This window comes from Dendrobium catenatum, unplaced genomic scaffold, assembly GCF_001605985.2.
Source record: "Dendrobium catenatum unplaced genomic scaffold, ASM160598v2 fragScaff_scaffold_1063, whole genome shotgun sequence".
Lineage (NCBI taxonomy): Eukaryota > Viridiplantae > Streptophyta > Magnoliopsida > Asparagales > Orchidaceae > Dendrobium > Dendrobium catenatum.
In genome coordinates, this window is record NW_021319525.1 from 365,635 (window position 1) to 433,452 (window position 67,818).

At 36.2% G+C, this 67,818-nt stretch overlaps 7 protein-coding genes and 1 long non-coding RNA gene across 10 annotated transcripts in view; all 8 read left to right on the plus strand.

The window, feature by feature from the left end:
- Positions 1–307, plus strand: part of LOC110095183 — a 720-nt gene extending 413 nt beyond the window's left edge. Inside the window, exon 1 of the mRNA XM_020820615.1 lies at positions 1–307. This exon is cut by the window's left edge and continues 413 nt beyond it. Coding sequence (XP_020676274.1) covers positions 1–307 — 307 coding nt within the window.
- Positions 308–5,196: 4,889 nt separating this feature from the next.
- On the plus strand, positions 5,197–7,310 carry LOC110095190 (3-ketoacyl-CoA synthase 11-like). Its single transcript, XM_020820624.2, has 2 exons — positions 5,197–5,367; positions 5,558–7,310. The coding sequence occupies exon 2, from the start codon at positions 5,584–5,586 to the stop codon at positions 7,123–7,125; it is 1,542 nt and encodes a 513-aa protein (XP_020676283.1). The 5' UTR covers positions 5,197–5,367; positions 5,558–5,583; the 3' UTR covers positions 7,126–7,310.
- Positions 7,311–10,832: 3,522 nt separating this feature from the next.
- On the plus strand, positions 10,833–21,822 carry LOC110095156 (cyclic pyranopterin monophosphate synthase). Its single transcript, XM_020820572.2, has 3 exons — positions 10,833–10,973; positions 11,348–11,496; positions 20,836–21,822. Exons 2-3 carry the CDS (start codon positions 11,392–11,394, stop codon positions 21,457–21,459), a joined length of 729 nt encoding a protein of 242 aa, XP_020676231.1. The 5' UTR covers positions 10,833–10,973; positions 11,348–11,391; the 3' UTR covers positions 21,460–21,822.
- An 8,268-nt stretch (positions 21,823–30,090) lies between these two features.
- LOC110095165 lies at positions 30,091–37,258 on the plus strand. The gene is made up of 5 exons (XM_020820585.2): positions 30,091–32,940; positions 33,083–33,702; positions 33,800–34,009; positions 35,097–35,311; positions 36,937–37,258. Exons 1-5 carry the CDS (start codon positions 30,219–30,221, stop codon positions 36,968–36,970), a joined length of 3,801 nt encoding a protein of 1,266 aa, XP_020676244.1. The 5' UTR covers positions 30,091–30,218; the 3' UTR covers positions 36,971–37,258.
- LOC110095166 (dipeptidyl aminopeptidase 4) lies at positions 37,011–46,583 on the plus strand. 3 transcript variants are annotated; one of them, XM_028698312.1, is made up of 7 exons: positions 37,011–37,143; positions 39,036–39,662; positions 39,739–39,933; positions 41,847–41,876; positions 41,987–43,096; positions 45,602–46,177; positions 46,372–46,583. In XM_028698312.1, exons 2-6 carry the CDS (start codon positions 39,150–39,152, stop codon positions 46,151–46,153), a joined length of 2,400 nt encoding a protein of 799 aa, XP_028554145.1. In that variant the 5' UTR covers positions 37,011–37,143; positions 39,036–39,149; the 3' UTR covers positions 46,154–46,177; positions 46,372–46,583. The 3 variants fall into 3 exon arrangements, with proteins under 3 accessions (XP_028554145.1, XP_028554143.1, XP_028554144.1); XM_028698310.1 differs by having other exon boundaries at positions 45,602–46,556; XM_028698311.1 differs by lacking the exon at positions 37,011–37,143 and having other exon boundaries at positions 39,026–39,662; positions 45,602–46,580.
- Positions 46,584–51,509: 4,926 nt separating this feature from the next.
- On the plus strand, positions 51,510–54,332 carry LOC110095185 (phosphatidylinositol 4-kinase gamma 4). The gene is made up of 2 exons (XM_020820617.2): positions 51,510–53,400; positions 53,702–54,332. Exons 1-2 carry the CDS (start codon positions 52,075–52,077, stop codon positions 54,077–54,079), a joined length of 1,704 nt encoding a protein of 567 aa, XP_020676276.1. The 5' UTR covers positions 51,510–52,074; the 3' UTR covers positions 54,080–54,332.
- Positions 54,333–56,692: 2,360 nt separating this feature from the next.
- LOC114580513 lies at positions 56,693–57,131 on the plus strand. Its single transcript, XR_003701955.1, has 2 exons — positions 56,693–56,767; positions 56,894–57,131. It is a non-coding gene; the product is annotated as an uncharacterized LOC114580513 (long non-coding RNA).
- A 4,868-nt stretch (positions 57,132–61,999) lies between these two features.
- LOC110095158 lies at positions 62,000–65,289 on the plus strand. Its single transcript, XM_020820576.2, has 2 exons — positions 62,000–62,427; positions 64,209–65,289. Exons 1-2 carry the CDS (start codon positions 62,374–62,376, stop codon positions 64,875–64,877), a joined length of 723 nt encoding a protein of 240 aa, XP_020676235.1. The 5' UTR covers positions 62,000–62,373; the 3' UTR covers positions 64,878–65,289.
- Positions 65,290–67,818: the final 2,529 nt, after the last annotated feature.

Here is a 67,818-nt window from a genome sequence, read left to right on the forward strand (position 1 = left end):
ACCAACGGCGCTACCACCTTTACGGTCTCTGCAACACCAGATTGATTTAATTCCGGGATCGACATTGCCGAATTTGCCTCATCACCGTTTGAGTCCAATGGAGCATCAAGCTCTTCAACAATTGGTGGATGAACTATTAAAGAACAACTTGATCCAGCCCAGCCTAAGCCCATGCGCCGTACCAGCGTTGTTGTTCCCAAAGAAGGATGGATCCTGGCGGTTGTGTATGGATAGCCGCGCAATCAACAAAATCACCGTCAAGTATCGTTTTCTAGTGCCACGAGTGGAAGAATTGCTAGAAAAGTAATCCGGAGCCACCATTTTCTCAAAGTTGGATCTCCGAAGTGGCTACCATCAGATCCGAATTCGTCCTAGCGATGAGTGGAAGACGGCATTCAAAACTCGCCATGGCTTATACGAGTGGCGGGTCATGCCCTTTGGGCTTTGTAACACGCCTTCGACCTTTATGCGGCTAATGATAGAGGTTCTTAAGCCATTTATCAACGATTGATGCGTTGCTTATTTCGACGATATTCTCATATATAGTACCAGCCTGAACTTCACTTGGAACATTTGTCCAAGATTCTGACTGTTCTCCGCCAACATCAACTATACTTGAATCCAAGTAAGTGTGAGTTTGCTTCGTCTGCTGTATATTTTCTGGGATTCGTAGTTTCCTATGCAGGCGTACAAGTTGATAAACGCAAGGTGGAGGCTATCACGTCTTAGCCAACTCCCCGATCATTCACGGATGTCCGCAGTTTCCACGGGCTTGCCAACTTCTACCGCCGCTTTATCAAAAATTTTAGCACAGTCATGGCGCCTATCACCGACTGCTTAAAGCTTAAACAATTCTTTTGGGGAGAAGATCAACAAATGAGCTTTGCTGCAATCAAATTGGCTTTATCAACTACTCCGGTACTGGCCTTACCAAAATTTGACAAACCATTTCATGTGGATGCCGATGCTTCAGGCACGGGCATTGGAGCAGTATTAAGCCAAGAGAACCGAGCCGTGGAGTTCTTCAGCGAAAAGCTATGTCCGGCGAGGCAAAAGTGGAATGTCTATGAGCAAGAACTCTATGCGGTGGTGCGAGCTCTTAAGCAGTGGGAGCCGTATCTTCTTCATCGGGAGTTTATTCTCAGCAGCGATCACCGAGCGTTGCAATTCATCAACAGCCAAAAACACATCAGCCGTATGCACGCTCGCTGGATTTTGTTCTTGCAACAATTCAATTTCGTATTGACCCACAAGGCGGGTGCACAGAACAAGGTTGCAGACGCCCTCAGTCGACGGAGTGTACTCCTCACACAATTGCAAACTGAGATAACGGGCTTGGATTGTTTAAAGGAGTTATATGCAACGGACCAGGACTTCTCCAAAATCTGGGCGGAGTGCCAGAATCAAGACCAAGTGCGGGAATTCTCAATAAGACATGGTTTCCTGTTTTGGTAAAATCAACTGTGCATACCAGATTCATCCTGGAGGCAGCAATTAATTAAAGAAATTCACTGTGGAGGACTAGCTGCACACGTGGGGCGAAACAACACGTATCTACAATTACAGGTCCGATTTTTTTGGCCACATTTACACCGGGATGTAATGAGATTTGTAGAACGATGCTCCGTCTGTCAAACTTATAAGACCGGTGGAACTCTACAAGGACCGTATTTACCTTTACCAACGCCGGAGACCATTTGAGAAGACTTAAGTCTTGATTTTGTAATGGGTTTACCACGAACTCGGAGGGGCCACAATTCAATCATGGTGGTAGTCGATCGTTTCTCAAAGATGGCTCATTTCGTGGCTTGTAAAAAGACGTTCGATGCCTTGAATGTAGCCCGTGTCTTCTTTGCCGAAATCGTGCGACTCCACGGACTGCCCTGAAGCTTAACGTCCGATCGTGATGTTAAATTCATTAGTAATTTCTGGAAGGAATTATGGAGGCGACTTCACACAGATATTAAGCTCAGTTCGGCATATCATTCTTAAACGGATGGACAGACCGAAGTCGTTAACAGGACATTAGGAAACTTGCTACGTTGTGTGGTACAAGAACATCCCAAACTTTGGGACGAAGTGTTGGGACAAGCCGAATTTGCCTATAACAGTATGACCAATTGGTCTACTGGTAAAAGCCCTTTCAGAATCGTGTACACAAAAGAGCCAAACCACACCGTGGATATCGCGATCCTGCCAAAATGTAACAGCAAAGCGGCCACTGAATTCGCCAAACAATTTAGCGCCATGCTTGAAGAAGTTCGCCAACAACTGATTAAGGCCAATCAGAAGTACAAGGCAGCGGCCGATCAACACCGCAAAGCTCGCTGCTTTGAGCCGGGTGATTTGGTGATGATCCGTCTCCGACGAGAGCGCTTCCCACAGGGAACTTATTCCAAGTTAAGTAAGAAGAAAATCGGACCATTTGCTATTCTTAAATGCATTAATCAAAATGCCTACATCGTGGATCTGCCAAGCGACTACAACATGTCTACAACCTTCAATATTGGCGACCTCATTGCATATCATCCACCAGATGCCGCCATTACAAACATCTCATCATCCGAGTCGGATTCTTCTGTCGGAGGGGAAGAATGATGCGGTGCATCTTTGCCACGTGGATCAATGGCTAGCCAATTATGAGGGCACACTACCTTTTTACTTTATTGTTATTTTTGCAGCTTTCCGTTAGCACCACTATCCTAATTACCTTATTTAGTATGTGAGCAGTATTTTACTTTTGGCTTTTTCCACTTATAGTTTTAGCTTACTGTTTATCTTCTCCATGAGAAGCAGAGAGAACCAGTTAATAAAATATACATTTTAGGCTGTTGCCTTTTACTGCTCCATTGCCTTCTGGATTGTTTTGTGTTTGTGAACCTGCTTCTACCACAGCATACCTCTTCAATTCACTTATCTTTTGGGCAATGAGATAAAATCATAAAACTATTTGAAGAAATGGTTGAATCCTGTGAAACTATTTGTTCAATTTTTAATATATATTTATAAATAATTATGTTATTATTGTAATATTTAAATTAATATAATAAATATTTATTACGTCATCCGGTTCGACCCCGGTTCGACCCTGGTCGAACCATCGAACCGCTAACCTCTTCTTCTTTCGGTTCATTGACCGGTCCGATTTTCAAAGCCTTGGTTAATATTATTAGTTATTTATCATTATAATTATTATCAATAATAATAATAATTATTGTTATTATTAAAAAATTAAAAATTAAAAAAAAAAGAGAAGAAAGAAGGGGTATTTTGTGCGATTTTATCTCTTGACACCATCGTCATCATCTCCTCGTCACTTAGGTACAAATGTCCCTAAAACTTGAAAGCCCTCAAATCTTATTTTTGGCACTCGCAGGTCCCGAGGGACCACCTATATATGCTTTCGTAGCATGGTGGGAGAGAGCTCGGTGCAGTGCTTGTAGTGAAGTGGGTATGATTTGTACACGCTCTCGTAATGTGGTGGGGACAACATTAAGAACCCGTGTACGTGCCTTAGTGCCTGCGGGAAAAAAAACTGCACATTTTTAGCATGTGCCTCGAAGACTCATACACGCTCTTGTTGCCTAGTGGGATTAAAGAACCACGGCCACGTTGTCGCCTGACACTTATCATACACGCTATTGTAGCATAGTGAGAAGGCCCAACTCAACAATTTTTTTCCTAAATAGGGGAGACATTATGAGGCTGTCGAAATTTCTAGTAAATATATGACTTGAACCTGAACAACACTACAAGGGACTTGATTACAATAGAAGGACATGAAACATAACTTGCAAAATAAACAATAGGGAACTGGGTGATTCTTTCTATTCCCACCATGTAATGCACTCCATATGAAGTATATTTGTTACATCAAGTCAAGGCCTTCCCCCAAGGAAGGAAAAATTATCTATACGGATTCCAACCCCCAATGAAAACGCGACACGTTTGATACCGGGATTATACCAAGCAGTACTCTAACTAGACGGTTCTCTCGCTCGGTGTCCGCACATAATAATCTCTCCCGAGGAAGGGCCACATTTTTAATCAACTACAAATACTAATGAATTTATTCAAAAAGGGCTTATCCCCGTAAACAGGACTTAGCCCCGTAGTTTTTCTCCTATTCAGGATTTTCACGTAAAAATCTTGGTGCCTCTTTAAATATTGCATCCTCCTTTTTATCTATATGTGTGTTGGATCTTTGTACAAAACTAAGGCGTCAAACTATATATTTTCCTATCGCCACAAATATTCCAGGACCAACAATATTATTTATTTTTTTATACCTCATGAGGATTTTGCTTGAAACACAAAAATCTGTGTTTTGGTTCTTATATTTGATAAAATCAATGAAGATGTGCTGTCAATTTGGTTTGTTGGTTGAAAATGTTAGCTTTTAATTAAAAAAAAATATTTCCAAAAAAGTACTTCAAAAAAAAAATTATCTTAATTGATGTAAATGAAAAAAAATCACTGAATATGAAAAAAAAAGTTCATATACTATTGAAAATTTAGAGGATGCCTTAGAAACTATAAAATTTCTTGAAAAACCAGTCGACAATTTTAAAACAAATTCTTTCGAAAACTCAAAACAGATATGGAGATTGACCGCATCAAAATAGTCACTCGCAAGTCGGCCGCACTATATATTTATAAATAATTATGTTATTATTGTAATATTTAAATTAATATAATAAATATTTATTACGTCATCCGGTTCGACCCCGGTTCGACCCTGGTCGAACCATCGAACCGCTAACCTCTTCTTCTTTCGGTTCATTGACCGGTCCGATTTTCAAAGCCTTGATATTTATCTTAATTGATGTAAATGAAAAAAAAAATCAATGAATATGAAAAAAAATAGTTCATATAATGTTCCATCTATTGAAAATTTAGAGGAAGCGTAGAAACTATAAAATTTCTTGAAAAACCAGTCGACAATTTAAAAACGAATTCTTTCGAAAACAGATATGGAGATTGACCGCATCAAAATAGTCACTCGCAAGTCGGCCGCACCGTTGATGACAGGTGATCCGCCCTATAAATCTACCTGTCATCTTCTAATAGAAGCTTCTTCGACGATAGGTTGGGATTTTAATGCAGCACACGTCGACGCCTATCTCGCCATCCATTTCTTTTAACTCGCTACGCGTTTCAAGTTGCCTCAGATGAAGAGGAGACGATAGTTGGAAGTTGGGAAGACGACCTGCAAATTTATATCTCCGCCTTTTTTTTCCTTTGTTTTTTAATATCACTCCCTTTTTATACCCCTTCCTTAGTTTGATTTCAGCCACGAAGAACCCATCTCTCTCTCTCTTGCTCGCGATTATATTCCTGCGCTCAGATTTTCTGTTCTGATAGCAGGTGAGTAGCCTCGCAAGGATTTCCAATCTTTTCTTCTTTTTCGTCTGCGTCCCATTCTTTATTTATGATGCAGCATTTCGACCTTATCTTGTGTTTAGATCGCAAGATGTCATCTTTCTGCTTGTATTTTATGCAATCTGTAAAAAGTTGCAATTTTTACCCTCACCATTATTGGTCTTAATCTCTGCAGGGATTTTTCCTCTCTGAGCTCCAATAATGGCAGAAGCAAAGCCAAATGCCGCCGCTTTACCCAAATCCCCTTCCAGAAGGCTTCCAGACTTCAAGCAATCCGTTAAGCTCAAGTATGTCAAGCTCGGCTACCATTACCTCATCACCCATGGCATGTACCTCTTTGTCACTCCCTTACTTTTTATCATCGCTGCCCAAGTCTACTCCACCATTTCCCCCCAAGATCTCTACGTTATCTGGGATCACCTCCGCTTCAATATCATCTCAGTCGTTCTCTGCTCCACCCTCCTTGTCTTCCTCTCCACCCTCTACTTCCTCAGTCGCCCAAGTCCTGTTTACCTTGTCAACTTCGCCTGCTACAAACCCGAAGACGATTGCCATTGTTCCCGTCAAACTTTCATGGATCGTTCCCGGTTGCGAGGTTCATTCACTGAAGAAAACCTCGAGTTTCAGCGAAAAATACTTGAAAGATCTGGCCTTGGTGAATCCACTTACCTTCCTAAAGCAGTCACTAATGTCCCCCCAAATCCTTCGATGGCCGAGGCCAGGAAGGAGGCTGAGGCTGTAATGTTTGGCGCTCTCGACGAGCTCTTTGAAAAGACAAATCTGAAACCGAAGGACGTCGGCATTCTGATTGTGAATTGCAGCTTATTCAATCCAACCCCTTCTCTATCTGCAATGATTGTGAATCACTACAAGCTGAGGGGAAACATTCAGAGCTATAACCTCGGCGGTATGGGCTGTAGTGCAGGACTGATCTCAATTGATCTCGCCAAGCAGCTCCTTCAGACCCATCCAAATTCCTACGCTTTGGTTGTCAGCATGGAGAACATCACCTTAAATTGGTATTTTGGCAATAACCGATCGATGCTCGTCTCAAATTGCCTTTTTCGAATGGGTGGAGCTGCAATCCTTCTCTCAAACAAGCGATCTGATCGAAGCCGCTCTAAGTATCAGTTGCTTCATACAGTTAGGACGCACAAAGGAGCTGATAATAAATGCTACACCTGTGTTACCCAGCAAGAAGATGATGATGGCGAGATTGGAGTTTCTCTGTCAAAGGATCTAATGGCTGTTGCTGGTGATGCTTTGAAGACGAACATAACTACATTGGGTCCTCTTGTTCTCCCCATGTCTGAGCAGCTACTGTTCTTTGCTACTTTAGTAGGGAGAAAACTGCTCAAGATGAAGATTAAGCCATATATTCCAGATTTCAAGTTGGCCTTTGAGCATTTCTGCATTCACGCTGGTGGAAGAGCTGTACTGGATGAACTGGAGAAGAACTTGCAGCTCTCTGAGTGGCACATGGAGCCATCGAGGATGACATTGTACCGGTTCGGGAACACTTCGAGCAGCTCCCTCTGGTATGAATTGGCTTACAGTGAAGCCAAGGGAAGGATCAGGAGGAGGGACAGGATCTGGCAGATTGCATTTGGCTCTGGTTTTAAGTGCAACAGTGCAGTGTGGAAGGCATTGAAGACTGTGAAACCTGCAAAGGAGAAGAGCCCTTGGATGGATGAAATTGAAAGCTTTCCAGTCACAGTTCCAAGGGTAGCAGCAATCAACTGAACTGAATGATAATTTCTTGTAACTTATTAGGCATAGCCTTATATCATTCTAAGTTGTAGTGGAATAGTTCTTTCGTAGCATTTGGTCTTGCTAGATGGCCTGTAATGGAGATTTCTGATTATTGTTTCAAAGGAAGAAATTTGCCATATTTAATAAGATTGCGTTGCTTGTGGTAGCTCATGGAGGATTACAGTGTTGAGGTTGACCTAATTATCTGTTGTCTTCGGTGGTGTTTTGGTGATCAACTACTTGTGTTTTTTCTTAATTAAGCCTGCTATAATCTGATAAGATCTTGTGTGATTAGGTAAACCTAGACTGATTTGTGGGTGGATAAGATGTGCATCCAGGTCTTGTGCTTGCGTCATCCTTGAGTGCGCATTAATTGTTAAGGAACATGTTGTTCATGATTTCATAAAGAAGAAATTATTCTTCGAGAAATTCGGACTTAGCTTTGCATCCAGACTTTAAAAAAATGAAGATACATGAGTTAATATAAAAAATTATACACATCCTGTATATAAATCATGCGTCTTCATTTTATTGGAGTCTGGGCATAAAGCCACTATGTTCGGACTCCGCACAGAATAATTTTTTGTGCTGAGCTTTTGTAGTGACCAACACAATGTGTGGTATTGTGTTGGTAATTATGTGCCAAAGGCTCATATGGGCATCAATGGGTTGTTGCCACCCAAGCAGTTTAGGTCTCCACAAGGATGCTGACCACCACCCTAATTATTAAGAAGATGAGGTAGGTCATGCCTAATTATTGTGATAATAAGTTTTAGGCAGCATAGAAAATAAATAAAAAATCAGAATATTTTGATGTTTTTATATGAAAATGTGATTAATTTAATCATATACGTTAATAAAATTAAATTATAATTTCTTTTTTTTTTATAAATAATTTAATGTATTATATTTTATCTTGTGTTAGATCGCAAGATCATGTCATCTTCCTGAATCAAAGATGAAGCTTGATATGTCTTTAGATTGTTACTGACTTTTTGAGGTTGAGGTTAAGACATTGTCCAATGATTAGAAGTACAGTTAGGGACTATATAGGGTTTGAAATTTATTAGAAGTATCATTGTATTTATTGGGAGCTTTATGAAAAATGATTTCCCAGAATATTGTCATGGATATTAACATTATTGGAGGAGTTTTCTTAGACACAGTTGCATTTGATGTTGTAGCCAAGTCTGTCAAGATTCCCCTAGTTCAAATTAACTTCCTTGAATGTGATGCAACTATAGAGGATAATTGAGAAAAGATAAAGTAATACATGTTTGTTGTTGCAGAGACATCGCACTCAATTAAATGGCTTCATTTGAACCTGATAGAAATTATGGTAAAGGAACAACCTCGTTTTAGTCGTGCTCAGGTTGTTGAAGGGACCGTAGTTGACAGGAGAAAAAGGTCACATGGACCATATTTGGCAGGCGGAGGAAGTCGGAGGGACCAAAATTGGCAGGCGACAAAGGTCGGAAGGAATATAGTCATGCGAGGATGGTCAGAAGGATCGTAGTTGGCGGGTAAAGGAAGTTGAAAGGACCGTTGTTAGGCGATATCATGTGGTTAGAAGGACCGTAGTTGAGTGAAGGTGTTTGGAAGGACCATAGTCTGGCAATGGTGGTTAGAGGAAAGTCCGATAGCGATCGGCGGTCAGTGGCCAGGTGGAAGTCTAGCGGCAGTAGGTAGATGGGCGGTGCAAGCTTGAGAAAGCAAGAGAGATTCTTTTTTTTTTTGTATCTCTTCCTCCTCTTCCCCCTCTTTTTGTGAAGAAATGAGGGGTCTATTTATAGTTGTTTTGGAGTGACATGTCTAGTAAACAGGGAGAAGATAAAGAGCATGTTTGCATTGTTTCGATAGATGTCTGATATCAACTCCCTCGATTATAGTTCATTTATCGAGTATTTGAGTGACTTAATAATGTCAAAATTCGGTGATCTTAGGTTCGTTGGATTTGTCTCGTCAAGCGACTCGATTCAACTGTAAGTATGCTATATTTAGATATCACTTGGTCATCCAATTTATGCTTTGACCCTTAGAGCCTTCAATTTGGACCCATTTGTGTTCAGATTGGATCGATTTTGGTGTCATTGAGTTTATCGTTTTGAGATGTTCAGTTTAACAATAAATTTACTAAAATTGAAGTTCAGATTGTCCCGAATTTAATTTTGAAAGCTTTTGATTTTTTTTAATGACACATAAATCATATATTTTTTGAAGATTGAATATATATATTTTGATTGCATGGACATTGATATCCAAAATAGAGTGGAAAATTATGTATCTAAAAAAAAAATCACTTAATCAATATGAATTAAAAAAAAATCACTTAACAAATTCAACAAAGGTTATCTAATATGAGTCCAAATGAGGCTAAGACTTCGTTTAGGGCAACTTTTGGCCATTACTTTGTTTGTTGCTTTTATTGAATTTTTGTGTTAAAAAGTTACTTTTAAAAGTAGTAAGAAAGCCGTCCCATTTTTTAGTACAAAGATTTACTGAACAAAATATTTACCATGCTAGAAAGTTATTTTAGAAAGTAGCAAAAAATTTGTTTCAAATGAAACTTATATTAAGCACTTAAAGTATGATTAAAAATTTTAGGATATTATTTGAAGGATAAATAAATATTTAAATATTGCATACATATAGTTAAATTGAGTATCTAATTTAGACAAATCCATTGAGCTCAACAACACATGATTCTAAGGTTTCTAAGGCACTTAAATGCTAAATGATTTGCCTATAATCAATATATTCATTATGAGTTGCCGATGGAGTTTATGAAAATTTTGTTAGATTTATTAAAATGAAACTCCAAAAATAATATTAAAAAACCACCATTCCTCATATGAGATGGACCTTGACTTGAGTTTGGTAAGAGCTTTGAGATCTCAAGAACTCTAGAGCTTTTACCTAACATTCGACGCTGAAGTCCAATGCCACCTACCAGTGTCATCCAATAGCCATTGCTTGACCATCATCTTTTGATGCATCATTGCCTTGCCATTGTCGTTCGTCTGCCGTCATTCAACACCGATTGTCTGACCTCCATCACTCGACTATCATCCAACAATTGTTGTCTGATTGTTATCATCCAGCCGTCATCACCTAACTAAATCATTTGATCATTATCTTCATTTCTAGTAAACTCTACTATAATTACATAAGATCAAATTTGAGTTTATTATTTTATAATCAAATTTTCTCTAATTGAGAGAAAGAGGGGGGATTTGTAACTTTATTTACATTATCATTTTCTCATAATTATCCCTTTTGGCTTTTTTTTCTTTTGAAAATTTTCACTTAAAATCTCTGATGTCTCTCTATGTCCCTCTCTCTTATCAATGTGTATAATATTTTAATTCAAAACTGAAATATAAAATTATCATTCTATCAATATAAATTTCTGACACGGCATAGTAATCTAACAGTTAGAGTCATACAAATATAGATTGTTTGGGATGACTTTTTCGGTGCTTATTAAAATAGTTATTTAGTATAAAAAAATTTTAAATTAAAAAATTTTGAAATAAAATTTATTTAAAAAAAACAGCAAGAAAATTGCCCCAAATAAACTCATAATTTTAATTTATTTATGGTAAGTGGAACATGAGTAAGAATTGTTAAGAGAATTATTATTATTATTATTATTTTCTTATTTTTGAACTATGGCATTCCTCTTTATAAATTTATAATAAGGCAAAGGGAAGGTGCTTCACGATCGCGCAGGCCTGCCACTTGATGGGCCGCAGAAGCACCACAATGTCGAGCAGAAGCACCAGACTTCGCTTTCCTTACCCGTCTCCTATCGGCCTCCTGTAATCTCAAAAGGCGAAGTAAAAAATACTTATCTTCCATCTCCTTTTCTTCTTTGCATGATTATAGCTTAGGTTTTGCTATGGCGGATGCTCTGTTTGCAGTCATCTTCCTTGTAATATGAATGAGGGGGCAATTTCTTTTGTAAGATCCAAATCTTGCCTAAAATGATGGGTGGGAACTCTGTTGGAGAAAAATATTTGCAACTTGGGGCATGGATTAAAATATTAATCAAGGCGTAATTCATTTGCCGCTGCTCGGGAGAGCGGACTTATTTCTTTTGCCTGTGTTTTATGTTTATCTGATCAACTTTGGTCTTGGTTGTGATGGGATTTCACTAATTTCTCTCTCTTTTTATTAACAAGCGCTGTTAAATCCATAATTTCTTTTGCAGAACTTCTCATTGCTACCTATAAATCTGTCATCTTGAAGTTTAGCATGGCAATGATTTTTCTTAGACAAATTAGGGCAGGTTGTTCTTCTAGAAGGTTCCTGAGTAGCAGTAGCAGTAAATTGGACCTCGCAATTGCGGATCTGAATAGGGTAAATAGTTTCTGCTTTTGGTTATTCCCACTAGAATTTTGTTAAAAATTTATAATTTATTACTCTTCCCTTTTGTTACTGGGATTTCCTGCTTTATGTTTCTACTTTGAGTATTTCCACTGACTAATTATAAATATGTTTCTACTTTTGTGCTTTAATTCACTCATCAGAACTGGTTTGTTTCCTCTAAGTGTGCAGTGTGCATGCCAAGATCAGTGGTGGAGTTAGCCATTTTTTTTAGTGTGGAAAAAATAGAATTATGAAATGCATAATCTTATATATGAAATATAAAAGATTTTTTTTTCTTAGAATTTAGGCAACTGCATTTATATAAGATGATCAAAATAGTAAAAATGTTTATTTTTTCAGGAAAAAAAATTCATGATGGGCAATTATTAACCCTTAGCTTTTCTTAGTTCCACCTCTGGCCAAGATTATAAGCACCCAAAAGAGGTTGATCAATGAACATCCAACATATAATAACCATAAGCAAAGGACATCAAGCATTAATGATTTCCAAGCATGAATATAGCACCAACAAAATAGATCCACAGTGAATGAATAGCTCAACTAGGATAAGAATCATTTCATCAAAGTTAAAGTGCTAAAATATGATTCTAGAGATTACACAATAAAATAATAAACCCTTATAACATCCAAAATGCTAACTCGATGGAGACAATAGTTGTAATGATGAGAGAAAAATAATCCAATGCGCTATCAAATAGTAATGAATTCTAATTCAAAACAAGCAATCCTCCAAAAAGAACAAAAGCCATAAATGCCATATAGTTGCAAAACATAAAAATGCAACCAACATAATCACCATATAGAGATTAGAGATCATTATCTAGATAAAGGTGATATTTACAAACCTCAAATAGTATAAGTCAAAATTAACCGTAGCACCAAAACAAAGCAATTCTAGAGTCCATACAAAGTAATCAAAAAGCTAAAACGAAATCCATAATCAATGGTCACTTCATCGAATTCTGGAGGATGGCCTTTTCATTTTTAGGCATCTTAAGATAGCATTTATACTTGCTTATAGTAAATGAAGTCTTCTTGGCCGTCATTCTAGTTACAATTAATCCAAGCATCGGAGGCCCCATCAATAGCTAATAAACTAGCTCCCTTATCATGTTCATTATTTTTAGCCAATCAAATCGACCCCAATAGTAACAAAAGGAACCTCTCTAAAAAGTGCTTAAGATGATAGATGATGAGAGAAGTGATCAAAATATTAATGATACGATTAGTAGAGATGGGTTACCTTGTCCTTATGCTAGAATCATCACCTATAATAAGACAACTAAAATTACTTAAAGAAGTAGGGAAAACATGCAAGAACTTTGGATGGTCATGAAGTTCCACAACAAAGTACGTAGGATTGGAATCAGCCCCCATGCATAGGAGCAGGGAGCTTTAGAAGGTCTAGGAAGCTTAGTCATAGCCGCATCCACAAATAAAGACTTTCAAAAGATATCCCAATAGAGTAGATAAATTCAAGCCTAATAAAGAGTATGAGAATGTGAGGAAATATAATTCAAATGGGGGCAATTGGGGGGCTCTTTTATTTTATGGGGGGCCATTTTAATAAATGCATGGTAAAATCAAACACCTGATATGATCTATGTGATAAAAGTCCATGCAATCCTCTTCCATATCAACCTAACTAAGGTTTTGTTTATAAAATAAAAGACCAATATTTGCATGGTCAAAAAAGCCAACCTCAACGAAGAACTGCTTGATACCTTCAAGCTTAAGACATCCTAAAGCAAATTTAGTAAATGGTGGAAGCTCTATTGGCTTAACAAGAATATTAATCTTTCTATTGGAAGATTTGCCTTTGTGGGTAGAAGATTTTTTATCCTAATAGAGAAGGAAGGATAGTTATCCTAAAAGCCTTTTAAATGATTCTGGCACCAACTGATAAAGCTAAGGGTTTTTGCTAAAAGACATATCAGATCGATCAACAAGATTGGTTGCTTGTGTATCTCTTCACAAACATAGTCGTTGAGGAGAAAAAAGTTTGTTGAAATGCTTACAATTCACTTTAAGATGGGTAGATTTGAGGAATCATCTAAGGAGACGCCATAGGCACTAACTTAGAGAATGAAGGTCCAAAAATGGATTCAAGTCATCAAAAGACATCAAACATGATGGTAGATGCAGTAGTGACTTGGGGAGAAGGGAAAAAATGCCACTAAGAGATGAAAAATCCTAGCAAAGCCCTAACCTAGTGCTTGATTTTAACTTATTTTGGATATGAGTGATATTACTTTTATTTATTAAGCACACATATAAGCATGTGCCATAACCATTTGTTCTTATTAAGTTTGTCTTCATATTACGGTCTCATCTCGTGCTTATTAAGTAGTTGCTCTTGACAGTGTAGATCGTTGCATAGGGTCTAAATTATTACATTCTATATGTTTTAACATGAATGTTGAGCGGCGGTAGTCGATTGATTGGCTTATGCTGAAAGTTGCATGCACTAAGTAATCTCACAACACATCCTTACCTAGTGATTTAAGGCAGCATGATTTTTTCTTTAGTTAAAAGTAAAAGTGTAAGGAGGTGGTGATCCTAGGAAGTTAGCTTATTTAAAGGAGAGAAATTATTATTTTTAGATGTGGAGCAACCATAACTTTGAAATGCATATAGCTCATGAACTTCTTGCTTATTTGTCACGAATTGTGTGTTAGACAATTAACTAGAACATCCAAATGGAAATCTTCTTGCAAGATTCATATCTTTGTGTGATTCTTGCACATCTACAATATATGATGAGCTTTTTTTTATTTATTTTGCTAGAAGATTTGAGTCCTCTATTTGTGGTTAGATTGGACACACTTGTGTTTGTGAACAAATGTTTTGTCATACCCCATTTGTTTTGAATACTAATAGGAAGTAGATGCAGAACTTATAAAATTATTTGGCTGAATTTATATTTTCCGCAAAACAAAAATCGATAACAAGTAAACGAAGAAGAATAACACTCAATAACACTTTTTATTGGATTATTTATGAAGGAAAAGACAAGATACAGTTGGATCTTCAATTGGAGAGGAAGATCCGGTGAAGATCCGACTCTCCCAAATCTATAGATGCCGCTAGAGCCCAAAGCACCCTAACAACTACAATTTCAGCAAACAAGACCAACCCCTAAACATAGGAAAATCTCCTACTTAAAATAAATAATAAACAACAAATACCCAAACAGCCTTCCCTAAATTCCCTCCCAAATCTGTCCTATTTCCTTAATTATTTCCCCTCCAAATCTGTCTTCCATATCTGCTCTCTTCAATTAGGCAACATCTTCTAATTAGTTAGCCCTCAAAATCAGCCCCCAAATCACCCCTCAAATTTTCCCTCTTTAATTAATAAATATTTCCCAATTAATCCCCTTGAAATCACCCTCAAATATGTTCTTAATTCCTTTTGATTAAGAACTTTTGTAAACATCTCTCTCTTGATTAGAAAACTTCTTAATTCCCTCCCAATCAAATCAGCTGGTCCATTAATACTCCCCTTCCAAAGTGTCACCTTGTCCTTAAGGTGGAACGAACAAAACTGCTACTGAAGCACTTGACTTATAGTATTGATGGACCAGCTTCTTAATTCCCTCGAGTGGAGGATGCCCATGGGTGGGTATATCAGGTGGAGAGGTATTTTGCATTGAATGAGGTAAGAGAGGAGGAGAAGCTTATAGCCACAGGGTTATGTTTGGAGGGGAAAGCTCTTGCTTGGTTCCAGTGGAGAAAGACTATACCCGATCCGTTCATATGAGGAGTTTAAGGATTGCTTGTTGGAACGTTTTTGAGTCATTCGGGAAGGAAACCTACATGAGCAATTCCTTGCCTTGACACATGAAGGGATTGTCATGGAGTACATGGAGAGGTTTGAGTTGTTGTCAGGGAGGTTGAGGGGAATTTTGGAGTTAGTATTGGAGGAAAATTTTATGAAGGGCCTCAAGCTTGACATACGAGTGGACCTTCGATTGCTTAGGTCGAGGGGGTTGAAAAAGATGATGGAGTTAGCACAGAAAACAGAGGATTGAAGACAGATGAAGAGAAGCGGTAAGATCGGGGTTGCGGGAAGCTCTTACTGAAGTACCTCAACTTCATTGGCGCCAAGGACCTAGACGGTATCATTTCAGCAAGAGGCAACAAAGCAGAAGAGTGGGGGAGTTCATCCCAGGGCCAATTTCAGGCGCCTCATAGAGGCAAAGGCGCAAGACAAGAGAGCGAAAGGTCTGTGTTTTTACTGTGATGAGAAGTATACACCAGACCATCGATGCAAGGATCGCACACTCCAGGTCCTTTAGTTTGCGAGGAGGAAGAGACTGACAGCGAGGACCAGGTAGAGGAAGCAGAAGAAGGAAGAGAACATCTGCAACCTGATGTGGTGAAAGTGTCCCTAAATTCTATGATGGGATTTACTCCAAATCACACAATGAAGGTGAGGGAATAGATCGGGGAGTAGCCAGTGGTGGTCTTGATGGATAGCGGGGCTACTCATAACTTCATCTACAACCGGATCGTGGACCAGCTAGGATTGAAGTTGGTTTATACACAGAGCTTTGGAGTCATGATGGGAATGGAAATGATAGAGAGGAGTAGGGGGATTTGCAGGAGGTTGGTGCTAAAACTCTAAGGTATACAGACAGTGGAGGATTTTCTTCCCTTGGATTTGGGGAGCACTTATGTGATCTTAAGGATGAGTGGTTACTAATGATCAGGGAAATGAAGATGGATTGGAAATCTCTAACTATGGAGATTTAGGTAGAGGTGAAAAAAGGCGATGTTGTGGGGAGATGAGAATTTGTGCAAAACCATGGTTTCACTCAAAACCATGGTCAAAGCGATACAGGGAGTAGGGCTGTGCTACTTGGTAGAGCTGCAGAGCCTAGAGGAGTTTCGAGATTGAGAGCCGATGGAAGTCCTTGATTGTGTACAACAACTTTTACAACAATTTTATGAGGTCTTTTAGCAGCTTGACGGGTTACCGCCACCCCGGGAGCACGAGTACTCCATTACCTTGAAGGAGGGAGCATTGCTTATCAGCGTCAGATCATATTGATACCTACAGATTCAGAAGGATGAGATTGATAAGCTCATTAGAGAGATGCTTGAAGTAGGAATTATCAGGCCTAGTGTAAGACCTTGCCCCATGCTACTAGTTAGAAAGAAAGATGGAAGTTGGAGGTTTTGCGTGGTTTAGTGGGCCTTGAACCAGGAAACTGTGTTGGAAAAGTTTTATATCCCTGCAATCGATGAGTTATTGGATGAGTTGTTTGGAGCGACCATTTTCTTAAAAATTGACTTGAAGTAAGGATACCATCAGATCAAAATGAAGTCAAGGGATGCACACAAGATAGCTTTCAGGACTCATGACGGTTACTACGAGTTTTTGGTGATGCCTTTCGGCCTCACCAATGCCCCAACCACTTTTCAGACTCTCATGAATTGGGTTTTTCAGTCCTACCTCAGAAAGTTTGTCTTGGTATTTTTTTATGACATTTTGATCTACAGTCGTACGAAGGCAGAGCATATGGGTCTCTATATGCCAACCTGAAGAAATGTTGAATTTGCACAATCACAGGTGGAGTACCTGTGACCTGTGGTGAGGAATGCAGGGTAGCAGCAGCCAATCCAAAATTGAGGCTATGTTGGATTGGCCTTTACCTAAGAACCTGAGGGGGTTGAAAGGGTTTGTAGGCCTCACCGGGTACTACCGAAAGTTTGTGCGAGGGTATTACACAATAGCATAGCAATTGACTGAGCAGCTGAAAAGGATAATTTTAGAGGGGGAGGCAGCTACATAGGCTTTCGAGCAACTGAAGAAGGCGATGACCAGTGTACCAGTATTAGCACTTCCTGATTTCAGCACGCCATTTGTGGTGGAGGTGGATGTGTCAGGATATGGATTGGGGGCAGTGCTCATGCAAGATCAATGACCTATCGCTTATTTCAGTCATGTGCTCATAGTCAAGGCAAGACTCAAGTCTATGTAGAAGAGGAAGTTGATAGTTATTATATTGACTATTAAAAAATGGCGGCCCTATTTATTGGAGAGACATTTCTTATTTTTGACAGATCAGAGGAGCTTAAAGTATTTGTTTGAACAATGTATGGTCACGGAGGAGCATTAACGGTTGTTATCCAAGTTGCTTGGATATGACTTGGAGATATAGTATCGACCGGGCTTAGAAAACAAGACACAACATACGCCTTATATCGGAAAGGCAAAGAGCCTTAGTTAGCATCTTTGTCAGTCCCATGATCCTAAATTAGGAAGCTTTGAAATAGGAGAGTGAACATTATGAAGGACTGAGGAAGATCAGATCCGATTTGTTACAGGACCTGTATAGTCATCATGGTTACACGTTGAGAGGAGTCCAGCTGGTACATCAGGAGAGATTCGTTCTACCGTACTAGGTGGGGATGCGTCATGATGTAGAGGATTGGATAGCCATATATGATGTGTGTTAAAGGTATAAGTACTTAGCCATGGCACCAACGTGATTACTATAGCCTCTAGCCCTATCGAAGAGGGTGTGGGATGGAAGTGACGATGGATTTTATTGAGGGGTTGTTGCTTTTGAAGGTATTTTCAATGATACTGGTAGAGTGGATCGTCTGAGTAAGTATGCACACTTTATCCCTCTAAAGCACCCTTATAATGCAGTCTTTGTGGCTACTATTTTTATACGAGAGGTGGTACGCTTGCATGGATTTTCTGAATCCATTGGGTCATATAGGGATAAGGTGTTCCTTAGTCACTTTTGGAAGGAGTTGTTTCATTTGTAGGGGACAGTCCTGAAGAGAAGCACAACATACCATCCACAGACATATGGTCAGACATTAGTGGTCAACAGAGGCATAGAGACCTATTTGAGATGCTTTGTATTATACACGTCGAATACTTGGGCAAGGTGGATTGTGTGGGTAAACAACACCTCATACCATTCAGTATTAAATACCCCTCCTTTAAGGATTCTATAGGAGAGAGATCCACCCCATATGATTCATTATGGACAGAGCGCTACACCCGTGTCCAGCGTCGAGCAATACTTTGAGGAGAGGGACATGGTATTATCTGAGCTAAAGGGACATTTGCTCAGAGCCCAACATATCATGAAAAGGAAGGCTGATGAGCACTGGAAAGAACTAAATTTCGAGCTAGAAGATATGATTTACTTAAAATTGAGGCCCTACAAACACAAACCCCTAGCCAGGAGTAATGAGAATTTATTCTCGCGTACTTTAGGCTTTATGACATCGTGGAGTGTATTGGAGCTATAGCCTATTGACTGAGGCTACCACCTTCATCAGTTTTGCACTCAATCTTTCATGTCTCATAGTTGAGGAAGGCGAGAGCATACATCATCATCTCTACCCGCGACTTTAACAGAGGATATGGAGGTCATTTTAGAACCCCTGGAAGTAGCGGGTGTGCATAGAGGGGATAAAGGGTCACAGGAGGTGCTAATCAAATGGAAAGATCTGCCAGAGCATGATGTCACATGGGAGCCATACGAGGCAATCAGAAGATAGTTCCTTAGCTTTCACCTTGAGGACAATGTGCATTTTGGGGAGGGGAGTATTGATACAGGAGAGGACATCATGCCAGGGTTGGGAAGGGAAGGGCAAGGGATTCCGGCCCCCTTATGGGGCCCATTAAACCTATCATTTCATGTGAGAACAGGAAATAAAAAGGGTTTAATTAGGAGATGTTTCCTAATTAAAAAGGACAGATTTGGTGGTTGAATTGGTAGAGATTAATTATGAGATATTTTTTAATTAAATAGGGTAGATTTGGGGGTTGAATTGAAGGAGATTGATTAGGAGATATTTCCTAATTGAAGAAGATTGATTTGGGGGTTGATTTAGGGTCTGATTTGAGAGAAAATTGGGGGAGGGTTGTTTTATTGTTTGTTATAAGTAGTATAATTTATGTTATGTTTGTATAGAGAATTTTGATTTGAGAGTGCTGTGTTATTTTTTTTTTTGTGAGGGATATGAGCGGTGTCTAGGGTTTGGGAGAGAAGGTCTTCCTCTTGAAAGAGGACCATTGTATCTTGCTCTGTTCGTATTTGATTTTTAATCAATAAAAATCAGTTTTTTGTATTGAATCTCTTGGAGTTTGTTATTGTTTTTTATACCAAGACGCATCACGTATCTCCTCAATAAAGCTTGCACCATGAGATAGCATGAAATCATCACCCAAGGGCTTAACCTCCTATATGTTGGGTATGTCATTGGTGGTGTTTGTCCTAGAGTCTCGATAGTGTGTACAATTGGGTTGCGCGCCAATAGCAATTATTCTACAAATCATTTTAAGAATGCAATATTAGTGAAAGGGTTCCTTTGGAAGCGAGCCAACTTATGCAGGGGTGGATTTAGCATGATCCCCCTCTGGCTTCTTAATTAAGGCCTAATTAAGTCTATTTATGATAAAGCAAATTAATAACTTTAGATTGTTTTTTCTTTCTTCTGTCTCCATCAAACCCTCGCGCTTCTTTCACATATGTTGCACGACACGCTGGCATCTCCTCTTCCTCGAGCATACTTCACCTTCACGGCAGCCGACAGGTCTCTCTCTCTCTCTCTCTCGGCGTGTCTCTCCACAACTCCATCTCAGATCTAAAAGGAAAAAAAAAAAAGCATGGGAGCTTCGGCTTTCGTCTTTTTTTTTTCACAGAATTAGTGTTAATAGGAATACAATTGATGTTCACCCCCTATCATTAGTTTAATTACAAGCATTAGTAAAACTCGAGGTTAATCTGTGGAATTTTCAATGTGAGGCTTATTGTTTATAAGTGTAGAATAATTGAATAATTATCTTCATATTTATATTTTCACACATAAATATTCTTATGTGTTTAGATACTTTTTTTATTTCTGATGTAAAGTTAAAGAACTGAAGAAGAAGAAGAATAGATTGCATTGTTAGAGGACAAAAACCCAAGCTATCCAACTCTTTTGAGTTGTCTGTAACAGCTAGCATGTATCTTTTTTTAATGGCAATCTATCTATTACATGTTAATTATCATATGATAAGCATAAAATTAGGTAAACATTTATGAACTTTATATTAAAAATAAGTAAACTCGAAGCAGTTTTTATGATTTTTTTTTGGTACAATGTTTTTAATAATTCATTGTTACATTATTGCAGTGTCATTAATTCAATAATTTGAATTCGTCTACATTTGTGAAAAGATTGAAAAGTCTCGAAACTAGTTATGAATTTATGTTATTTTTACATTTTATTATGTTTAAGAAATCAAATTAGACAGCCCTCGGCAAATCTGATTGTTCCCACATTTCAGGAAATGGAGTCCATTTTTGGAGAGCCTCCTACACAAAGTAGCATACATGGTGAGCTTCCTTCAACCAGCGCCATTAATACATCAACAGCTCCAGACTATCCAGTCCTTCCTGAATGCAAGAAAGGTCTGTCTCATGTTGACAATAGCGGAAACGCTTTGATGGTTGATATATCCTCAAAGGAAGATACTAAGCGAAGCGCCATAGCCAGTTGCAGAGTCCTCTTGGGGAAGCTCGCATTCAACCTAGTGGAAGCAAACCAGATTGTGAAAGGTGATGTATTGAATGTGGCAAAGATTGCAGGAATCCAAGGAGCTAAGCAGACCAGCAACCTCATCCCTTTGTGCCATAACATAAATCTCACCCGAGTGGATCTCAATTTCGTTTTGAACAAAGAGGATTTCAGTGTGGAGATTGTCGGAGAAGCGGCGACGACATCGAAAACTGGGGTCGAGATGGAAGCCATGACTGCAGTTGCTGTTGCTGGGCTCACTGTGTATGATATGTGCAAGGCTGTGACAAAAGAAATCCAGATTACTAATGTTTGTCTTGAGCAGAAGAGTGGAGGGAAAAGTGGCAGTTGGTCCAGAAAACTTTCTTCAGTAAGTGATGATGATTGCATTTGAAAGATCGAAAAGATTTAGTTTATTTTGGTCTATTGATTGGGAGCTTTGGCTATCAATTAAGTAGTTTTGGATTCGGCTTGTATATGAATTTGTCTTAATTGACTCAGAAGTTCCAATGAAAAGATCGAGAAGATCGCGGCTTTGGTTTCGAGTGAATATTTAGATGATTTGGGATTTGCAAATGGCAGAAAGTTAGAGCTTTTAACAGTCTGATTACTGCTTATTTGTTCTTGAAGACGATTTGGGCTTTGCAAATGGCAGAAAGTTAGAGTTTTTAACAGTCTGAGTACTGCTTATTTGTTCTTGACAGGTAAAATTTTCCTCAATAATAAAACTTAAAAAACAAAGAACTTTGGGAGGAAATCTTCTTGTTTTATGATGACATTCGAGCTGTATCATAATGTCTTCTCCAAGTATAATTATTTCTTATTTAAATATGAAAAATAATAATATGAATATCATATTAATGTCAGAGGTATTTTATTTTAATATGTAACAGATTTCATATTAATGTTCTTATTTTGACATATCTCTCCTTTTTATTTACTTTTTTTTAATTATCGATCTGCACATTTGACTTTATTTTTGAATTATTAATTGATACATCGATATTTATATTAGCTGAATTAATCATTTTTAACCAACTTGAAAGTAAGAAATCAACTAGAAATTAATTGAGGCTAATATAAATATTAATTAGATGGATGAGGGTATGGCCAAACTTATGACCTAAAAATAGCATTCTTCAATTCTTCCATCAAAATTTTATTTTTTAAAATTTAAGTTTTAAAATAAATTTGATATAAGTGAAAATTTATATTAAAAGTTTAATAATAATTTCAATTTTAGCAATTACATTGAAGTCATCTGACCCTTTGTTTGAAGTCGGCATTCGAACAATCGTCTTTCAAGCATTAAATTATAACCCTCGCAAGACATCGAAATGTATGGGATTGCGCTGGAGTTTGTGTTGAGAACTAATAGATGAAAGTGTCGACATATTGGAAGTGTTTGAAGGAGGCAGGTTTCGAGGTTTCGATGTATTGGGCACGTGTGAATAAGAAAGAGTTTACGATGGGATTATTTGAGACGAACATTGATGAACTGACAATTTGTGAAAGAGAAGATGAGTTCATTATGAGTATCAGTGGGGACATATATCAATAGGAATAACTTGTGTGAAGGAGAAGAGCAGTACACACGAGCTTGTTAAAAGAGGGCATTGATGGGATTGCCTTTTTTGAAGGAGAAACAAAAGTCGAAAAAATCAAACCAATGCTTAAAAAATATTCAAATCAATTTGAATCAATGTTGGACATGCTAGTAGGGGTGTAAATGAGCCAAGTTAAGCTGAGCAGGTTTCATATTGAGCTCAGTTATGATTACCTTGTCCAAGGTTAGTTCAAACTTGATTTGAGTTTTTTGTTTGTGTTCAAGAGCAATTTGCTTAAAATGATTGATGTTCAAATTTGATTTGTGTTCAGTTCATTTCGTGCTTATCGAGCTTTAAACAAATGAGCCTTATCGAGTTATTAAAGAGCTTTACTTTCTAGATGTTCTTCAACTTAACAGATGAGCATACTAAAAATAACTACCATAAAGTCTGCTTGTAAATATATCTAGCGAGTTTTTTCGAGCTTTCAAATGAGCTCATTCACAAACAAATCTATCAAGCATTTTCGAGCTACCAAACGAGCCCGTTCACAAACTAGCAAGCTTAGAGAATGATTTTCCTTATAAATAAGCTCGTTCATGAACACTTTAAACAAACAATTCATAAAACATGAGCAAATATCTCTTATTCATAGAAGAGTATAACATAAAAATTGAATTGTTAAAACCAGTGATATCATTTCATAAGTCTGTGTTCATTAATAATCAATAAATGACTGAGGTTTTCAATGATTCCCTCTAATCCACTTCAAATTAAACAAAGAAATGGTGTTGTGTGATTGCATATGTATGAGATGGGGAATTTTTATCATTGTGAAGAAACTTTAGCTTCAAAGATTCTCCGCCAATATAATTCATGAGCTAAGACATTATTTTATAAATAATAGTTTTCTATTTTATGACACACACATAGTAAAAGGGGTCTGATCCAACTAAAATGATTCCACTAGTTTTTATTATCAGTTACAAATGATACATTTTTTCATAATTGAAAAAAGATGTTAAAATAATATAATATATAGACATTGTATAGAACAAATTTTATGGTGGAAGTCGAAAAGTTATTGTCGCATAAGAGTTATATTCAAGAAATCATTTACAACATATTTGGTCGTACTTCTTTAAGGAGGATAGACCAATGACCAATAAATTCAACATAAATCACAACGTTAATGTTGAGAGTTAGAGTTGATGTCAATAGAATGCATCGATCTTATAAGTGATATCATGTGTTGACATTAGTAATGAAGTTGGCATGCGTATATGTAACCAGGTGATAATGCTCGAAGAACTATAGGTTGGGGGATCGTAATCAGATGACATTGGTAGAAGGGTCGTAGTTGAGCAATGGTAGTCAAAGGATATTAGTCGGGTAACAGAGGTCGAAGGACTATAATCAATATATGGAAATCAGAGATCGTAGTCAAGCGACATTGGTTGAAGAAATATAGTTGTCGTGAGTCATTGGTCAAAGGACTATAATCATGTGATATTAGTAGTCTGGTGATAATAATTAGAAGGATCATAATTTGGCGATATAGTTTAGAGGATTGTAATTGGGCAATAGTGATCAAGGGATTATAGTTAGGCAATGTGGTTACTGTAATCATGCAATATTGATTAGAGGATTATAGTTGGATGATTCTAGTGTGAGAATCATATTCCTGCAACATTCATCAAATGACCATAATCGGGCAACATTGGTCAGAGGACCGTAATTGATCGATGGAGGTCAAAGGACTGTAGTTGTGTGATGATATTCAAAGGACCATAATTAGTGACAGTGTTAGAGGATCCCAGTCAGGCAACAACGATCAAAGTATTGTAGCCGATTAACGGTGGTTGGAGGATCATAGTCAATAATAGTCATCGAGAGATGGTTGTCAGAATCTGATAATCAAGTAATCATGGTTAGAGGACTATATTAAGACGATGATGGTCAAAGGATAGTAGTTCGATGGTGACGAGGTTCAACCTGACAACGACAATCAAACTGTGTCCAATGGTGTCTATCTAATGGTGGTCTGATGGCTATGTTGAGCAGTGGTTTTATGATGATGGTTTGATAATAATAGTTGGATTATGGCTTGATAGTGGTGCTCAAGTTGAGCTTCAAAATTCTTTGTGCCTCCAAACTATCTTGAATCTCCGATTGTGGTCTACTTCATGTCCCCTCTCATATAGATAGTGGGGATCTAGTATAAATTTTTTAGAGTGTCATGCCTTATAAATTTTGAAAAAAAATTTGAAACACTCTATCGGATGGTTAGTATTGACTCTCTCAATATTTAGGTGCCTTTATAACTTTAAAATTAATCAATCTTATCTCATTTCATTAGATTCATCTTATTTAGACACTCGATATGACTATAATTGTGTAAGCTTTGGAAATTATTTGCTCATCCAATTGATGTATTCAAGTTTTCAATTATACTTTAATTGTCTAATCTTAATATAGGCTCATTTAGACTTGGATTCATTAACTTTGGCATTGTTGGGTTCAACTCATTGAGGCATTCAATTCGATTTAAAATTGCTAAATTTAAAGTTTAAATGGTCTCGAAATTTAGTTTTGGAAGTTTTTAATTCAAATATGCATATTGAGGTTCATGACCAATCAATATGATTTTCGATGACATATCAATTGCCCTTATTTTTGAATTTTGAAGCTTGTGCCATTCAAATATATGTTTAATCTTTTAAAAAAAAATTGAGATGAAAAATTATTATTTTGGAAAAGCTATAATGCCCAACTAGTCTCTCAACATTAATATGTACCATCTCTTAAAGTCATAAACTAAGTAAAATATTCTTTATTATAATTTTAGCTTTACATAAAGTTGATGCATTAATCAAAGCAAAATTACTAAAAAAATTTCACTCCAAATCATATAAAATTGCACTATAGGGCCCTAGAAATATCAAAATTGAGTCCAAATTTAAAAAAAAATGATTAATAGGACTAAAAAATATTTGAATTGAATTGTTTAAGCTAAAAATTGAGCTAGAAAACACGTAAGTAGTAAGACTTGTCGGCCATTCTCCACCTACCATAGGCATTACCAAAGCCGTGGGCACCCATAGAGCAGTGTTCTATGGGGGCACAGAGAGCTACTCAAGATCCTTTTTCTCCATTTTTTGTTGGTATTATTTTTTGATAATTTGATTTAGATTAATTTTTTATTTGAGGTTGCTAACCTAAGGGCGTATAGATTCCATGCCTAGTGAGGGGTGGCAAGCACTTTTTTTAAAAAAATTGAATGTAAGTCCTCTAAGGCTAGGGGAGAGGCATAGTCATCCGCTGTAGGCTCCAGCTTGTCAAGTGAAAGGAGGAAAAAAATTACCTAACAAGAGCTTAAAGAGCATTATAGGCAATCAATGCTTAGCTCGCTTTTGTAGGCTCCAATTGTCCCTAGTGAATGAAAAGAAAAATTATTTGATAAAAGTTTAAAGACCATCAGAGGAGAGTAATACACAGTTCTCTTACACATGCACCAGTTCTCCCTTAAGAAAGGCAAGAAAACTATTTAAAAGTAATTTAAAGATTGTCAAGGTGATCAAAGTCTGATTCTCTTATGCAGGTTCCATTTCTTCCCCATGAAAGGCATGAAAAACTTTCAAGGAAGACTTTAAAAATTATTGGAGGTGGTCTCCTATGCTAAGGCCTATATTCCTCCCTCCAAAGAGGCATTGAATACCCTCATTGGGCAGACCAAATTTGGATGTATTTAAGGCTTTGAATCTCTATGATGAGGCTTCCATCTTTCCTTAAAAATGGCATTGGCTAGAGAGTTCTAGAATTTTAGTCCCCATGACGAATCTCTAGCTTCCTTTGAAAGAAATGTTAATTGTCCTTATTTTTCATATCAAACTTGGAGACATTCAAGACTTTCATTCTACATAATAAGGTTTCGATCTTCATTTGAAATAAGTGTTGACTATCCTTACCAGATAGACTAGATTTAGAGGCCAATAAGGCCAATAAGGCATGCTTTACACTTTGCATTAAAATACAAATTCCAATATTAGTTATGCAAGCACTGACATTGACTTTAATATCATTGGAAACATGTTAATGTGTTACATAGAAAAAGGAAAAAACTTACTTTTTTGAAAACTATCTTCAAAACAGAAGAGATTGCCCATATATATTAAATTGGGTTTCAACATTGGTAATGTTAAGCATTGACTTTGGATTTAATATCATCGGTGCCATTTGAGACGTGTAGCAGCCAAGGCAAAAATCTTTTATGCTTTTAAAAGCTATAGCAAACTTCTTAGGAGAAGCGGTTGCCAATTGAAAGCTAAGATAAGAGTTTGAGAGCTATAGAAGACTTCATAAAATTTATAATGATATTGATAAATAATGTGTCAATATCATGTATATTCAATGATTTTACATGTGACCTTTAAATAAGACTTCTTATATGTATAACCATCAATTTATTCTTCTTCATATAAAATGTAAGCTTGGTTGATGTTTAAAATCAAATGGTTGGAAATAATGATAAATAATGAGATCTAAACCTTTTATGTATAGTGATCAAATAATCTAAAAACTTGCCTCCTGAAGGGTACTAAGTCTTCTTGGATGCTTGCATATTTTTTGTCTACACATAAGCTTGATTAATGTTCTGCCATGATAGTGGAAAGTCTTATTAATGATTTAACCAAGCTCCTTATCTGTGATAAGGAGGGTCATGAAAAATTCTTTTAAAATTTATGACTTCTTTATGTTATTAGTATAAGGGTTTCACCCTAAAATTTAACTCTAGTAGAAAATATCAAGAGAAATTCATCTAGGTTGTTTGTCCTGTACGAAATTATTTGACAGATTATTGCTCAATAATATTAACCTATGTGAAAAAGCTTGAATGAAATTCACCAAGAGTGTTTGACATATCTGAGATTATTTGTTAAAGCATTGCTCGATGATGTTAATCTAAGTGAAAGTGATCAAGAGAAATTATCAAAGATATTTGACCTATTCAATGATATTTGTCAGGTCATTATGCAATGACATTAACTAGTGTTGAAAATGTCTAGAATAATCTCCTTGGGATTAATTATACCTTGTTTAGGAGGGAGCCAATGCCTAGAGTATTTCAAATGGATGGTAAAGACTCTTCTATCTTTAAAAGTTACTACCCTTTTGAAGTTATGATTGTGATCTTGCCCAATAAATAAAAGTTTTTCTAGGGACTTTATATGGAGTTTAACTAAAAGAAATTCATATATTTACTAAAAGTTTCAAGAAAATGATTATCAACATGATTGCATTGAATATATATACAAATAATATTGGATGGAATGATCTACATGGCTATAATTGTACCGTACATATTAAAGTGAATGTCACTTTGAGGTTGTAGCAAAAGTTGATCCCTAATCCTGCTTTGATTAAAAATAGGGCAAATTTTTAGAAGGAACAAATTTAATGTAAGATTTAGGATAAAGATATATCATAATATAAATTAAATTTAAAAATGATGAAAAAAATGTAAAGTGGGGCGACGTTTTGCAGAAAACGTGAAGCAAAGCTGCATTTTGGAAGAAAACGCAAAGAGATTTTGCATTTTTTCAAAAACATGATGGAGGTTCACGTTTTCTTTTAAAAATATTTTTTTCCCAAAACATTGAATGTAGAGAGAGAGAGAGAGGCGTAGAGTCGGTTGCTTTGATTTTTTTTTTTTCCTAAATTTTTTTTTATACAGTCAACATGTACTAAAGACTACCCCCAACCTTTCATAGATAACACCAAAATATTGCAGGCTTGAATATTTGTGATTATAGAGAAATAAAGAGTTTAACACCTTAGCTTCATATAAAAATTTAGCATACATACATATAAGAGATGTGTCACAAAAGACTTCTAAGTTTTAATGTGGAAAGCATGGAAAGGAAAAAAACAAGGGTTTGACCCAACTAGCCACTGGTATTTATTATCAGTTACAAACAATGCAATTTTCCTTGATTGGAACAAGTGTTTATACAACATAATAAACACAACCATACAAAATAAATTCTATGATGGAAGTTGGAAAAATCTTGTGCTATAAAAGTTGTTTTCAAGATATTATTTTAACCAATGTGGAGCTTTGAGATTCGTAGAGCCCCTAAGCTCCCTAGAATCTCAAGCCATGGTCCCCTCCAAGTCCCCTTGTTATGTATACAATGGTGGCTTATTTATAAACTTTAGAGAGTGTTATGCCTAAAAAAAAAACATTTGAAGCACTCCATCAGATGGCTCGTGTCGATTTCTTTGATTATAGATAATTCTTTCAATATTTAAGAACCTTAACGATGATTAAATTAATCAATCTTAGGTTCATTGAATTTGTCTCATTGATACGTTCAATTTGAGTAGAAGCGTGCAAGATTTGAAGATTGTTTAATCATCTAACTATTGTCATGAAATTTTTAATTATACTTAAAGTGCTTCATTGAGCTCATTTGAACTCAAACTATATTACTTTTGATATTGTTAGACTTGTCTCATTGAGACATTTAGTTTTACTATAGGTTTACTAAAATATGAGTTCAAATGGTCCTAAATTTAATTTTAAAGAATTTTAATTCAAATTTGCATTGATATTTGTGCCCGATCAAGATTATTTTTAATGACATATATCATACATCTTACATCGTTAGCTAACATTTAAGAAGAATATCTAAAGCCGAGTTTTCTTTAAAATTATTTACTATGTATAATAAGATTTATAGTGATATAGAGAGAGAGAGTTTATCGTTCTAGCATTGAGCAAAAATCTCTTACATATATATAGATAAATAAGTTAAGAGTAACTTTAATAAACACGAGGGTTTTAATGTGAAAATTTCAAGGGAAAAATCACATAGCCCGACCTTGCAAAATAAGATCATCAGTGTCAGTTGTTAGCTATTTAGACTACTATGCTAGTGCCCATGCTAATAAATAATATATGAAGAATTGAGTATCATACCAACAAGGATTAAAATAGGGGTGTCAATATTGGACCCGACCTGAAAACTCGACGCAAAAATTTTGGGTTTGGGTTAACCCGAACCCGAAACAGGTCCTGTTCGAGTTCAACAATTCGACCCGTTTCAAAATTCGTGTTGGGAATGGGTTGATCCTTTGACCCGAATTGACCTATTTTGATCAGAAAACCCGTTTTGACCTGGCAACTCGAGATTGACCCATTTTTTACCTGTTTTTTATCCGAAAAGCGGAGATTGACCTGTTTTTGGACCCGAAAACTCGCTATTTTTTATTGGCACCGGATTATTCGGGTCGGGTAGGGTTGACCAGGACCCGAAGAGGGTCGGGTTCGGGTCAGAAAAATCAACCCATTTGCAAAAATGGACCTGATTTGGATTGACCTGAATAGTACCGGACCAATTTCGAGTTCCACCCTACCTTAAAATAACTATCCCAAATGGTTAATTATTGATTTATTTTTGGAAGGTCGTATAGCCCGACCTTGCAAAATAAGATCATCAATTTTATCCTAACTTCAACTCGCCCTAACTGTTCTCGTTTACGCCTCTACCACCAATGCATTCCAACCCTAATTGAATTCACCGTTGTTTTTCTTCTTCTAGGCATGAACGCTTCTCACGCTTCACTTGCCAAACCCACTACTTTCTTCTCCAATGGCTGCTTTCCAAGTCGTTGTTCGACTTTTCCAACTCAGTTCAGTAGGAAGCCTGCAGATAAATTGATGGATTATTCGGTTCCATTCCTCAAACTTCCTTCTTGGGGCTCTTTTGCGTATCGAAGAAGGATAAAGATACAAGTTTATTCGCAGTTTCGGAGACCGCCTCGGCGCCGGAACTCGCTAAGGGAGAAGCTCATTCCCAGGCAAGAACAGGTGCTTCTCTTTCCTGAAGTTTCAAGCACCGAATATAAGTCTGAGGATTTGGGCGTAAGAGATCATCTAAGTGATGCTCGTAGTTTAGGTATAGATTTTGATATTGAAAAGGAATCTGAAAGAGCCGAAGATTCTAAAAAGTTTGAATTTTCAGGGAATTCTTCTTTGTGGGATAAGTTAGATAATTGGGTAGGTCGATATAATGAAGATTCAGAGTTCTGGGGGATTGGGGCTGGCCCTATTTTTACCATCTTTCAAAGTTGTGATGGTAATGTCACTCACGTTTCTGTCAATGAGGATGAAATTTTGAAAAGGCACAGAATCCGAGCGTGGTCCTTAGAAGAGAATGAAGAAGGTGGCGAACTGAAGGATGTGAATTCCAAGATATCCATAGCAAGGCTTATTGCTAAAGAGATAGAAGTTGGTGCGTACCAAATGCCTAGAAATAGTTCAATTGCTAGGTTTGTAGAGGAAGGAAAGAAGTCTTCTTTGGTTGGTCTATTCCATGCCTTTTCTTCTCAGAGGGAATCTCTAATAAGGATCTTCCCACGCATTGGTTTCATGGTTTTGTGCTGTTTCTGTGTTTTGGGGGCAGTGAGGAAGTTATTTGTGGGATATAATGATGCAGAACCGACAAGGGAGGAGCTTGAAATGCTCAGGCGAAAGAAGAAGTCAAGGATGGAGAGAGAGGGGTTACAGAGGGGAAGTGTTCAAGTTCTTCAGAATAGTGATGAGTTTCCGGTGATATCTGGTACTGTGCCACAATTGGACAGGGATGAACTAATGAAGAACATAATGCAAGCCAAGAAATCTAGAGATAGCTTGGTTTTATCAAATCCTTCGGGTTTCTTCGCTACCGAGCAACAAGATTTTGATAAAAAGGTGAGGGAAATTAGAGATATGGTGAGACAAGTGCGTGAAGTGGAACATAAAAATCAGCCTTCAAACAATAATATTGATGAGAAAGATGAATTATCTTCCATTATATTTGATAATGAAATTCAAACAGAAGGTGTTGAAAATCTTGCTCATCATAAAGCACAATCTGCAAAAGAAAGTGTGCTTCGCGATGATCCTGCTAAAACCTGCTCTCATTCAGACCAAGAAAAAACCTGCTCTCATTCAGACCAAGAAGACAACACAATGAAGACTCATAGTGAAGATATGTCTATATCTATGGGTGACTTTTCAAAAGGAGAACTCTTAAATAATTTTGGCACTTGTAGAGATAATAATGTTGTTGATACTGAAGGCCGAGAGACAAGCATTCTGAAAAATTCCCAGGGGCTGCCTGTTGGTACAAATATGTCTGATCCTGGAGCTCCTGATACAGTCACTTTGAGCAACAAACAGGAGGTTGACATGAACAAGGTGGATAATAATAGTGTGAGAGGGAAACAAACCATTAAAGGCTCATCTGTTATTTCCACTAATCAAAACGGCAAAGCAAAAATCATAACATCACTTAAGGAAGCCAAAGAATACCTTAGCAGTAAATGTAGAATTCATAAAGGCTCAGTACAACTAGAGCAACCAATTCATTTGAAAGGGACATCGGAAGTTCTCAGTAATTGTGCTGACAGTTCTGATGGTAACAGAATGAGGGGGACTGCTGAAGCTTCAGGATTTGCTCCTGAGATTTCTGCTGATAAAAATGCTTTTTCTCTGCCACAAAGATCACTTGGGAACATTGTTTCTGACTTGAAATTGCATGAAAGTTATGATGAATTCAATAATTCTTCTTCTGAGACTGAAGATATTATAAAAACGAATACCAGATTTCAAAACGGGGAGTCAAAGGGAGGCACACAAGAAGTTCTTACTGTTGATGGTGTTGTTGATTTAGACGATCTTCAGATGGGACACAATGCAGGTATTATCAACCCATCAAATGATTGTATCACTTCAGGAGGAAAGAATCACAATGTATCTGGACATTTTGATCCAGTTGCAGATAATTTATCATGTGATGTCTCCAAGGCCGAAGATGCTTTGAATGATCTTTCTTCTAAAGAAAGTATTCCTTCAAATTCTGGTAATTCCAACTGCCTTGATGAAAATTTACCTAAATCTTCTGGAAAGAGCTGGATCGAGGAAAACTTTCAGCAGTTCGATTCTGTTATTAACGAGATCGGGCATGGCTTCAAAGATAACTACATGTTAGCAAAAGTAAAGGCACAAGAAAACACCTTTTCAGGTTCTGATATAAGTAAACTCAGTATGTGGGGAGAGGATGAAGAACTTGAATGGATGAAAGATGACAATCTTCGAGAAATTGTTTTCCAAGTTCGAGAGAATGAGTTGGCTGGACGGGATCCATTTCACTTGATGGATGCTGATGACCAAAAAGCCTTCTTCCATGGACTTGAACGGAAAGCTGAGAAGGCCAATGAAAAACTGGCAGGAGTGCATGAGTGGATGCACTCAAAGATTGAGAATCTAGACTATGGTGCTGGTAATATTACAGGGATCCTCTCTATAAATGTTCCAATGTTTTATTTGACTTGCAAATGACAGTGAATCTTTCCTTTTATTTACATCATTATCCATTTTTCAAAAAGTCATTTTTTGTAATTTTCATTATTCCTGTAACACAGATGGCATCAGCTTAGACGATCCATTGGACAAAATTATCCCTCGTTGGAAAGGGCCACCTGTTGACGAAGACCCTGAATTTCTTAAGAAATTTACCAATATGGGAATTTTGGATGATGTTCTGGGGGATAAGCCAGAGAACCTTCAGAAATCACAAAAGTTAGCAAATTCAGATGGTGTTTCTCCTAACTCTCCAGTAAATGATAGAGTAATTTTGTCCCAGAACGGAACTTCAACAGCACCAAAATCACTTATAGAATGCAGTGATGGTTCTAACAGACCCGGGAAGAAAAATTTGAAGGAGCAATGGGAACATACAAAAAAATGGTCTCAAGGTTTCCTAGAAGTCTATAATTCAGAGACTGATCCAGAGGTGAAATCTATCCTAAAGGATATGGGAAAGGATTTGGACAGATGGATAACAGAAAAAGAAAGGAAGGATGTGGCTGATCTAATGACCAGAATACCTAAAAGAAAGAGGAGATTTATAGAAAAGAAAGTGAACAAAATTAAAAGAGAAGTGGAGAAGTACGGAGCACAAGCAGTGGTCAGCAAATATAAAGAATATGCTGCTGAAAAGGAGGAAGATTACCTATGGTGGTTAGATCTTAAGTTTGTTTTGGTAAGCTGAGAAGTTTCCTTTCTTATGGCCTGCCTTTATTTGATTGTTCTGCTTTATTTGCTGTTCAGCCTTAGATTTTTTGTTGTTGTTGTTGTAGTGCATTGAACTATATTCAGTGGAAGATGATGTCCCAAGAGTGGGATTTTATTCCTTAGAAATGGCTGAAGATCTTGAGCTTAATCCCAAGCAATTTCATGTGATAGCTTTTGAGGATCCAGGAGACTCTAAGAACTTCTGCCATATCGTGCAAGCTCAGATGGATATGCTGGGAAGTGGTAAAGCTTTTGTTGTTGCTCGGCCTCCAAAGGTAAGTCTTAGCCATCCACCGAATAGCATGCTATTTTGTTAATCTTTTACTTCGTTCATGATGCTTCATGATGCTATTTATCATTATCCTTCCGCAAAGATAATCTGTAGCCATTCCAGTAGAGAAGCATCTTATTTTGCTAAAAAGAAAAAACCTTGTTCATTGGTGTGTTTGCTTATTGAAGACTTGGATAATTGGAAACTTTCACTGAAGAAGTTTGTTAGGAAATACTTGAGTTTGCAAGTAACCTTAAGAGAAATACTTGAGTTCGCAAGCAAACCAAATCACAATTGGTGAAAACAGTGAGTAAAACTGCTGTTTACAGCAGAAAAACTGAAAAATACAGTAGGTTTCTTGGGAAAAACTGAGGAAAATCTGATAGAAAACAAAATATTCCACTAGTTGTTGTAGGAAAACAACAAACGCTACAAGTTTCTTCAATTCGCGAGGGAGAAACAACTCTCCAAATCTCTAACCAAGCCTAGAGCCAAAAGAAAACCCTAGATCCTAAATCTGATTTCAAATTCAAGATGAAAAACAAACCCTACCCAAAAAGACTAATTAAAGCAAAAGGATAAAAGTTTAATCTCTAAACAACCCCCTAATTTGAATTTTTCTCTTCAAAACAAGGATTAATTAGTGAGTGGGCCCCTCCTTGTTCCGCCCCTCCCCCTGTTTGCCTCCGCCTGTAGACGTGAACCGGTCCACTAGGGACCGGTTCAGCCGGCCTTAGGGACGGCCTAACACATTTCACTTTTGCATATTTCCCACAAGCATAATTGGTTCTCTTCAGATGATAAAACAGCTTCCATGTCCGATGTTGTCTTTTAAATTAAGGGGCTATAAATAACACGCTTGCTTTTGCCTTCATATGTGGAGAATCAATCCAGATGTATAGAAAAGAAATCTTTGTGTGCTTGAATAATAAGCTTGCCTTGCTAGCTGAGAATATCCTCTCAATTTATTTCATTGAACACTGAAACTCTTTGCTGCAGGTTTACTTCTTATTGATCACTTACATAAGTGAGTGCTAATATTATTGTAATATTTGTTTTACATTTCCTTTTACTGCATCGTATTTGTGCAGGATGCTTTCAGGGAAGCTAAAGCCAATGGATTTAGCATTACTGTGATTAGGAAAGGGGAAGTAAAACTAAATGTGGATCAAACTTTGGAGGAGGTAGAGGAAGACCTAAAGGAGGTTGGTGGTAAAATTTACCATGATAAGATCATGAATGAACGGGGAGTTAATATTCGCTCATTAATGAAGGGTGTGATTGCAGCTAATAAGTCCAATAGGAGGTAACCTTTATTGCTTGCTGTCTTACTTTTCGTTTGACTCAACATGGGGCATGCCACATTTTAGGTGAGGTAACTACATCAAGCTTTATGCGGAACAGATTATTTTTGAAAGGAAAATGACTAGAAAATCAAACTACTCGGTTGCAAAATTAAGTGATTGTGGTTTTCTTTTCCTAAAACAAGAGTTTTTAAGCCCTTTTTACTGTTCTTTACATGGATCTCTAACATTTTGGCTAAGAATTCTATTATTTAAATGTCAAGTAATGCTTTGTTTGGGACTACTTTTTTATTGCTTTTTGAAACAACTTTTTAGTATACAAATTAAAATTTTTGTACTAAAAAGTTGCTTCAAGAAGCAGCAAAAAAACAATCCCAAATGAAGCCTAAATCCTAAACAACTCGAATGAAAGCATAATGGACAATCAAGACCTCAAGCCATCATGCAGCCTTTCTGCAGGTCATCATGGACTCACATAGCATGTTAAATCCTGAGGACTTGGGTAACAGCGTAGTGTATTGTTTATCTAAAGCATTTCTATTATTTTAGAGGAGATTTCACATGTGGGGGATATATTTTCTTAGTTGACTAGATTTTGCCTTCTGTAATGTAATTTACTTTGTTATCATCATATGATGTTTATCACTGTCAGTTATTCCTGGAATTTGAGATAAACTAAATGATTAATAATGGTGAAAGGCACACTAACTAGCAGCCTTTTGCCATTTTATGCTCAGCCTATCTTACATTCATAAGAGCTCTAAACTTTGCTTATTTCTGAAGAGACTGGATCAAATTTGATTCAAAATTTTGTAAAGCTGATTCTTGTGAATTGAGGCTTCGTTTGGGACGGCTTTCTTATTGCTTCATACAACAATTTTAAGAAGCAGAAAAAAAGTTGTCCCAAACGAAACCTGGGTCTCAGTTCTGAAATTGAGTTCACCTCAACCGACTCAAACATTACTATTTGATGCATAGTAAATTAAATGTGGTCGATTAAACTCAAAACTTTTAACTTGTTTCATGTAAACTTGAAAAATATAATGGACTGTTTTAATAATAGAAGTAATGAGATAGTTGGATACATATCACTCAAAACTTTTCAAATTATTCCTGAAATACTGACTTTACTGCAGCACCTCAAACTTTAAACTCTTCTATCAAAGTCACTCTATCAATGTAACAATTCGAATTCTTAATCGTTGAGATCCTGTCTGCTCTGATCTAATAGTCTCGTGATTTTCTCTTAAGTTCTTTCATATGAATTCGCTTCACATCGAGTTTCTAATGAAATTTTAGCAATTACTTCAAAAAATGCATCGATATTTAAGAGTTATTCTACTTAAGGATTTCACAATCAGTATAGTTTATTTTCTTTTTGAGATATTGTCTACTTTGATCTAATAGTCTCGTGATTTTCTCTTTGATGTAATTTCTTTGGGGGTCACCCATCCGAAGTGCTTCCACATGAATTCGCTTAACATCGGAATTTCTAACGAAATTTTAGCAATTACATAAAGATGCCTCGATATTTAAGAGTATAACTATAACTTCATCCCACTTAAGGATTTCACAATCAGTATAGTTTATTTGAATCTCATTATATGTGGATATTCAAATTTTGCAGGCATGGTATTATATCCAACCATCCAAAAGAATAAAGAAGTGTACTTCCACATCACTTGGAAGTTCATGGAACCCAAGCAATTCAGCTATGGTGTTGCTGGCGGTTAAAGCAGCTTCATGAATGAGCTGCTTCCAGGCAGAACAGATTATAGGCCCATTTTGCCCTACCCAACAGCAGCACGTTGATAAGCATCATGATCAAAATATGGTTAGTATAGATTTTATGATTATTTATTATTTTGATATGAATATAATATAAATTTTGGCTGATTATTAATGTATTGTATATTTATATTCATCAGAAAATAAATTTTATTAGAGTATCTTTGACTCAAATCTTCTTTCATTGCAACTTATATAGGTATATGTATATTACTGTGCATGCTAATGAAGAATTGTTTTTATTTTTATTTATGTATATTTTAGAATAACATTATCCGCCGATGCTTAGCTCGGTTGGTGGGTGAACGCGGTTGGGTAACCCCCAACCCGCGTTCAATTCTCCTCGACTCGGCAGCGCCTCTTAAGTGCGGGCCAGCAGGTGGTGGGTGCCTCTTCTAGGTCAGCCGAGAATTAGCCATGTTGCCAAGTGCCTCTTCGGGGGTGGCAACAGGTGGATACCCCGTTCCAAAAAAATAAAATAAAAGGAACATTATAATGCTAAATAGATGGATTGATGAAATGTGACATAAATGGACATCAAAAATATTATTTATATCATTATTGTGCTATAAAAATAAAGCTATTATACTCTTGTATAGAAATGCAAGCTGCTTTCTTTTATTCATTAGCTTAAGAAGAGATAAATCAGCTACATTTATAATATTTTAAAGCAGATTTCTAAAAAGATTGGTCATTAACGAAGTGGAAGAGTGGATATTCAATTGGGGAAGGAGAATATGAAGAAGAACATATGTAGGGTGTCAAAATGGGTCAATGGGATGGATTTAGATTTGACTCTAAACTAATCTGATTTGAATTCAGTCAATCTGAACCCGAGCTATTTAATAAACGGGTTTAAAAGGTGAACCCGAACTGCTAGCAATTTGAACCTAACCTGATAACTCATTTTGACAAAAAAAAAAATATTTTTATTAACTTATTAACTATATATTTTAGTTAATTGATAAAAACTAAGAAGATTATATCAATAAATAAAAAAATTTAAAGAAAAAAAATTTAAACGGGTCATTCTCATGTCAAAGTTAGATTTGCAGGTTAGCTCGAATTTGATCCGTTTAATAAATTTGGAATACATGATATGAACTCAGAGTATAACATTGTTTCAATTTAGTCTTCATTTATATAAAATTAATTCAAAATAATTCATTTGGAAGTCAATTGTTATCAATTTTGTAAAGTTGATGGACTAAATTTAGATATATTTTATATTACAATTACAACATTAGGGACTAATTAGGATCAGTTTTGTATAGCCAATTTAGTCCACTCATATCTAGTCGCCCTCGCCCTCTCCCTCCTAAGCTTCTCCTCTATTGAGAGATTTTTCTCGTCGAAACCACCGCCATCCGGAGGGCTGAAGACGAGCTCCAACCGGCGATTCGCGAGATCGAATGCAAAGATCTTGTGGTAGAGTGTTCCATCGACTGGGACTAAATTGACTATACATGAATTATTTATGTATTATTTTGAATTTTTTTTATTTCTTTTAATTAATTAGAAGAATAGGCGCATCAATTTTATATTATGTATGCTCGAAGAAATTGTTTCAGCAATCAAAAATATGTTGCAAATATGTTAATAAAAAGGTAAATGAATTGGAATATGCTGGAAGCATTTATAGATGCAAATTCAAGCAATTAGGAAGGGTAAATGACATTTTTGTCATATTTTTCATCGATATGTTTAATATATGTTTTATTTTATTATATCTTTTATTTTATTAGATATTTTTATTTTATACTTTCATAATATTCAAATTTATTTGAAATTTTTTATATATTTATACATATCCTATAAATATGACGTGTTAAGTTTATTCAATTAAAAATCTTACAAAAATATCCTCACCAAAAATTTGTTCTTTTTCCTAAAGCTGAGCCTACTCAAGCGGCAATAAAAGCCCGTTTTTTAATACAGAGCTACGCAACGCTGCTGGGAGCCGGCCGTCTGTGACGAATAGATCGGAGCAGCAGAGTGGTGATAGATCTCCTCCTCTGACCCGATCTTTGAAGTATTAGTTCTCGATATCTGATGCAAGCGCGCGCAGTGGAGCACGAATCAAATTCGCAGAGCAAGCGCGCGGCAATCGGCGAGCAGCCAAGGAAGGAAAGCCCGAGGGCCGAGAAGCAGAGGAGAAGGAATCAAGCCGGAGAATCGGAGGCGGAAGAGATGCCCATGACGGACACGAATGAAGATTCTTTCCTCTTTCCTATACAGGAGATCGTGCAGCACCCTCTTCCCGGCTACATGGCACCGTCGTCGATCAGCTTCAGCCATGACGACCGGATGATATCGTACTTGTTCAGCTCCGATGGGACACTCTACCGCAAGATCTTTGCATTCGATCTCGCGAATCGCCGGCAGGAGCTCGTCTTCAGCCCTCCGGATGGTGGCGGTTTCGACGAGAACAATCTCTCGACGGAGGAGAAGCTTAGGAGGGAGAGGGCGAGGGAGAGAGGACTTGGCGTGACTAGATATGAATGGAGGGCTACTAGACCTTACAGCGCTGGAAAACTCAGCATAATGGTTCCCTTGCCTTCAGGAGTAGGTCTCTGAGTAGTGCTTTTTAAATACTTATCAGAATGCAAGTCATCAAGATCGAAACATTTCGTGTTTTCAGGTATATTTTCAAAATATACCTGGTTCGGAGCCAGAAATTAAACTTCGGAGCTCTCCTGAGTCTCCGATCATTGATCCGCACCTGTCTCCGGATGGGACTATAGTCGCTTACGTGAAGGATGACGAGCTTTATGTTCTTGATTTGCGGACCGGGGAGCCAAAGAAGTTGACTCATGGTGCAAAAGAAAATGGAAAGGTTAGGCTCTTTTGACATGCTTCCAATCTGTTTCTTTCTCTTCGTTCAAAGTCTTGGTATTTCTCAAAATCTGGGTCTTTTTCACTCTGTGATAGTGCTAATTCACCAAATATATCTGCTTTTTAAACTCAATACCCTCACATGCTTTAAACACTTGCCTTTTATCAATAAACAAAAACAAAAGCAATCAATAACAATGGAAATAGGTCTAATCTTGTTTAACATATTTGAATATTCTCAAGATGGAACACCCATGTAGGATTTATGCATGACAGAGCCTCTATATTCTTGATTCTTTAGCTATATCCATGCAAATTATTTCTTATTGTACTTGTGTCGCGTTTCCATCAGTATCATTATGATAGATAATTATAATATTTGTTAAATAGCATATGTGCTAAGATCTATGCATCCAAGAACAAGCTCTAAAAGACCCAATAATTGAGTCTAGTGAGTGAGATATTAGAGCAAAGATAGTCCATAGAAGTTGTGGATTAATCCTATTATTTGTACGATTTTTTGACAAATGTGCATCATATGCTGTGAGTATAATTTATATTTTGATGTCATATTTATGTACTTTTTTTATTTAAATGTTCTATATAGAAGTTGGATGATAGCCTTTGTAAAACTTGCAAAGTGGAAGGGCTTAATAATAAATCCTACATGAAAGACTTTTATTTATGATTTGATGAATGTTTTCAATGACCAGCAGCTCACCTACGATTGGTGATGTGGTCAAGATGGATTACATTTCTTTGATCTCAGAATAATACTCTGATCATATTTTCTCATTGGGCAGGTTCACTGCTTTGTTTATGTTTCCAACATGTGTACGATCCACTGCTCTTAAAATGCTTTGTGTGTGCTTCATCATCTTTAGGCATTTGTTTTCTTATCCAAGAATGAAATTTGAAGCCTTTATTGAGGCATAAAGGATTGTTTGAATTGTATTCAACGAGTTTTTCTAGAGCTCTAATCTTTTTTTTTTTTCAATAAAAAAAACTTCCTCTACGTTTTTTAGTTAATATATGACTTTCTTGCATTTAATAGATTCAACTTAGAATATCTAATTAAAGAGTTTTAGTAGTTTTCATCCCTATATTTCAGTTTGTGCTGAAGGTTTATAGTTATTGTTTTTACAATTGGTAGTTTTATGTAATATAATTCCATGCAAACAAATTTTCTGGTTCTTGTTACTTGGAGTGAATTGGCTTGCTAAAATCCTTTCTATTATTTACTTCTAAGCGATGAGACTCTCTTTATGAAAAGAGGGATAATTAAAATATTCTATTTTTAATTAAAATAATTCTTGTAATTATACCATAGCTCAACCAACAAAGGAATATAGTAGGCAATATTATTGTTTTTACATAGAGAGCTTTTAGTTTGGTATTCTTTGTTGAGAAATTTTTAGTTTGCTTTTCTCTGTAAGTTGATGTATATATTGGTTTTCTCATTGCTCTTTGTATGACAGGTAAACAAGTTCTTGACAAGATTTTCTTTGTTGTATTTATGAATAGATAAGTGGCTTTTATTGACGAGTGTTCATTTTTTGAAACTTTTCGGTCATTCAATGTCAAAAGGAAGTCGAAAATTAAAATATTTTCCGTCTTTATCATTAGTCTTATCCCAATTCCTTGGGGTTAGCTTTATAAACTCTTATTTACTATCTTGCTATATGTGGAGCTAACTATATTTTGTGCAATCTTTTTCTAGAAAAAAAATGTGCTGCTTGAATTTTGATCTTGCATTTGGTTAGGGCATACTCAAAATTTGCTCATCTTATTGAAATTAAAAATCACGCTATACTTTGGTACTTGTTGATTGAAAAGTCTTCTTATTTAGTGAATTTGTTGGAGTTCCTGTGCATATGAAGATTCTGACCTCTGTGCATTGTTCTTAATTGACAGACTCATGGCCTTGCTGAATATATCGCACAGGTACAAATCTTCTGCTTCATTTACTTTATCCATCTACCAAATTTTCTTGGTTGGGTAGGTTTGTATTGTATAACTAATATTGCATCCTCCTCCATTCTATGGGCTGCTAGGAGGAGATGGATAGAAAAGCGGGATTCTGGTGGTCACCTGATAGTAGAAATATTGCATTTGCAGAAGTTGATTCATCTGGAATACCTTCTTTTAGAATTATGCATCTGGGTAAAAGTTCAGTTGGTACTGATGCACAGGAAGACCATCCATACCCCTTTGCTGGAGCATCTAATGCAAAAGTTCGGATTGGAGTAGTTTCTGTTTGTAGGGAAGGGATCACTTGGATGGATCTTCTTTGTGGAGAAAAAGTTCATGCGGATAATGACGATGAATATTTAGCTAGAGTCAATTGGATGCCTGATAATGCTCTTATGGTTCAGGTTCTCAACAGATCTCATACCAAATTGAAAATTTATAAGTTTGATATTGTGACTGGACAGAAGGAAATTGTTTTGGTAGAAGAACGGGATGTATGGATAAATTTGCATGATTGCTTCACACCTCTCGATAAGGGAGCGAAAAAGTTTCCTGGGTGCTTTATCTGGGCTAGCGATAAAACTGGTTTCAGACATCTTTACCTTCATGACAAGAATGGTGCTTGCTTGGGGCCAATCACACAAGGAGATTGGATGGTTGAGCAAATTGTAGGTGTTAATGAAAGTACTGGTCTAATTTACTTCACTGGGACTATGGATGGACCTTTGGAATCTAATTTGTACTGTACCAACCTCTTTCCAGACTGGGACCTTCCAATACAATTGCCATGGAGGCTGACACAAGGCCAAGGAAAGCATGCTGTTATCCTTGATCATCAGATGCAAAGGTTCGTCGATGTGCACGACTCTTTAAACATTCCACCAAGGGTGTCGCTTTGTTCTCTGCGTGATGGGAGCTTAATAATGCCCTTGTATGAGCAGCCACTAGTTATTCCAAGGTTCAAGAAGCTTCAACTTTCTCCGCCAGAAATTATCCAGATTTCCGCTAATGATGGAACCATTCTATATGGTGCTCTGTATGAACCTGATGCAGAAAAATATGGACCACCTCCTTATAAGACATTAATCAGTGTCTATGGGGGTCCAACTGTTCAGTTTGTTTGTGATTCATGGCTAAATACAGTTGACATGCGAGCTCAGTACCTGAGGAGCCAAGGAATTCTTGTGTGGAAGGTTAGTGACTAATGAATATCATCTTTGCCATCTAAGACATCCTACTTGTACATCATTGCTTATTTGTTGCCATGACCTTGATAAATGCATATGTGATCTTTAAACTATTTTCTATTAGTAATGTAACACCTGCACTTCAATTATTAGCTTTTATTTTGGTAAACCTCCTGTAATGGTTCTAGTGTGGCAGTTTTTTATAATGGTTTCTATATAGCTTTCATGTTTATGCAACAATTTTGTCTCAGAAGGTGGTAAGCTTGATATAGTTTTACATTTATTGATTCATTTAGGCATTAATCTATCCTGTGCTGTAATGAAGTTTTAGTAACTGAATGATGAATTTAACCATGATGTGATTGTAGTTTAAGTAAAGGTAAATGTGAACTGTTTTGCTAATCTTGATTCCTGGAGTAGACTAATCAAATAATTCACTCTACTTTTTCATCACGTCCTATATTTCAAATACATAAATTTCAAGAGAAGGGGATATGAGTGACAAACCCATGTTCATACAGTTTATCTCTAATGCTACATATTTGTAATTTTGAAAGAGATGGGGACAGAAGCATGTATTGTATGCAAAGCTTTTGTAATGTCACTTTGATGTTGCAGGCTATTGTGAATCCATTTAGAGTTAGATAGTAGTTAAAAGTGAATTAATTAGTGGACTTAACTACTCTGAGTCATTGTATTCTACATTGTGTTCTATACATGCCTCCATTTAGGGTGGATGATGGTATGGAAAATGAACGAATGAGTTTCCCTTCTTGTATATTATTTTTTTTTTCTTTCTTTTGGGAGTTTAAACAATTTGAATTTTCATTTAAGATATTGGGTCCTAATATTAGTGCTTTCATTGCATCGTCTTAGTTAATTGTCAGTGATTCTAGAAGCCACAATCTATCATTCCATCTCACACTGATTCCGTGGTTATTATCGATTTCTTCGTGCCTTCTCCTACCTTATATCTTTGATTTTTAATTCAATCAAAGATTTCATAGTCATCATGATGCAAGACTACAATGCTTTTGAATGAATGCGTTAAGAACTTGCACTATTTTGAAAAGAACAAGAACAATTAAGATTATTAGCTAATTAAAGTGAAAAGAGAAAACGTAAGAGCGGTCACTTCGCTTAAGCCACTTCTCTTAGGCCAAGTTACATAATAAGCACTTGAATCATCAAACAATAAAGAAATTCAACAACATGTGAAGGAAGTAGTTTCCAATAAAAACTCTTAATCTAACAATAAGATAGTAACATAGAAAGTACATTCAATCCCATATCATTTTGGTTTAGTGTTGAAACATGACAATGGAAGTAATAGTGGGTTCAATGCTATTGAACAATTATTTAAGAACAACATAATTAGACATTCGCCACTTTACAAACTTGATGATGCATGGCAAGTTGGAGGGGGAAAGCACAAGTTAATGGAACTTGTCATGAAAACTAAGAAGAAAGCGAAATTCCCTTAATCTTAAGAGATAATTTTTATCATTAAATTTTATTAATAGTATTGATGTTGAAGGGGATTTTAAGTCATTTAAAGGAGGTTGAGAGGCTATGATACAGTGTCGTAGTTGGAGAACCAGGGAGTTAAATTATTTTGAATGAGGGACAATTGATGGAGGAAGCGATCATACCCTGGGGATCAAGTAGCAGTGGATATGGCGAATGTTCTTGTAGACAATTTATATTTATAGCTTTCTGTTTATGTTCTTGCAATGTTTGTATGCACTCTTGTATCTAATATACTTTTGGATGAATTACTCTTTATTTTTGGTTCTTTGCATTGATGCATTAGCCATGAATTGATGTATGCACTTGTACTAATAAAATCCTTAAATATGATCAAATAAATGCAGAGACACGCATATTATTCCCCATATCGTTCCTAAACTTTATAATACTTTTTCCAATAATTGCTACAGCACTGTACCCTTTATATTATGGCATCCAATATATCCTGTTAGTGTTTCATATATCACAATCCTTCTTATATGGAAACTTGCATGCCATTCTTGTGGTATTTCTGTATGCTTCTTTGAAGTAATCTGAGCAAATAATTATCTTACAGTGCTAAAACTTAAAAGGCAATTGTGACATCAGGTTTTTTCTTAGCACCTCACTTTGTAGTTTTGGAAATATTTTTCTTAAAAGTAGCAGCATTTGCATTTACTTTTTAAAAGTTTATAATCTTTCGGAAAAGAAAACAAATTCTGTGTTGCACTCCTAGAATTTTTCCTCTTAACTCAGCCCCTCCCAATGAAGGGAACCTCATGCATGTGCTGCTTGATATACTCTTAGGCTTCGTTGAAGCCCGGGACGGCTTTCTTGTTGCTTCTTAAAGCAGCTTTCTAGTTCAATAATTAAAATTTTTGTACTAGAAAATTGCTTTAAGAAGCAACAAGAAAGCCGTCCCAACCGAAGCTTTAGTTATCATAAGCAAGTTCAAAATTCGGTAAACTGACGTAATTACGTATTTAACTTGGGTACTGGCAGCTAGACAATAGAGGAACTGCGAGGCGAGGACTTAAATTTGAGAGCTTTTTGAAGCACAACGTCGGTCGTATCGATGCAGAAGATCAACTCACTGGTGTTCAATGGCTTGTTAAACAAGGGCTAGCTAAACCCGGCCATATCGGTCTCTATGGTTGGAGCTATGGCGGTTTCCTGTCAGCTTTGTGTCTGGCAAGGTTTCCTGATACATTTAGCTGTGCTGTGTCAGGTGCTCCCGTTACTTCATGGGATGGCTATGACACATTCTACACTGAAAAATACATGGGCTTGCCATCAGAGAATAAGGAGGGATATCAATACAGTTCCATCATGCACCATGCGCACAAGCTACAGGGAAAGCTGCTATTAGTCCATGGCATGATTGACGAGAATGTGCATTTCAGGCACACTGCAAGGCTTGTCAATGCACTCATCAATGCTGGAAAGTCTTACGAGCTTCTCGTCTTCCCCGACGAACGACATATGCCCCGCCGGTTCCGAGACCGGGTTTACATGGAAGAAAGGATTTGGGAGTTTATTGACAGGAACTTATGAGAAGGCAACCAATGATGTTCTCATGTAAGTGAATGTGAATCTTGCCATTTGTTTTCATTTAAAACCATGAAAATTAAAATTTTTCAATAATGGACTGGTTTCCATCCTATGTGAGCTCCTATTGGAGAATTTTTTTTAGAAGTTTCTTGCATATGGATTGTTTAAGAACTGTTCTAGAAGACTGATTAGCACTGCTCATCATTTCTCATACTTTGTAGCTTTTGAAGATGGCTTGGGATCAACTAAAATGGTTGTCTCTTGAGCTTTTGGGTTTTTAGTTGTTGGTGCGTTATCAGAAATGTATAGCAGATTGCATTTTCTGGGTCTTTATAGCAGCTGAGGTTCTTGTCCTTGACCTCCTCTGTAATATTTTTAGATGCCATTGCCACTCTTAAGTTCTAAAGAGTTACCTGGTTGGGTTTTCTTACTTTTTTTTTTCAAGTTTTTATCTTTTGAGTCGTTCAATTAAGCGGGTTCACGGAGTTGGATAAAGGCTTGATATTATTGTTGTTGTCGTCGTCATTCAATTAAGAAAATCTTACCTTTCATAATTCATTCAAATTTGAATTATTTTTTCTTCTTTTTTTTTTCTATATGAATATTAGTTGTCTATGCTAAGTCAGAATCTATGAGTCAAATTATGCTGTTGTCCATTCTTGTGGGTTTTAGTAATAAGATCATGGATTGGAATGAAAGACCATGATGGATGGAAAAATGTTGTTAGTGTTATTGTGGTTTAATTGTATTTAATCATTAGCTTCCATTGAATATTTGGATCAAAATGGTCTCCTGATTCTTTACGATGAACCAAAATGATCCCCAATTATATAAAAGACTCATATTCAGTCCATATTTAAAGAATTAATGAATCAAATTGATATCTTTATATAATAAATTTGATCATTCAGAAAAAATTTAGGGGATCAATTCGATATTTTTATCATTTCCTTATACTCAATGATGTTAATGCTAATAATTTACTATTTCTTTTAGGTGGGAGGTAATAGTTTATTCCTCAACACTTTTATTTTAGTATAACATAGTATTCCCTCTTGACAATGTTGTTAAGCAAAGTACTTAGGCTTCATTTAGGACCGTTTTTTTACTGCTTCTTAAAGCAAATTTTTAGTATACAACAACATCAAGTCTTTATTTCACTATATGGGATTAGCTACATGAATTTTTTTTCTAAATTGTGTCTGGTTAAGAGTCAAGTTCTCATTTAAATTTAATAAAGGAAGTTCATTTTTAATATTTTTTAATCAAGTCTTTTTAGGTCAACCTTCACCCTTCTTAACATAAGTCAAACCTATTACATCTACTTTCACAATCGAGTCATTGAAAAACTGACGTTTTATGTGACCAAATCATCCAAGGCGACTCTCTCTAATATTATCTTCCATTAGAGCTACTCCAATCTTTTTCATGTATATATGCTCATTTTGTATCATGTATCTAAGAGTATATCCACTCATCTATCTGAGCATCCTCACATCTGCAACACTTAACTTAATATTATGCTTCTCTTTTAATGGCCAATATAAATTTAATTTTTTTACTAAAAAATTACTTTATGAAGTAACAGTAAGAAAGTCGTCGCAAATGAAGCATTAATAGAAGATATATAAATATCATATTTTGATATAAATACTACCAAAAAACATTCTCAACCCATTGCCCATACATCAAACAACATAATCAAACAATGAAAATGAGTTACATAATAAAATATATATATATCCTAACTATATGTTGTTTGAGGGTGTGATATACCATAAACATAATATGTGTTTGGTTGTGTGGGTAAGCAAACAAATTAAGTGGATTAATGTTTGGATGTTGATGTTTAAGTTTAATTAATGAGGGAATGTTTTTATATATGTTTTAATGATATGCAAATTTTATGATTTTTTTCATTTTATATGTTTTATATATATATATATATATATATATATATATATATAATGGTTTTAAAATGTTTAAGAAAAATTAATTATTAAAAATTTAAAGTTTGAAGTGGCCTAAATAAACCACTAAAGGTGTTGGATTATGACAACAAAGTATCTAAAATTATATTTAGCGAGTTTTTTTAAATAATTATTTATTATATAATTATTTATTAATGAATTCATCTAAATAATCAAGGAGTACATTTTATGTGTTTTTTGTGTTATTAAAAATTTCAAATAAAAAAAGCAATTTTAATGGGTTTATAATTAATAAAATATTAATAATTAAAAAAAGAGTTTTAATGGTGTGAAGATTTAACCAAGGGATGAAAAACATTCTAAACAATTTAAAACAATGCACTTAAAAATTATAAAAAAATATTGTATTTTTCTATTTTTAAATTTTTTTAATATTAATTATTTGAAGAAGCTATGTTTAAAGATTTAAATTTACCCCAAAGATTTATGGATTTCATGGAGGAGTTAAAATGTTTAGGATGGTTAATTGTTAAAACAACATTTTAGCCCATATTTCATAATTATCAGAATTTTTTTTTTTTTTAAATAATTATTTTAAATTATAAAATGGGTTCTTACAATTATGCAAAACATCTCATTTATGTCTAAATATCTTATTTTTGGGCAATTATGTAAAGTTTTATGATTTTTCTCAAATTTTAAAAAAAAATTAATTCTTCTTTAATGAGTTTTTAAAAGTATTTTAGACCGTAGGAATAAATTTCAAGAATTTATTCATGTCCTAATCAAGGACATAAAATGCTAAAAAAAAATATATATATAATATAATATATATATATATATATATATATATATTAATATATATATATATATATATATATATATATATATATATATATATTAATATTAGATCCAGCACGCAATCAAATAGAGAGAGGGTGTAGCGTTCATAAGAGACAAAGAGTTTTTACGTGAAAACCCTAAAAAGGGGAAAAAACCACAGGGGTCTGACCCAGTTTTAATGAATTTATTAGTATTTGTAGTTGATTACAAATAATTAAGGCCCTTCCTTGGAGAAGGCATTGGCTTAATGTTATAAATGTACATCATATAGACATATTATATGAGGGAGTTACAATAATCAACATAGACATGTTTGTTTGGTGACAGACCATAGTCAATATGATAGAGGTCGGGAAAGATCGTAGTAAGCAGGAGACAAGGGTCAGAAAGACGTTGTTCTGGCGATGAAATCGGAAGGACCGATAGTAGGACCGACGGAGATCGGAAGGATCGTAGTTCAGGCATGACCAGGGTTGAAAAAACGTTGTCTGCTGATGTAGTGTCAGAAGGACCAAGTAGGACGGAGGTCAGAAAGGATCGTAGTCGGTATGAGAATTGGGTGAAGGATCGTAGTAGTAGGGGGTACTCTGGTAAAACTCTGGGGGCCAAGGGGTGACCCCGGCAAAAAGTGTCTTAGGTGATCGTCGTAGAGGTTTCGGGCCTCAAGTGGTGGTCCGGTAGAACTTCGGCAGTCAGGTAGTTGGTCTGCAGAACTCTGGCATAAGCTGGTGGTCCGGTAGAACAGCCGGGCATCAAAGTGGTGGATGGTAAAGCTCAAGGCCTCAAGTGGTGGTCCGGCAGAACTTCGGGCATCAAGTGGTGGTCCGGTGGAGCTCAGGCCTCAAGTGGTGATCCTGCAGAACATAGGGCCTCGTGGTGGTCCGACAGAACTCAGGGCATTAGGTGGTGCCAGTAGAACTCAGGCTTAGTTGGTGGTCCGGTGGAGCTCAGGGCCTTCAGTGTGGTGTCGTGAGCCCAATGGGCCATCAGGTGGGAGCCGTCTGCAGAACTATGTGTGGTCAAGAGTGGTGTACTCGGCAAGAACTGTCGGCATCCAGTGTGTGGTCTGCTCGGGCTCAAGAAGTGTCGCATCTAGTTCGTTGTCTTGGACCAGGGCCTCAAATGGTGCGTCAGCGGGAAGGCCTCCATTAATCGGCTACTCTGGAAGTGGAGTGCTGCATGCTCAAGATGGTAACGGTCGACAAGGGCCTCAAGATGGTGGTCCACGTTCAGGCCAATGGGGCTCAGAGAGGTCCTCAAGTGGGTGGTTCCCAGCGGACACTCCTAAGCAGTAAGGTCTTGAGGACCTAAGAGTGGAAGATTAATTCTTGATTTCTCTTTGCTCTCTCTGCTTGGAGCCCCCTTTTCAAGAGGAATGGAGGGATCTATATTAATGAGATGTTCCTAGAGTGGCATGACCCATAAATAGAGGAGATCAAGGGCATATTGGGAGTCGCTTGGATGGATGGCCGATTGTTGAAATCACTTGATTGGGAGTCCTTTGATAGAACATTTGAGACTGTCATAGTGATGTTGGAATTCAGAGTGATTTTTTGGGCTCATTGGATCTTCTCGTCGAGCTGCTCCACGATCATTACTTTAAGCACGTCAGGTTTTGAAAAGCCGGTTGGTAAATCCCAAATTGTGGTTGAAAATCCTCCAACATCGCTTCAGACCCTTGATTTGGATCCATTTGACTCGGAATTGAGTCAATTTAGTGTCGTTGGGTTCGTATTTCCGAGACGCTCAAGTTCGAAATGTAAGTTTACAGTAAAATCAGAGGGAGGGTTCAAATGTCCCAATTTTAATTTCAGAAGTTTTCAACTTGATTTTTTCCTCACATTCGTGCCCACATCAAGATAAATTTATCTTGAGGATACTATATATATTATATATATATATATTATATATATATATATATATATATATTATATATATATATATATAATATAAATATATATATAATAAAAAATTTATTGTCTCCCCAATCCATTATCCAAAAATATACACCCCATGGAAAAAATATTGTTATTTTTTAAAAAATATTATTAATTATATTTTAAATATAAATTTAAATTATATATATATATATATATATATATATATATATATATAATAATATATATAGAATATAATTATATTAAAATTTTGTTAGAATTTGTGTGTTGCTCAAGCATTTGAATGCTAAATTAGCCAAATCGGAATTTGGATTAACAGAAAACAAATTTCAGCATAGGCGTAAATCGTAGCTATCTGATATGGCGCCACGTCACTATCTCTCCTCGATCTCATCGTTTTCAACTCGCCTCCCATTCGACAAGAACACGCCACTTACCGTCATGGCTGCAACACGTCAAATACCGTTAAATCTAACGGCAAAACTGTTGTTTAAGCTTTCACAGTATTAACTATCCTGGACACAGAGCCATTAATATTTCTGTCGAATACGATATTACAATATTGCCCATCTCATAATGCACAATGGGATCCGAGTGCACTGTATCAGTAAGGACTATAAAGGAATTGCACTCTCTTTCGTCATTTCCTGGAAGCAACGAAGCTTCAAACCGCCTTTCTTTCACCAAACGCCGTCAACGCCATTCGAACTGGTTCAAAAGGATAAAATACTTTGGTCTTTATTACTATCGTCATCTCCATCTTCTTCCTTCCGACTTCTTCCGCTTCAGCTGGTGTTAGGGGCGCGAAAAGCTTGCGGGTACGGCGGGTTTTTGTCTAAGAGGGGTGGTGGAGTGCGGGGTCTCTTTGTCTCATCGATCTGGTCTGTTGATAGTTGTTTGAGGCGAATCGAACAGGTCAGTTATTTAATGTATTGAACCCCGTCAGATCTCTATGTTAACATCCGGTGAGGCTTTCGTCTTTCTCCTAGCTGCTTTAACGGGTACAGGATCTCGTTCACCCCTCACTTTCGAAAGTTGGTAGCTAGGTTTTTTTAGGGATTTGTTGGTTTTGATCCTAGATCTTGGAATTTCTGTTTACTTTTAGATGGGTTTGTACAGTTAAGTTAGATTAGTGCTTCCTGTTGGGTTGTCTTGTCGGATTTCGGAGGGGAGTTCATTCGAAATCTATAGTTCGATATTTTCTAGGGTTTAAAAGGAGGATCGCGGTTCGTCTTAGCATAGTGGTGAGAAGATGTCGTCAGCTGGCGTTGTAATCAGTTCCATTATGGAGGATGCAGTCCTTTCCTCGGTCCTTTTTGAACGCAGCCGGTCACTGCATTACTTGGACGATTCTATCCTGATCTACCTTGCAGTCCCAGGCTCGTCAGTGATCCCGATTAGAGTTTTAGACTCTGATTTAATTGCCTCTGTCAAGCTTAGAATCCAGAGCTGCAAAGGATTTGTTGTCAAGAATCAGAAGCTGGTTTTTGATGGGCGGGAGCTGGCCCGGAATGATTGCCGTATTCGGGATTATGGTGTGACTGATGGGAATGTCCTCCATCTCGTTATAAGGTTTTCTGATCTCCGTTTCATCACTGTAAATACTGCCTGCGGGAAGAAATTTGAGTTCCAAGTGGAACAGAGCCGAAATGTCGCTTACATTAAGGAACAGATCGCCAAGAAGGGTAAAGATTTTGTGGATATTCAAGCTCAAAAGCTTATCTGTGATGGCGAGGAGCTTGAAGATCAGCAGATGGTCAATGACATCTGCAAGAACAATGATGCTGTCATCCACTTACTGATACGCAAGTCGGCTAAGGTTAAGACGAAGACTATTGAGAAAGACTTCGAGTTGTCGATTGAAGCCCCATGCTTAGAGGAGAAGAAGGGGGCTGATATGAAGGTGGTTGTCAAAAAACCACCTGACATACGAGCTTTGATTAAGCCAGTTACTGTCAATCCAAAGGTTGAACTTTCCTCGGTGCTTGAGGAATTGATTAATTCAACCTATGCTGGATTGGAAAAGGGACACAAGCCGGTCATGTCTCCAGAAGGCTCAGGGGGAGCTTACTTCATGTTTGATGCAACAGGCCACAACTATGTAGGTGTCTTCAAGCCCATTGACGAGGAGCCCATGGCTGAGAACAATCCTCGTGGACTCCCGCCATCCTTGGATGGGGAAGGATTGAAGAGGGGGACTCGTGTTGGCGAGGGTGCGCTAAGAGAAGTCGCCGCTTACATTCTAGATCATCCAATCAGCGGTCCTCGCAGTTTATTCTCTAATGAAGTTGGGTTTTCCGGGGTTCCTCCGACTACAATGGTCCGGTGCTTACATGGAGGTCATGGAAAAAAGGAGCTAAAGATTGGTTCATTGCAGAAGTTTGTAAAGAACCATGGCAGCTGTGAGGAAATAGGTCCTCAGGCATTTCCAGTTGAGGAGGTGCATAAGATAGCTGTTCTCGATTTAAGGCTGGCTAATGCAGATCGTCATGCTGGTAATATATTGTTCTATAGGGAGGGTGAAGAGGACCGAATTGTGCTGATTCCTATTGACCATGGATACTGTTTGCCAGAGAATGTAAGTACATCAATTTCAACTAAACTCCTCATCTTATGCCCCATGAGATTTAACTTCTCTTTGTTTTCAGTTCCTCGTATGTTTATCATCTACTTGATTGTTGAAACAATACACATGTAATATCTTATTCTGTTTTAGGCTTCGTTTAAGACAGCTTTATTACTGCATAAAGCTGTTTTAAGAAGCATAAATAAGAAGCATAAAGAAAGTTAGTGTCTTGTTTTTCTTTGTATGGTAGTCTTGGCTCAATATCTACTTTCCTGTATAGTCTCATAATTTTGATTACCCCTGTGCGTTGCAGTTTGAAGATTGCACATTCGATTGGCTCTTCTGGCCTCAGGCTCGCCAGCCTTTAGATTCCACAACCTTAGACTACATTAAATCTCTAGACGCTGAGCAGGACTTGGCCCTTCTCAAGTTCTATGGCTGGGAGCCCTCACTGGAGTGCTCCCGAACTCTCCGCATATCCACCATGCTTCTGCAGAAAGGAGCAGAAAGGGGACTCACTCTTTATGACATAGGAAACATCTTGTGCAGAGAAACAGTCAAGAAGGAATCCAAGATGGAGGAAATGATCCGCGAAGCCGAAGACGCCGTTCTTCCAGGTACTGGCGAAACTGCATTCATGGAAACAATTTCTGATATCATGGATCTGTATCTTAACAGTCTTACCAAATAGAATTGTTGCTGTTATAGATACAGTTTATCACTATCTTCAATAAATAAATTTGGCTTCCCTGAAGTTTGTGTGTGAATTGTATTTTATTTGTTAATAGATGGTCTGTCCTGAACATTCACTACTGGCATACAAGTTTGTTGATTAGGAGACTTTGGGCATAAACACAGGATCCTCATGTGTTTATGCAGACCCTTCATTTGATTTTGTGTCTATAGATAGATATGAAGTTAATTGATTTCTTTGTTCATTATATCTATATTTAGTTGTTGCTGTTTTTGTAGTGGTAGACTGTAACTTTTGATGTCTTTTGTTTTGTTTGGTGCTTCATTGTTTTCCTTTTCTAGCATGGATGTATTAGTGCCGGCAAATCATGATGGATGTTCTAATTGTGGTGGAGAGTCTTTTTCTTGCCACATGGTTTAGCGACCCCACACATAATCTTTTTTTAGGATATTTAAGTCAATTAAATCAAATTTATATACATATCATACACATAACGCAAGAACTCAAAATCTCTTAGTTGGTAGCTAAAGTTCCCAATCAACAGGCTAAAGTTTTGTTTGGAATGGCTTTATTATCTTAAAATGGCTTCCTAGAATAAAAATTTAAAGGGAGATTTACATACATGCCACTTTATTTCATGTTATTTACACATCTAACACCCAAAACATTAATATTACATGTCTACCACCCATATAGAACTTTAATATCAAATATATCAGTCCTATAATTCATTTCTATCATTCATACCATCCTATAAATTTTAATATTTCATTCCATACATCCAAATTTGTTCAATGGGCAGTAAGCATATAATATTAATGTTGAGATAAAGTGGTATGTATATAAATCCCTCAAATTTGAATTTTTTTTACTAGAAAGCTTTCTGAAGAAGCATCAACAAAGCTGTCCCAAACGAAATCTAAGTTGGTAGCTAAAGCTCCCAATCAACTTTCTCGTACTACTTTAAATAGTGGTACGAAAGTTGTCCCAAATGAAACCTAAAGTGAGTAGTGGGACCCTACACATAATCAATGAAGGGCTAAAGTAGTTTACATATATAAAAAAGTAGGTGCCTAAATGATCTTTAGCAGCTCAATTTAAGCAAAAGTAAAGGTGATTTGAAAACTGCTATAGTGTGGGATAAAGGTTTAACATGTGATGCATTGAGACCAACATAGAGTAAAGAATCTATTGATGTGAACATGTTCTTATTGATGCCTATTATATTATAATACTTTTTTTTTTTTTTGAAAAAGAGTAATTATATACATATTTAAAATTTAGCTATTTTCAAAATTAATTGTTTTTTACATTCATTTTTAGATATCAAGTTGAACTCAGTTTAAAATTGACCATTTTTATCTCAAAACCTTCTTATTAAATTCAATCTTAACTTGAACCTTGATTACCTACACATTATTTTAGATTTTATTTTATTCCAATTTTTTTTTGTTTGATTTTGCAAAAAAGCTCTTGAACTCAATAATTTAATAAGTCAAATTTGAGTTAAATCGAACTCTGCTCATTAGCTGTCGAGTAGACTCGCATAAAAAATATTAATATACAAATGTTAATATATATATATATATATATAATTTAATATTTTTAATATGTTATTAAAATGGTTATTTAAGTTAGAGGTGAAAATAAGTCTAGTTGAGCTCGAGTCACCTTTGGCTTGAGCTTCGGCTTCAGCTTGATTAATTAATATTCTAGCTCGAGCTTTATTCTATTAGCTTGTTTAATATGAAAGAGAAAATTATTATGATTCATATAGTTATTCCAACCAAATGATAAAAAAAATGATAAATTAAAAGAAAATTAATAAATTATTAATTAATCTAAAAAAGTGTGATACAACAACAACAACATCAAGCTTTTATCCCACTACGTGGGGTCGGCTACATGAATCCTTTTTCTCCATTGTGTCCTATTAAAAGTCAAATTCTCGTTTAAATCTAATAAAGAAAGTTTATTCATAATATTTTCTAACCAAGTCTTTTTAGGTCTACCCCTACCTTTCTTAACATAAGTCAAATCTAATACCTCTACTCTCCTAACCGGGTCATCACAAGGCCGCCGTTTTATGTGACCAAACCATCTAAGGTGACTTTCTCTAATCTTATCTTCTACTGGAACTACTCCAACCTTTTCACGTATATGCTCATTTCGTATCCTATCTCTAAGGGTAAAGCCACTCATCCACCTGAGCATCCTCATCTCTGCCACACTTAACTTAGTATTATGCTTCTCTTTTAAAGGCCAACATTCGGCACCATAAAGCATTGCAGGCCTCACTACCATCTTATAGAATTTTCCATTAAGTTTGAGGGGTACATTTCTATCACATAACAAGCCAGATCGTTACGGGGTCAAATTGCACTGAGGCGCGACATTCAAAATAAATAAGGAACATTAAACTTTTTATCTACGCATGTAACTATTAAAGAATGAATGTAACATTGATACCACTTATCAACTATTAAAAATGGCGACAAATATCGACAGCCTCTCAACATCCCAAAATCAGTTAAAACTGTAAAAGTGCCTTATGCTTTCCTGCTTTGGAAAATTGACTAGAGTACATGTTTTATTTCCTGTAATAATGACCTCATTCTGTTTTTGCGTCATGCAGGTTTCAAACTCCCGCTGATAAGCTGCAAATCGATGCAATGATATGTTGTGGTTGGTGGCTGGACGTATAGTTCGACTAGGATGGTTTTTTTGGCTGATTCTTGTAGTTCTATTGACAATTAAAATGCAAGTTATGTTTTTCATGCTTTTAATTGTTTCTGCGTTCTTCTACCCCAGGTTCAAGTGCAGTTGTGACGGAAGCCTGTGAGATGTTAGTTTGCTTCTTTTTTGTTATATGATTATTGAGAAAATAAGTAGCAGTAGTGCCTGCTTATATTTTTTATATGTCTATTGCTCATGTATTTATTTCATTTTACTGTGCATTTCTGTCTTGAGAATGGTGGCTTGCCATGTGTAACAAACATCTTGTGCTTAAGAACCGGAAATTTATTAGTTGTGCGCTTTGCTTATTTGAGTTTTAATGATTTTAGTATTATCTGTTTTTAAATAGTTGCTTTAGGGTCCAACATATTTCAGAGACAGTATGAACCCGAAAGAACAAATAAATGTTGGTTAGAAGTTAGAGCAGTTGGTCCTCGTTGAATTGTCATAAGATCGTGGATGCTGTTCATTATTAAGTTCTGTTTCACTGATATTAGGTTTCCTTTGGGACAATTTTGTATTGTATTGTTTTTTAAAATAGTTTTTTATTAAAAAAATTTCAAATTCAAAATTTTTTGTACTAGCAAGCGCTTTTAAAAAGCAAGAAGAAAGCTGTCCAAAATGAAACCTAAATCTCTATGCATTTTCAAAAAAATAAAGAATAATAAGAATAATTAATCCTCAATGATGCACTGTATTGGCTTTAAAATATGGAACTGTCGTGCTGCTGTTTTTAGAGAAAAAGTATATAAAGAATTAATAAAATAAAATATATAACACTTTTGATTAAAAAGATAGCAATTAAAATATAATCATTGGACATCAGAGCAGAAAATATAGGATTTAAAAGCATGTTCTTTGGTATAACTCTTATTGAAAAATTTATGTTAAGTATATTGTTGGAGTGGCACATACAGTTTTATTGGTGTAGTGATTTTATAAGATTTGTATGCATTTTTATCTTGGCTCAGATCTTTTGTTTCATAGTTATTGTCGCTCTAATTCAAAGATTCATTAAATGAATTCAAATACTTTCATATATGCAGGCGAATGGGATTTTTGACAATTTATATGCGTGACGCATTAAATGAGAAATTGGAATCTTTCTGGCAATGAGTGGTGTAATTTTTGGCCTTGTGCCTAGTGGCCCTAGTTACCTAGTTATGGCAGATGCCGCCAAGAGCGATTTTTGGGGCCTAGGGAAATAGTAAGAACAACATCCAGGTGCCCAATTGTAGTGCTCGGGCATAAAAAACAATATGATTTAATGCTAGTTACATTTTTGGTCCGGCATTCAAGTGTGTTGGGCTGCCTAGGCGCTTCGTTGCTAAACCCAAAAGGCAGTTGCAAATTATTTGTTCAGGATGATTTATAGGTGGTAAGTATGTAATATTAATATTTTAGGTATTAGATATATAAATAGCATAAAATAAAGTGGTATGTATGTAAATCCACCTTTATAATAATTGTTTCCCTTAATGATAGTGCCGTATGGATGGGTGAAGATGGGCTCACCTTTGTAAAATGTATAGGTGGCCCCTCTTTTGTATGGTTATGTATTTATATAATATTTTTTTATTATATTTAATTATATTAAAAAGTTGTGTTGAAATTTTATAATATGAATTACATTAGGATGAATTTAAAATTTATCATATTTATTTTAAGAATAATATAATATAAATTCTTCATTTCTTCATATATATATAACATTTATTTTAAAGTTAATTCAATAATTTTTTTAACTAGTTTAAATCCAAATTATATAAGTATATCATAATATAAATTTATTTTGTTAGTTTAACATCATGGGGGATGCTTTGACACTAAAGGCATCTTCAATCGAACATCATTCGGGTGTTTGCAGTTCACCTGAGCGTCCAATAGAGCGGCATTCGGAAAAACATTTCCGTGTTTTGAATAGTGCGACATAAATATTGGTATCACATTGTTCACGAACGCAGTTTTTTATGAAAAAAAAAATAATAGAGAAAGAATATGCATAGAATATTCTTTTTTGAAGTAAAAATATAGTTCGGTTGGAGATAAATTCTTGTTTTATGTGTCTCTTATTCTATTTTGTAGTTAAAAATAAATTTTTCAGTTGGAGATGACCTAATAAGGTCAAATTCAGATAAGATTTAGTAAATTTTATAAATTCAAATTAAAAATTAATGGTTCAACATGAAAATTTTAATGATTATTTGGGAGAATTCTGATGAATAATGAGCAATGTTCATCATTTATAGGTTTCTTGAACTCTTAGCATAGTAACATCCCTAACCTAATGTATTGGCCTATGGAAGCTCATACTTGTAGTTATGCCAATTTATTTGAATTTTAAATCTCTTACTTTACGTCACATGCAAATTTACAAAAAATATATTTTGTAAGATAATTTATATGCAAAAGCTTTTCCATCAATTATTTGTGTTTGGTAAGCACAAGAGTGTTCCAAATTTTAATATTAACTTGCTTGAATCATTTGATTAACTAATCATGAGTATGTTTAGGAGAGAATCATTTATGAACTTTCCATTCCTTTTATATTCATTTAAGTTTTAAATCTTCAATATACATTATTTCCTAAATCCAAAAAATATTTCCTTTATTCCATCTTGCCAAAGTCACCCATTTTATTAATCCATCAAAATTCTAAATAGATACAATCAACCAATTCAAATTTCAAAAAGTTGGATTTTCCCTCTTGATATCAATTAGGTGCTATTAAGCACAAGAGTGTAGGAGTGTTAATAAATAATCTGACCCGCCAATTCGATCCAAAATTTTGGATTTTGGTTGACTGTTTAATAAACTAGTCGGATTCGAGATCAATTTTCCGACTCGTTTGTTAAACATGTCAGAGTTCGGGTTGATTCAAAACGCTCTTTTGACTTGAAAATGAACAATTTAATTTTTTTTTATTTGTGGGTCTAATCTTTTTACTTGCGCGTGTGCAAAGACGAATCTCTCCAAGACACTTCCAATTTGAGTTTAGGTTAAAGGTTTGGGGCCCAAATTTTTCAAGCCGGTTGCTTATGAAGGTATTGACCACCTCTACTTCCATTATGGCTTAGTTTGCCACAATATTGGCCAATCCCCCTCCAGTCAATCTCAAACCATGGACTAAAAGACCGCTGTGTTTGGAACAAGTTCACTACCTCATATGGAGACTCCAAGATTAGCTCTCATGCTTGTGTTGCCTCCAAGATGCAACATCAAGCCTCAATAACCTTCCACATCCAAGTACTCTCTTCTTAAATGAACCTGTGCATTCTACCCATGCTCTAACTCTTGGTGCTGAGGATGATTATGGAACTTTGATCAAATGTCATAAACTTAGTAGTTAATAAGTTCTAAAAAAAATTAAGTATGTTGTGCCCTGGAGTATTCGTGGCGGTAGAGAAAGCGTAATGTCTTAACTTTGTACGAAAATTCGGCATGCAATCAGATGAGAGAGAGAGGGTGTAGCATTTATGCGACACCAAGATTTTTACGTTGAAAACCCCTAAAAAAGGGGGGAAAAACCACAGGGCCTAGCCCAGTTTGAATGAATTCCAGCGTCACTTAGAGTTCGGGTAGATTTTCAGCAGCACTTGAAGGTTTGACAAAAATCCGGTGTCACTTGGAAGTCGAGCATAATACCGGTTTCGCTTGGAAGTGGGGCAGAATTCCAGCGTCACTTGGAAGTCGGACGAAATTCCGGCGTCATTTGAAAGTCGGGCGGAACTCCGGCGATGGTCAAGGAGGAGTTTCTTTCCTCTTATTCTTCTCTTCTCTTCTTCTTACTTGGGTCCCCTCTCAAGAGAAATGAGGGACCTATTTATATATTTTTGAAGTGGAATGGCCCGTACATAGGTGAAAGATCAAGGGTAAATTTGGAGTGGTTGAATGGACGGCTGATATTGAATCCCTTGATCGTGGAGCTTTCGTAAGACATTTGAAGGTCTTAGTAATATCGGAATTCGTCGATCTTGTGCTCGTTGGATTCGTCTCGTCGAGCTGCTCGATTCGATTATAAGCATGTCATATTTGGAAACCGTTTGGTAATTCAAATTATGGTTTGAACCTTCCAACAACGCTTCGGGTCTTTGATTTGGACTCATTTGGACTCTGATTGAGTTGAATTTGGTATCGTTGGGTTCGTATTTCCGAGACGTTCAATTCGATTGTAAGTTTACTGAAATCGGAGTTCATATGATCCTAGATTTAATTTTTGAAGTTTCCAACTTGATTTTTGCCTCAAGATTCAAGCCCGATCAAGATAATTTTTTGATGACATATCAAAGTAAAACTGATTAACGGGTAAATTTGAGTTCTCGAGGTTGCTACCGAGTTAGATTTACGTTGTTGTTTTGACCCGTCTATTAAACAGATCAGGTTCAAGTTAATTGAATTTAGATTTGATTAATTTTGAATTAATTAGTTGAAAAGAGTGTTCATAACTCATAAGCAACTTTGATTGAAATGAGAATCATAAGTATTTTTCTTCCGCATCATCTCTCTGAAAGAAACCATGTTCAATTCTTCTTTAACCTTGGGTAGATTTGTCTTGAGAAGAGTACTCCATTTTAAATTTTTTATCAAACGTACGTATTTCCTATCTAATGGCTTTCACCTTCTCATCTATGCAATAAAAGACCTTTTAGCCATCCTCCAATAAAATTTAAATCTTCAAAGGAGAGGTCTTCTCATCATGAATGTGATGAAATAGCATTTAATAGGTCAACTATTTGATAAATTATTATGCACGGACACTCAGGGGCGGATCTACCTGAAGGCCCAGGTGGTAAAGTTTAGGGTTTAGGTAAATCCGTCCTGAGTGTTTAGGATTTAGTGTTTATGATTTAGGGTTTAGGATAGATCCGCCCTAAATCCTAAATCCTAAACCAAACTGAGTAGTATAGGGCTTAAGTCAGAGCGTTGGGAGAGGCAGAATTTGTTAATACAAATCCTCTATTTGATTTGAACAATTTAAATTTTCATAAACTCAAAATTTATCTTCCTATACTACTCTTAAAACCTTTTTTCTTCGAGTCTTAAGCTTTCATCACAAAATTAAAGCCAAAAGTTTTATTTGAACTCCCTTAAATTCACCTATAATAATATTTAATATTAACTTTTATATATATAAGATTTGTTTTATGAATTTATTTATTATTGTATAACGGCATTCGTAAAAGTACCGTTAACTAAAACGATGTGAAGGGAATCCGCACCGCAAAGGCAAAACAGCCAAAACGTTTTCCCTTTCATGCTCTCTACCGAGACCCGCGGGCCGCCGCTGGCCGGAGATACTTTGGGGTCGAAGCTGTTCTTTTCGCCGCCATGTCTTGAATTTTCCGTTAGGTATTAATTGTTCGTTGCATCCCTCGCCTTCGCTGAGTTATTAGCGAGAAACAAAGAAAAATCCAACTAAAACCCCTTTTTCTCCCTTTTCGCCTCTTCCCATTGTCTCTACAACCTTCTCCTTCCTTCTTTTCTCTCCCTTTAAAGTGCTTTATGAAGGAAGATATTGAGAAGAGAGTGTGATTGTTTTGATCTGGCTCGCTATCATGGTTTGGTCTCCTCAATTTGCCGCCAATGCCTACCTTGACACGGTTAAGCTGGTAGGGTTATCTTCCCTTTCGAATTCTCTGTTTGTTTTTTATTTTATGCAGACATTTATTGCCGAGGCTGATTTTCCTTGTAAGGAAGGGATGATATATTTGGTTGATCTGCTATTTCATGATGTAATTTGATTCATTGGAAGATCGTTTATTTGTTTTCCATTGATGGTGGAATTCTGGAGTTTAGACCTTTCTCAGAAGTAATTGACAACGCAGAATGCTTAATTTTTTTTTTTTTTTATGTAAAGGCTTTTTTTATCATTTTTCAATTAGTTTAAGGCTTTATTTGAAACGACTTTCTTAGAAGCAGTTTGGTAGCAAGATTTAGACTGGATTTGAGGCGGATTTAAGCGAAATCCAGCCAAATGGCCTAAAATGCAAAACCAAATCTCACGGCCGTCATAGACGGAAAATTCTGCCATTTTCTGCTAAATTCCGGATTTTTGAAATCCTGTTGTTTGTTAGATTTACGAAATCCATTGACTCGAGAGAAAAAGTCCGCTCAATGAATCTGTTCACACTTCAAATTTGCTATTTTCATCATTTAGCTGGGTGTGCTTAGAAATCAATATTAGTTTTAAGATCCACAAACCCTTTTAAAGCCTCTTTGAGGGATTGTTTCATCTTGACGCATATAGGAATAAAAATCCAATTGTTAATTTTGGAAGCTTGTTTTTTATCTACAAGAAACCAAATGAACTCTTAGGAAGTTTGTCAATCGCGACTAAAATGGTTTTATAGAAAATTGACATTTGTTAAAGAAGTCATCTGCATGCTCCTCACGGCCACCCTGTTTCCCCTTATAAATTTTGCTTGTTTCCTCCTCTTTTTCATTGCTTTCCTCTGTTAATCAATCTTCACAACCTTCATTTTCTTATTTTATTCATTTGTAAGAGGAGGTAGAAAGCCATGGCAAGGTTGTTCCCCCGTGTGATTATCAAATGGCTTTTGGTGAAATTATTCTGTGCAGATACGGACGCCGTCCCGGAGGCGAATCAGAACGTGCAACTTCACTTTTTTCTTGTGTACCACGGCTATGTACCGGGTGATGCGACGCATTCTGATTCACCTCCGGACGTCCGGTATCCGCACAGAATAATTTCTTTTGCTTTTGGTTCGGCACCAACAAGACATGCATAATATGTATGTTTTATGGTGATTAGCATAAGATTAATTACTGGTTTGGCATTCATATGCAGCTTATGTGGATGATAGCTGATTGCTTATATTTCTATTAATCAAGTATTTCCTATCAGATGATTTATTTGGGAAAAAATTAGCAAGTTCCTTAAGGGAAATAGCAACTGAAATGTAAAGAATAAAGGAAATCTCACAAGTTAGAAGTAGTTGGTGTTGTGAAAAGAACAGTTCTTTTTATCTTTTTGAGGTGACAAAATAAAATTTAATACCTAAATGACAGTGTAATGATAAAATTTTGATGGTTTAATATTGGTTTCATAGCCATTTGATTTATTGAAAATTGAAACCTTTTGGTTTGCTGTGTTGTACAGTATCCTAAGACATCTTTTTGATTCATCAAAATACTTATGAGAATCATATTATTAGTGTCCAATATTCGAGAAATTATTTTGTGCGGAAAACGGACGTAGAATGTGGTCCAGAAACCAATCAGAACACGCCACATGAGCTGCGGTATTGAGTTCTTGGGTGACGTGGCACATTTTGGTTGGTCTCTAGACAACATTCGGCATCCGCACATAATAGTTAATCCCAATATCCCAGTTCTAATCTTGTTTCCTCTTTTTTCTTCTGCTTTCCAGTGTAAAGATGTGAAGGAGTCTAACAGCCCAATTGAACCAGAAAGCACTCAGTTCCTATCAGCTTTGGCTGCGGGCATGAGTGCTCAACACATTGTTGAAGTATCTCCACAAGCATCTCAATCAACAGTTGCACTTGCTGTAGCTGCTCGGCAAACCGGCGGCCGGCTTGTTTGCATTCTCCCACAGTCAGAGTCTCTGGTTGAATCAAAACAGGTCATCGAGGATTCCGGCCTCACCGACATCGTCGAGTTCAAAGTAGGAGATCCCTATAAGCTATTGCCCGAGTGCGAGAATGTCGACTTCTCTGTAGTGGACTGCAAGTCTGAATCCTACACAGGCTTGCTCAAACTGCTTGATATGAATCCTGCCAAGTCTGTTGTGGTTGCCAATAACTTGCTAGGTGAAAAATCAGGCTTGGGAGGGGAATGGAGGTCTTTACAGGACAAAAGTGCTGTAAGGTCTGCAAAGCATCCTATAGGGAAGGGAATGGAAGTGACAATGATAGGGAAGAGTGCCGAATTCGTCATGAAGGATTCGAAGGGTTTACGGCAGGAGAGGAAGGTAAGAGGAGCTTCGAGGAGGCGGTCGAGGAGCAAGAGTGCATGGGTGACGAAAGTTGATGAGGTAAGTGGTGAGGAACATCTCTTCAGAATTCCACAGTCTATCTAACTTTATCTGAGCTAATATGCATATGTTAACATAAGAGTTAAAAAGGTCATATAATTTGTTTTTGCCTCAGCTAAAGCACTTAAAAAATTTTATCTGAAAATAGAGGATCAATGAAAGATAGGAAAGCAAGTTCTTGGCTTTTCACCACCATTGTCTTCTATTTGATGATCTTCTTGTGTTAGTATTTGGTTGGGGACTAAAGTTTAAATTCAGCTATGTCCTAATGATTTCATGTTGAGATGGATCATATAATAATAATATTCTCTTGCTGATTCAAACTGTAATAGAGGGAGGAACTGATTCCATATCTCTGGAGGGTTCTCTTCTAGAGGGTAAGAAGTGCCTAGTTTTTTTGTAGATTTTCTTTTCTCATGTTGGGGAAGGCAACTATTAATGCATGGAGTTGTTTTTACATGTTTTTATTTGATGTAATACAATTTTAAATAATTTTATATATTGCTTTTGATTATAAAGCAAGTGATTGGTAGTGGTCGGGTGAGATCGGGTGAGAACGATCCGATTTTAAGTGGTCAGAAGGGTGAGAATGATCCGATTTTAATCAATACAAGTCGAATCAATTCCGAATTGATTCGATTTCGAACCAGCTTAGCTCATATCAACTTGATTTTGATTTTTTTTTTTTTTTACATCTTTATAGTAATATGCTTGTATTTATAAAGTTTATGTACTGAAAAAAAAAACTCTTTATTCATGTTCTTCTAGCAATTTTAAGCCAATTGAATCTGAGCCAAATTTAGCTAAATCAGATGAAATATCAGAGCTTAACAAAAAATTTAGCTTGTAACGGCTTGTTTGACTCCTTTTGAGCCACAAATCAATTCAATCTTCAAATCTTCGAACCATAAGTGAGTTCAAGAGCCCATATTTTATAGAGATGTATGTGTTTGGAATGAACTTTACTTTATGATCAAAGGAGTAAGGCCCATTCTCAAGTTAGTGGGCATCACAACAACAACAATAACAACATCAAGCCTTTGTCCCACTACGTGTGATCAGCTACAAGAATCCTTTTTCTCCATTGTGTTCTATTAAAATTCAAATTCTCATTTAAATCTAATTAAAAAAAAAGATCATTTTTAATATTTTCTAAGACTTTTTAGGTATTCCTCCACCTTTTTTAACATAAGTCAAATCTAACACATCTAGTTTCCTAACCAGGTCATCGGAAGACCGCCATTTAATATGACCAAACCATCTAAGGCGACTCTCTCTAATCTTATCTTCTACTGAAGCTACTCCAATCTTTTCACGTAAATGCTCATTTCGTATCCTATCTATAAAGGTAAAGCCACTCATCCACCTGGGCATCACAAATAGTACAAAAAAAACTATAAAAAAATAATTTTTTTAAAAAAAAATATTATAATGAAAATCAATCCAACATATTATGCTACAAGTAATTTCATCATGAATGTTGAATCCATTATTTTATTTAAAGGTAATTCAATCTCAATATCTATAACAAATCTTGTGTCAGTCAGCTGTAAATTTGTGATGCCAAAGGATGGTAAGCTTCTCTTATGGGTCAATGTTTCAGTAACCCTAAGGCCACATAATAGATCTCATTGTTTGTATTATTTTGTTTCTTATGCACATCCCATATTTATTTTCCTTAGTAAAATCTCATTATTTATAGGCAAAATTGAAAAAAAAATTCATATTTTTGGTGAAATCAATATGTGATGTGCATTAAAAAATGTACAAAGAATGAGTAAAGAGTAGAATTATAAAACAAATTAAGAAGTTAATTGAACATTAATCACTCACACTGACAAGAATCAGATAACAAATCTAGCATGAATAAAGAACCCATTAAAAAACTATTAGAAGGCATTAATCTCCCTATGAGGAGAAATTATTCCGAGCTGAATCCGAACGGAAAAAAACCGTCCAGATATATGAGTGTACACACTGTGTATAAATTTATACAGTGCATCAACTTTTTGTACACAATATATACACTCATAGTCCAGAAGGTTCTTCCCGTCTAGACTCCGCACGAAATAATTTCTACCCTATGAGCAAAATAAACATTAGAAGAAATATCAACTTTAATTATTGGTTATTTTGCTCATAGGGGAGAAATTATTTCGGAATAACCATAAAAATTAGGCATTCAACAGAAATAAGTGTGACTCTCCTCATGAATGAAGCACAGATTGCAGCTAGTATAAACAGTGAACTAGTGAAGCCTCTATTGATCAACTTATCCTCAGAATTCAGCCATTGATGCATAGTTTTTCCAGCAAAATGCTTATACTATAACCCTTAAACCAAATCAACCGGTGCCAGCTAACATAAAAAAAAATGTAATCATATAAGGTAGAATAAGCTTTAACCGTCAAAAAAACTTCTTCTCCAAGCTAGCAAGATTGCTTGTGTTTAGTGCTTATGTCATGATGTATCTAAAGAGAAGGATGAATCTCTATTAACCTGAAAGAACATAGAAATCATTGAATAAATCTTTCTTATAATAAGTCTTTGAGATTGATAGCTTAAACAACTCCAAATTAATGATTTGAGGTTGTCCTGAAAAGTGATAGCTCATTGCATGCAATTTTCTTGGAGATGAGAGTGATAGCAAAGTGTTTAACACAATCAGGAAGCTTAACTGTACAACAACAACAACATCAAGCATTTATCCCACTACTGAGGTCAGCTACGTAAATCCTTTTCTCCATTGTGTCATGTTAAGAGTCAAACTTTCATTTAAATCTAATATAAAAAGATTATTTCTAACGGTTTATAACTAAGTTTTTTTTAGGTTTACCTCTACCTTACATATGGCCAAATCTAGTACATCTACTCTCCTATCCGAGTCATCAAAAGGCCGACGTTTTATATGGCCAAAACACCTGAGGCGACTCTCTTTGATCTTATTTGGCATTGGAGATACTCCAACCTTTTCACATATATACTT

Excerpts from the sequence above, each read along its gene's own strand:
- LOC110095190 (XM_020820624.2), top strand. The coding sequence starts at position 5,584 with ATGGCAGAAGCAAAGCCAAATGCCGCCGCTTTACCCAAATCCCCTTCC.
- LOC110095156 (XM_020820572.2), top strand. The coding sequence starts at position 11,392 with ATGGCAATGATTTTTCTTAGACAAATTAGGGCAGGTTGTTCTTCTAGA. Across the intron at positions 11,497-20,835 it reads CAATTGCGGATCTGAATAGG|GAAATGGAGTCCATTTTTGG; the intron begins GTAAATAGTTTC and ends CCCACATTTCAG.
- LOC110095165 (XM_020820585.2), top strand. The coding sequence starts at position 30,219 with ATGAACGCTTCTCACGCTTCACTTGCCAAACCCACTACTTTCTTCTCC. Across the intron at positions 32,941-33,082 it reads GAATCTAGACTATGGTGCTG|ATGGCATCAGCTTAGACGAT; the intron begins GTAATATTACAG and ends CCTGTAACACAG. Across the intron at positions 35,312-36,936 it reads GCTAATAAGTCCAATAGGAG|GCATGGTATTATATCCAACC; the intron begins GTAACCTTTATT and ends CAAATTTTGCAG.
- LOC110095166 (XM_028698312.1), top strand. The coding sequence starts at position 39,150 with ATGCAAGCGCGCGCAGTGGAGCACGAATCAAATTCGCAGAGCAAGCGC. Across the intron at positions 39,663-39,738 it reads TGGTTCCCTTGCCTTCAGGA|GTATATTTTCAAAATATACC; the intron begins GTAGGTCTCTGA and ends TCGTGTTTTCAG. Across the intron at positions 39,934-41,846 it reads GTGCAAAAGAAAATGGAAAG|ACTCATGGCCTTGCTGAATA; the intron begins GTTAGGCTCTTT and ends CTTAATTGACAG.
- LOC110095185 (XM_020820617.2), top strand. The coding sequence starts at position 52,075 with ATGTCGTCAGCTGGCGTTGTAATCAGTTCCATTATGGAGGATGCAGTC. Across the intron at positions 53,401-53,701 it reads GATACTGTTTGCCAGAGAAT|TTTGAAGATTGCACATTCGA; the intron begins GTAAGTACATCA and ends TGTGCGTTGCAG.
- LOC110095158 (XM_020820576.2), top strand. The coding sequence starts at position 62,374 with ATGGTTTGGTCTCCTCAATTTGCCGCCAATGCCTACCTTGACACGGTT. Across the intron at positions 62,428-64,208 it reads ACCTTGACACGGTTAAGCTG|TGTAAAGATGTGAAGGAGTC; the intron begins GTAGGGTTATCT and ends TCTGCTTTCCAG.